A 72,089-nucleotide genomic window follows, 5' to 3' on the forward strand; every position below is an offset into this window, starting at 1 on the left:
AAAACAGTTCGGTCTGGCCTCTCACCTCTTGAAGACCGTTTTTCATAGCAGGATATTATTTTCAGCGAGAGTGAGGTTTGTTACCTCGGGGATGGGGAAATCACTTGGTGTTGAGTGAAACGGCGAGAGGGCCAAACTGCCTTAAAGTCACGCAAATGCAACTAAGTGAATTCTGGCGCAAGACGACATAATAATTAGTGACATAATTACAAGCGGTTATTGTCAACGGAAGGAAACGCAGCCCTGTTTAATGGTCTGCTCGGCTTGTAAAAAGCAACCTCAAAGGTGTTTTAATTTAGGCCTGCTGGATGCGCGTGGTGTCTTTACTGCTGACCGTATGCGTTCCTAGACCTATTTTTCATTTTCATTCACTGAATTTATCTTTTTTTTTTTGTTCGGGACGAGCCATTAGATTTAGCTGCACCATAAAAGGAGCTGTGACGCGCCAGCCTCTCTTTGCGCGCTCAGATGTGGTTTGAACCCTGTAATGTGTGTGTGTGAGTGAGTGAGTGTGAGTAGGGGGTAAAGTTTTGTGCAGAGGGCGGGGGCGAGGCTGTGCAGTCTTGTAGCGGAGATTCTGGGCAGACTTGGTGGTTTAATGGTGTCAGGAGGCAGTTCAGTGGGAGCGCAACAGAGCGCGTACAGGCATCCACAGACAGGCAGTCGGAGAACTTAAATCCGGCACAAACTTAACTCACCTGCACAGAGGAAGCTCTCTGTCTCTCATTTTTTTAAGGAATGGTGCGCAGCTCTCTGCCATCTAGGATGGAGCGTTTATGGGATTGTGCCTCCTCTGCTGGGATGTTTATGCTGGGGGCGCTCTGTGTGCTCTGGCCGGCGCCAAACGGAGTTTGGGGTTTTAACCTTTACGCGGAGCATCCTACGGTTTACAGGGGACCTGCTGGTAGTTATTTCGGCTATTCTGTGGATTTCTATCAAGCGACCAGCGACAGGAACACGTGAGTGGCAACATCAAGGCTGAAGCTGTCCCACCAGTGTCCTGCAGAAGTTGTGAAATAAAAGTCATTTGCCTCTTAAACTGTACCTGCACAAGCTTAATCTGTCGAAATTACTTTATTATAGTGCAACAGAAGAGTAGGAGGTGGATGATGCCTAATTATCTTTCTATCTAAATATTATGCTCTAGTGGGGCTGAGATAAGCAGTAAACTCATGCATGAATTGCAAGAAATTTGAAGCAGAAAAGAAAGTGACATGTCTGGGTCAGTTAGATTCTGAATTGCACCATGTCCTGCATGCCTCGCATGTACCTTGTTTTGTTTTTTTTTTTTCCTTTCCCCACCAGGATCAGTGTGCTGGTGGGGGCTCCAAAAGCGAACACCTCTCAGCCGGGCATCGTGGAGGCTGGAGCTGTCTATTACTGCCCCTGGCCAGGACTGCCTGATAGCTGCAGACAGATTCCTTTTGACAGTTCCAGTGAGTTACCTGAAACATTTTCTGAAACTTCATATTTGTAATAACTTATTTCTCATGGGCCAACATTAATTTGTGACAGACTTCCTGGGGCCCCCACTGAGTATAATTACACTCCTGAGATTCTTGGTGTTGTTACATGACAGGCAGCCTTAGTTGGACAAACTGTGAGACAGACCGTATGCTCACTGCTGTTACTTTTTTATGATTTCTCATGTGAGCATTTGAGTGAATAATCCAAATTAGATTTGCAAAGCAACGGTCCCAGATGTCACTTGATTGGAAAACGCTAAGGTTGTGAAACCTTTGTGTCTCGTATTTATGTCTACATGAGCTGGAACTTGTGCTGTTGCATGAGAAAAAGAGATGAGGCATATGGCTCTCATCAACTTCATCGGACAAAATAGGGCGCGTTGCAGGTTTGCTGGTCTATATCGTGTTGATTATGCTATTCAATATGTTATCATCAGTGTCCACTCAGCTAATGCTTCTAATGTCTCTGATGCTCACTTTCCTCTCCGAGTTATCAGCTTTTGCGCATGAGGTGAAGAGAAAGAGGAGGGGGGGTGAACTGTATGCACATGGGAATTTAGTCCTCGGTCGGAAGAAAGGGGGACTGGGTGAGGTCTGCTTTTTATTAGATCTTGAAAATACATCCCTGTCTCTTTTTCCCCTCCCCTTGTCCTTCTCTTGTTCTCCATCAGTCTGTTTTTCTCCCTCTTTCATGACTTCAATCATCTTTAGGTGGACCACAAAAAAAGCTTGAGAGGAAACTTTGCTCTCACTGCATGGATAGCTTTGATAGAGTTAATTATGTCTTGATAATGTGCTTTGAGGATAGACAGAATTCAAAGAAAGGTGCAAACATACATGAACAACAGGTTGTGGCAGAGTTGGCGGTGCCAAGAGCTTCAGCGTGTAAGAAGAAAGTTTCAGGAGGATGAAACTCCAAGTGATAGTGCTACTGTGAAGCTATCAAGAGAATATCTCATTGGTCCTCATGCGCATTTATGAATATGACAGCATATTTACATCTATAACAGCACCTGTATGAGTGAAACAGCTGGAGACTAATCAGCTGATGCAAACACTACTTCAGTGCTCTGGATGAGCTACAGTGAGGCTCCATAAGGAGGGGGGGGGGTCTCTTTCTTCTCCCTTAAGTTAATTACTGTTATTTGTCAGAGGGAATCTGTGGAATATTTTGGGGTTAATTTCAGGTTTGAGGGATGGAGGAATAAAAGAAGCGGCACAAACACGTGAGTCAGGTATCGCACGTGTTTACAGCCGAACCATTTTTTTTTTTAAAGTAAACTGTACAAAATATCAGCATGAGTGGTGAACATGGTTTATGTCATGCATCACCTTCACATGTGCCCTTGTGTCTACCTGTTTGTACTTCAGTGACATTATACAGATGCGTCAAGTCGTGTCAGTGGAGCTGAGAGGGGATGGGGGAGTTCATGATATGTTATCACAGATTAGTGATAGGTTGCGTCTTTTTAGTTTGCGTAAAGAAAAACTAAATCGCCACTGCTTTCGCTTCTGGTCTGTGCTTTTACTAATTGGTTGCCACTCAGTTTAGCAGAAAATTATGCATGCATGGGTTTTACAATTATTATTACAATGTAGGGTTCACAATAATTTCAAATACCACACATGGAATGGAAGTCCATAGAAGTTCACAGGGTGGGTGGCAGCCAGCTGGGCTAATCAAATGCACCTGATTAATTGATCATCATGTCTAATCTCCCTTTAGAAATTAGTAAGGTATCTTGAAATTTCAATTTCAAAATCATGAAGGGTGAATCCATCTATTAAAAACTGGAGTTTTGGCAGTTTGTTGGTCTGGAACATTCAGGTGTGTGTTGACACAATGTCAATGAGGAGAGACATCAGCAATGATCTTAGAGAAGTAATTGTTGCTGCCCATCAATCTGAGAAGAATTGTTAGGCCATTCTAACCCATTTTGCAGTGAGAAAATGATATACAAAGGGAGAATATTTAAAGCAGTCAATCTTCCCAGGAGTAGATGTCCCAGTAAGTTCACCACATGCTCAGACTGTGCAATGTTCAGAGAAGTTGCAAAAATGCCCAAGAGCTACGTGTCAGACTCTACAGGCCTCACGTAGAATGTTTAATCAAAAAGTTTGTGACAGTACAATTAGAGAAAGACTAAACAAGTATGGCTTGTTTGGAAGGGTTTCAGGAGAAATCTTCTTCTCTGTAGCACAGCTCTGGTTTGCAAAGTTACATCTGAACAAACCTCAAGACTTCAGAACCAATGTCCTGTGGACAGATGAGAGCAAAGTGGAGAAGTTTAGTCATAATGCACTTTCCACGTTTGGGGAAAACCAAACAAAGGATATCAACACAAACACCTCATACCAACTGTCAAGCATGGTGGTGGCGGGGGTGTGATTGGGTCATGCAACAGGACAATGACTAGAACAGAATGAATGAGAGAGAAAAGAAAAGATTCAATATTATGCAATCATCAAATCAAAGTCTAGACCTCAACCTGATTGAGATGCCATGGTGGGACCTTAAGAGAGCTGTGCATAAACAAATGCCCGCAAACCTCAATAAACTGAAGCAGCATTGTAAAGAAATGTGGGACAAAATTCTTCCACAGTGATGTGAGAATGAAAACGTCATACAAAAAACAATTACTTCAAGTTGTTGTTGATTAAGAGGGTTCCAGTAGTTATTGAATCATGGGGTGTACTTTTTTTTTTAATGAAATACATATCTAATGTGTTCATGTTCATTTGAGATGCCTATTTCTATTATCTGGTGCAGACCATAGGAGCGTTCTAACGTGTAAACCTTTTATTAATTAAAGAGGGTGTACTTTCTTAATCAACTGACTGTTCGTAGAAGTTGAAACAAACCTATAACAGATCATGAGAAGATGGGATGAATCAGCATGCCTTGAACTCTCTCAGAGAAGATGAAATGGAGTAGTAAAGCCAAAAAAAATAATAATGCTAATAAGAAAAACATGCTCTGTACACCTGTTTGTCTGCACATACTATATTCCTGTAAGTGAGTCCCTGTGCTGTGTGTGTGTGTGTGTGTGTGTGTGTGTGTACACATGTGTTAAATGAAGGTGTTTAATGAGGAGTATGCATGTTGTAAATAAAACCAGCTGGGCTTAAAAAATACTGAAGACATGTATAAAACAGAGTGAACTAATCCACGCACACAAACACGTTATCGTGATTCCGGGGGGAAATGCTTAAAATGTTCATGTAAGGCTGTACGTCTGTGTATCAGGAATCTCTTTAAGTGTTGCTACTTTTTATTGGAGAGACAAACTGAATAAGAAAGCCTCCGTATCCTGTCAAATGTCTGTCTCTGGGGGGCAAATGGTGTTTTTGATGTATGTTATTGGCCTGTTTAAGACTTTGCTGTTTGTTCTTGCTCGTTAAGGACAAATGCTCACAGACCACATTACTGTGGTCAATTCAGAGTTTACAGCCGCCACTATGAAATGTCTGTTCAGCTCCCTTTTTATTTTATGTCTTTTCCACTTCCCCGCTCTCTGCCTCTGTCACCAGATAACAGAATGATTAAGGTGAATGGCACCAGAGAGCCTCTGGAGTTTAAGTCACACCAGTGGTTTGGAGCGTCAGTCAGGACGCACAAAGGAAAAGTGGTGGTGGGTGGACAAGATGTTAAATTAAATTTTTACATTTGTTTCTTGCTGGTCTTCTTCAGTTTTTATTGTCTCTCTCTGTCTGTTACCTGTTTTGCAGGCATGCGCCCCTCTCTATCACTGGCGGACAGTGAAGAGAGATGGAGAGAAGGACCCCGTGGGGACCTGCTATGTGGCCGTCCAGAATTTCAGCGCCTATGCTGAGTATTCACCCTGCAGGACCAGTGAGTAACTCTGAGGCCTCGCCTGTTAATGCCGCCGTCTCCCTGAAGTTCCCTTCGGCCATTCCTGCCTTTGTTTTCTCTGTCTCTCTCCTGTCCGTATGAACACACTAACCACCCATTAAAGTACGTCTTTTTACAGTGTAGGAGATGCAAAAAGTGTGTTCACTCAAATTTTGAAGAGCATGTACTTACTGTCAGTGGAATCTTTACAAATGCAGAAAGCTTTTAAATAAACTGTTCAGGTTCCAAAAAGCACTGTCTGAGATTTCCACCTCTGATTACAATTCGTTACTGATGCTCCCAGCGGTGATGATGTGCAGTTTTTCTCATACTTCACATTGTTACAGTATTCTGTGTAAAATGTGTCACTCCTGTCTCTTTAAGCCCCCCCCCCCCCAAAAAAAGTCTTGTTTGCTCTAATTTGGACAACGATTGGTCAAGGGCAAAAGAAAAAGTACAAACATCTGCTCATTATTTGCTGAGTTGTTGGAGCTATATATGACCAGTTGGAGGCCCACTCTGGTGTGATTGATTGTTGTGGCATTAGCATATCTGCCAAAGTTCAAAATTAAAGAGTTTTATTCATTTATTTGTTTTCCTCGAATGGATGTGGGCATGTGCTTTAATTTAACTCTTATTTCTGTTTCATGACATGTTCATAAGACTCTCATGAGTGGTTCTTTTTTTATTGTCATTAAGTTATTTGTGCTGCTATGATTGTAGCATTTAATATGCTGTGTGTGGACACATTTTTTTTTTAGTAGTGTCGTCACAAGATCAAATCCACACTGCTGGACAGTTTCTCAAAGTGCCTTTCATGATAATAACATATTTGGTGTGCCTCAATCTCTTCCAACACTGGAAATGAATGCAACTAATGTGTTTAATTGACATAATCCACCCACATTTGCCCTTTACACACATTCAGTGCCGTTATCATTTTGATTCTTATACTTACTGCTCCACACCACGCAGCCTTTCTAAACGCTTCAGGAATAATTTGTGAGTGTGAAACCATCGATCACATCAGGGTAGAGCATCTCTCCAGCTGATTCAATCATGCACTTACCTTCTTTTTCAGGCATGCAAAACCTACCAATAAGCAGTTTGCAAACATATTTCAGTATGATGGAGATGAGTAAGGAGGGAAAATCTTGGACTACTAATGAGATTCTTCAGGCAGCTCAAGAGCGGAGTCTCCTGTGGGACAGAATAACCCCTTGGTGTGGCTTTTTGTTACTTTTGCACACTTTTTGAATGCAGAAAAGTGTGACTTCTCTCTGAGAAAAGTGTACTTTTCCTTTATTCCTTAGCCATCACAAATAAAGTCTCATCCCCCACCACAGTAGTGAAGTTAAGACAGAAATCTCACAGAGCGATATCTGAAAACAAACCTGTCTGCATTGCAAAATACAAGCGGGGAAGGTGGGAATTGTTGCCTGCTCGCACTTAGCCTGATGTTTTACAAGTCACCACGGTAACCTGAAAATAATCTGTCTCCCTACCAGTTGATCAGTCTCTCTCTTAGGTCCTCTTCTCTCTGTCATCACCTCTGTAAATGGGATTTATGGGATGCCCCACCCCCCTTCCGTGAATCCCCCTCCCTTTACATGTTTTTTTCCCTCTGTCTCCCACTTTCTTCTTGTGAGTTTTCTCCCCCTGTACAGTGGTACAAGGCAACAACACATTATGATAAAATAAATACTATCAAATTTAGCATTGTAAACAGCAACTAAAGCGCTGCGCTTGTTGTGCAGATCATTGTGCCCCCACATAAACACACATTCATACTTACCCTCCCTCGAGTAATTGACTCAGTGCTGTTAAAGATCTTGGTTTTGTTGTTTATTTCAGTGCTGACTAATCAAGTCTTGAATATTTACCATGTCAATTCAAGTGTCCTCAAGGGAGAATTATCCTGAATAGTTTTCGAGACAGGGCAAGTGTTTCTTTATTGTGTGCTAAAGTCAGAATTTTCTGCCTCCAGCAGCTTTTTTTTCTTCATCTTAACATCTTTTGGCAGCCACTCTAACTTCAGATTTAACTCACCTATTGTTTAGTTTTTATATGTACTTGAGTAGTCACGCATCATTAAGCTTCACTACGGGGTGCCACTGAAATTTATAACAGTTTATGATGAACACACGACTTTTGTTTGTTCATGTGCAGTCAGATAATTTAAACTAAACATGTTTCTCAATGGTTCTAGTTTTTTTTATGTAAGCCACCTCTTTATTTCTTGGATTTTATAGTTGTTTTTTTTAGTAGTTTAATGGTACCATCTGCATTCTGCAATACTTTTGAAACATTGCACTCCTATAACACCATCACTGTCAGAGTATTCTGTCAAAAAAATGAAGCTAAGTAAATTCAGCAGAATCTCTTGGCTTTTCTTCCTTCTCTTCTTACCTGTCAAAATTTGTTGCCTGCATTGTTGATGATGCAACTCCACTGCCAACAATTCTCCCAGTGTTCAGCTTTGTTATGTTACCTCGTAGTGATAAGTGAAGACTCAAAACGCTCATTATCATCTTAGGGACAGATTTTTAAAAAAGCAGCAGATTTAAAAAGTTACACATGAAGTCAGACTTTTAGTTTGTGCAAAAACCTGCAAGATGCTGGAAATAAAAAAGTAGTTTCACCCTTCACATGCGTTTTTTGTGTTGCTTTTAGGTGATCCAGACCCAGAGGGACAGGGATTCTGCCAGGCTGGGTTCAGTGTGGATTTCACCAAGGTAAAAAAAAAAAAAAAACTGCTGAAGCATTCAAATGTTATCACCAGGAAAGCCTCCTGGAGTTTCAAATGTAAGACTGCCCTCGGAGATTTATGGGACACTGGAAAGATGAGAGAGTCCTCATCCCTGGGGTAGCCTCCACTCCCGATGTGAACCATCACCTCTCAACACAATAGATGCGCGCACATTCTTTCACTGTATCGTCAATATGAACCTTGACCTCTGCCTCATGGTCCAACTCTAGCCTCCTGTACAGGAAACTGTCATTCTTTGCAAGATGTCAACATGCTTGACAACAGAAATCATATGTGCACGCTCACTCAGCTATTCACATTATACAGTATAGCCCTCTTCACATGTGCACATAATAACTGACAAGTTTCTGTCACATAAACTAACCATGTCGAACTGTGTTCATTCCAGGAGGGAAAGCTGGTTGTAGGAGGACCTGGAAGCTTTTATTGGCAAGGTAACTGAAACAGCACCGTGCAAACTTGTACTTGGTCTTTCTCTTGCAGTGACTTCATAGATTGGACAGGTGTTATAGTTATAGAAAGAAATAGTGATGAGTTTAACAGTTAGTACAGACCACAAACCCACACATGCACACTGACACACTTGCAAAGTCTTCCTTAAGAGAAGTTCCCATTTAATTCTGGCCCGCCTTTCCCTCCCTTACTCCTCTACTTAATGCTTCTCGGTGGCTATGGCTTGACAGGAAGTGGGTGTTTGGTCTCTGTAATGAGCTGATCGTGGGGTAATGGACTGTGGAGGAGCTGCCCCTCTGCCCAGTGATAGAGCACAAACGAGTGAGGAGAAATTTCGTAGAGAGGTGGACAATGAGATTGTGAAAGTGAGCAAGAAGTTCGATAGAAGATTGGTGTGGCGATGACAGCTTCGGGGAGAGAGAAAGATGAGAAGGGAGGGAGTGTGTTAGAGAGTGAGCGAGAGGAAGAGAGATGGATCTCCTGCTTGATAAAAGCAGTGCTGAGGTCAGCAAGACTGTTGGACATGCAGGGCCAGTCTAAGCAGAGGGATTAAGTTTCTTGATAGGTGTAGCTGGAGTGTGACAGAGTAAAGCTGCTGAATTGTAGCAATACTCCTCCAATGCCAGGTGTTTGAGAGTGTGTATGTGTGAGTGTTTGTTCTCCAGATTTAGAGAAGATGTGCAGCTGTTTGTGAGGGGCAAAGAGACATTTATTGATCACTTTCACAAACTCAACCTTTCTTCATAAGCCAGGGTGTGTGAATCTGCAGCACATCATATGTTGAGAAAAGAAAGCTGCAGCAAGAGGACATGAGTTTAAAAATTCAAGAAAAAGAGACAAAATATAGGAAATTGACACAGTTTGGAGGTGGGGATATTGTTTAGAGTTGCATGTTGTTAAATAATGAATGCTCCAGCATACAGGACGACATTATAGGCAACACAGACAGCTTAATGGACTGCTCCCTCCATGCCCTCAGTGTGGCAAGGCAGGCTGCCTCCAGTTAAAACACTTCCTCCAAATGTTTATAAAAGCACTCAGCCTGGATTTTATGGCCTCTAATATACGACAATTATCTTCGGCCTTCAGCCTGATTCATCATAAAGAAAGCTCTTTTGTATGCAATATTGTTATCGCCGGGTGTAAAGAACTCAAATTAGCAGCAGTGACTTATGTATCTGTGTTATCATTTCGTCTTAATGATCAGATAAAGGTTTAATAATGAGTTTACACAGTGATATGTTAGTCTGAGAGATAAATTCAGCACAGTGGGAAAGGAGTTGGAAGGAGGGTTAAGAGGGCACATTCTCCTCCCCAACAGTACGCTCACACATAACGGAGGATTTATGGAAAGTGGAGGGCAGTCATAGATAAAATCATTTGTTTTTTTGACCTCTTGTTCAACAGCAGAGGAGGGGTGTTGTTTGTCTGCACACACCTATAATTCACAATCTCCACTGCATGGAGGATGGGATTTTTGCGAGGGTTTTTATAGGAACACTGGGGTATTTTTCAGCTATTCCTTTGCCAGTGATGTGTTTTAGGTTTCCTGTGGGAACACTCCGATGTAACATTAGCTCTGTACATCGTTCACATGGAGCGGACATCTCCAATAGATATCTATCGCAGGGGGTGGCGGTGTTTAGTTCATGGGGTCCAAACTGAACCCAGTATCCACGAACACATGTGACACACATCCTCTCTGTGTTTGTTTTTCTTTGTTTGTGTGTGTGTGTGTGTGTGTGTGTGTGCGTGTGTGTGTGTGTGTGGATGCAGGTCAGGTGTTGACAGCAGGAATAGCTGAGATACTGAATGGTTACTCTTTAAAGGCTGTACTGAGACAGGTTCCAGGACAGAAACAGACTGGGGCTGCTGAGGACACACATGACGACAGCTACCTTGGTAACACACACACATAAACTCAGGCACAAACTATAACCTAAGTGGCAAACCACCTAATTATCATGATCTAATAATGTCAGGTACAAAAACGTATCTGAGTTCATTTTAGCAATGTGCTGTTTCTCTTTAGGTTACTCTGTGGCGGTGGGAGAGTTTACAGGAGACTCTGAGCAAGGTGAGAAAGCCAATAGTTCATCACAACAAACCACATGCAGCACCAGAGGAATCCCTGACCAACAACATCAGCAACCTCTCTGCATCACTGTCTAAAACATTGGCTGTTTGCAGTCTCTATTGGTATATTTTAGGGCTGGACACTGTGAGGCGTTCAATTTGGTGGGCAACAGGAAGTGGACGTTAGCGTCTGAACCTTTAAGCAGTAATGAGAACTGTCTCTATACGTCTGGGTCACGACCCTAGGGGACAAGACTTCAGCAACCCCTGATAAAGGGATTTCCTGTCCTCCGTTTTGACTGATTGGAATGATTATTGGCAGATTCCACAAACCTCTTCAGGTCAAGAGCTGGTTCAGATTCATGTCTGGAGTTGAAATATTAGGTGCAAAGATGTACAGGCACACGGCATCCTTTTATTAAAGATGTGCAGGTGGGGTAGAGTGGCCTTTGAGTTGTTTTTTTCTCTTTTTACCTATTCATATATGTACAATTTAAGCCAGTGAGAATGCATAAATCAGGATTATGAGTAATTTACAAATCATTTCACTCCTCTTTCTAGAATTGCTAGCTGCTGAAGTTCATTCCATCACTTTTTCTGTACTACAGTTAAAACTAAAGCTCGATTATTAAGGGAAAATAGATGGAAAACTAAGGCCACTTTATTTTTTTTATAAGTTTATGGCTTCCTTTTAAAACAGCGTTTGTAACAAACACAAGACCCGCTTCTCAATGTCATATAACTAATTAGTATTTTGTGGGATCTCTATAGGGAAACTTTGCATTTGCATACCCCGTACCAACCCTACAAAGGCCCTGAATGCCCTCAGGCACAACACATGTCGGAGAGAGTCTTAAAGTGAGACTGAAGAGGCTACACATGCCTGATGATGTGCTGTGTTGTGGTACAAAGCTTGTTGTGGTCTTGTTCCTTAAACCCTCTTCAGACTGGAGAAGTGGTCGTAATGTGGAGCTCTGAGTAGAGCTGGAGCTGAGAATTAGGCTGGTGGTTGAGCCTGTTGGATAGGGCCACAAGGCAGGAAGTGGGGACTCTGTCTCCACTCGCTGGGTGGGAAACCCTGATCGTCCCCATAAGTTCACAGCGTTGCACTCATCAATCAATGTGCAAGCAGCTACACTTGGCTGTGGGATTGGGTGGGGGGGTTGGTTAGGTTGTTTCAGACAAGCTAATGCTGAGCACTTTCCATGTTTGTGCACCTTTTTCACACTAATTAGAATCTTTGTTTGTTGTCATGTTTTCCAGAGCTGATAGCTGGAGTGCCAAGAGGAGCACAGAACTTTGGATATGTGAGTATGGACATTTAGTTCATTCGGCAGAATTAAACAGGAGACAAATCAAAGAACATATCTGTCATAAATCAGCAGAAGGACAAAACTGGTGTAGATTACTCTTTATTTGTGCACAAAAAATAGATGATATTCTATGACCTCCACAGTCACTAAATTTCTAACAAACGCAGCACCTGTGGAGGATTTTTGAACATACAAAGCATTAAATATGGGGACATCTTTGGAAAGAAATATCTTCATCTGTTGAGCAGAGTTCCAAAGACTTGAATCCCACCGTTAGGATATTAGAGGTGACTCAGAGCCCTTATGAGTTATTTTCTATTTACTTCTTCTTTGATTTGTTCTCGTCATTGTATGAGCTAACAAATGGAAGAGGGATTGGAGAGGATTTTCAGAATTTAACATGCAAAAACCCACATGCCCAAAAATCATGTAGAATTAAAACATTTACCAATATTATCCTTCTGCATACCAAATTGGGATTCATAATTATTGTATTTGGATTTTACAAATACATTTATTTTGACTAGAACTTCCATAAGCAAGTTACAAAAATAGTAAGATATTGTGTTACAGATTTGAATGATAAATTTGTATTTTCTCCTGTCCAAAATCATTTATGTGCTTTCTTTTTAATCAATGGCAAAGCATTTGTTTGTCTTTGTGGCAATCAAACCGCTCTGTTAACATGCATTATGAATGTTAGCCCTGGGATTTTGAACCACTCCTCTTCTGTGATGATCCCCAGGTCTGAGGTAAGATGATTTTCCTGCCATCACTCTGGTCTTTTGGTCTCTTGGTCTCTTGATGGGATTCAGGTCTGGATTTGGCCGGCCAACTGAAAAATGCTGACATTCTTTTATTTTAACTGTTTCTTGACCAGTTTAGCTGTATGTTTCAGATCATTGTCTCGCTGGAAGGTCTAATACCTTGTGATAGCCTGAATACCTTGACCTTCTGAATCCTGGGTCCAGTTTTTCTGGAGACTGCCTACTGTTTTTTTAAAAATTCTAATGTCATTTACTTTGGTGAGGCTGACTGAAACCACTGGGTGACATTAGAAAAAAAAATCTCCAAAGCATTGCATTCACACCTTCATGCCTCGCTGTAGGCTTGGTGTTCTTGCTTCTGAAACCTTTGAATCTTAATTCTCCATAGAGATCAGACTTGAACAGTCAACCGATTTTAGTACCAAAATTATTCAAATTCATCAGAATAGCCTTGCTGATGGTTTCTGAACTCGAGGAAATACTTGAAAAGAGGAGTAACACGTTAGGCAGAAATACTTGGCTGTGGACAGCAACAGACATCCCAACAAGACAATATCAAAACAAAAACATAAAGCGGTTATGGAATTCCTAACAGAGAGCAGTTTAGATCTGAATCTTGTCAAGGACCTAAAAACATGAGTGATGGCAAAGAAGTCTTCAGGAGTCAAATACCTGGAAACTGTGACAGAAGAGGAATGGTCCCGGTTTACAAGAAGCATATTAGCATTTACTGTACATTACTTGTTTGATTGCTGTGATGGTAAATAGGCTTTTTCACTGATTACTGAGAAAGTGTGAGAACAATTTTGAACAGAATATTTTTTATATGACATAACCGGAGAGCTCTAATATGTCTGTCATGTTTAAGTCATATCCACCCAGAAGGAACCTGTTGATCAAGTGAAAATTTCCTGAATGAGGATTTTGTGTTTGGTATAATTGATTTAGGGCTTAATTGTAAATACATGTCTGTATGTAAACTTGTCATATGGTTTCTTATGGGAACTTGTCCCCAGGGCTGACTGTGTCAATCCTCCCTAATGACACACAGCTTCCGCTGCATGTGGAGGGCAGTGACCCTACCTGACCCCACTAACCCTCTTCTACACACACACAACCCCTAACCTGCAGTGTAACCACAAGACATTGTGACAGCCTGTGTCCTCTGTCTGGACATTATAGCTGGTGCCATAATGCTCCTTCCTGAACAGACATTTCACTTTGAGCACCACAGAGGAGGCGGTTGTAGCTCACAGTGGGTGGAGTGAGCAGGTAAGCCATGTCAGAGGCATGGTAGTAAAGTGGCTGTCAGGCCAGATCGTGTTTCCTCTGTGACCAATCTGACAGCTGAGAGCAAAGGAAAGTTCATTGTCAAGCTATTGATTCAATATTTGTGTTTACACACCCTCATCTGTTTGTAAGTTTATCCCTCTTTAGTATGTCTTTGAGTGATCAGTGATTGGGTTAACATGTATCCTCGTGCACATGTTTGTTCATGTGTGCATGTGTGTGTATGCCTAGCCCCTGGCTGTCTCCATGTGGTTGTTATTTTAGTTCTTATGAAGGAATTCTCAGCCTCCCCCCTCCGTCTCTCCCTGCAGCCGGGGTTAGGATGGGGGGAAGGAGAAAAAGATGAGGGGGAAATGGTAAAGGCACAAAGAGGATGGTGGTGGGGGAGGGCAGGGGGAAGAAATGAGTTTCAGTTAAATAAAAGCTTTTTTATGCGGTTTCTTTCCAACATTCTTTGTGTGCCTGTTTGTGATAAAGATTGGCCATTTTTGCTCATGGTGTGTTCCAAGGACAAAGTCTGATGCTTTATTAAATGTGTCACATTACAGCTGATTGTCCATCGTATTCCTTTTTAGGTGGCAATGATCAACTCTACTAATCTGACCTTCATCCAGAACTTCACAGGGGAACAGGTAGGAGCATCAACAAATCCAAGACCCCTTGGCTGTACTCCTCTGTTCTTAGGGGTAAGGTGCCTGTTTTTTCATTTGTAGATCAAGGAGTATTGGTAATCTAGCCCTTTAACAGGAGCATCAGGGGTAATTTGAGGGGCTAAATCACATGTACACCTTGATCCCCAAAAGAAAATGTGCACCTACTGAACCTGCAAGAATCTGAAATACAGGGAAGGGTCAAGTAGCAGAAATAGGACTGAGCCTCATTTTGTTGTATTGAATGGCTAAATATAATTCACTTAACCATAGGTACCAGCATATATAGATTTTTTTTTCCATTTTTGAATCACTTCAGCTTGGATTAGCTGAATTAACTGGTTAAAACAGTTAAAGCATTTGGCTAAATGCCTTCTCTGTTCCTCAGATGGCCTCTTATTATGGTTACTCGGTGGCTGTCACTGACTTAAATGGAGATGGGTAAGTAGAAAACTATTCTGTCACTTCAGACACATTTCTGCCTGTGTGTCCTTCTACTGTTTATTGAAAATATGCGGCTTGCACCTCCCTAGAATGGATGATATACTGGTTGGAGCACCACTCTACATGGAGAGAGAGATGGAGAGCAAACCCAGAGAGGTGGGAAGGGTCTACCTGTACCTGCAGCTGGCTCCACTCTCTTTTTCCAGACCTGTTGCTCTCACAGGCACCTACACGTTTGGACGCTTCGGGACGGCTATTGCACCCCTGGGAGACCTCAACCAGGATGGATACAATGGTATGCTGAGAATGTCAAAGAGAAGAACGAGGAATAAGAAGTGCATTTGACACAATTCAAATTAACGAAATACACAAAAATCCCCCATGTACTGCTACATGTGCTCATATGAGGTTGCTGTTCTGTGGTCAACCCGGTAACACGTAACAGGTTTTTCTGTGATTATCTGCCTGTTAGACTGTTGTTTCTCTGACTGAGGAAATCCTATCAGACTCGCAAAGCTCTTCAGCCTATCAGGAAGTGTGGTGATGAAAGATTGTGTGTGTGAACTTGTTTCATCCTGTGGTGATCAGGTTAAAGCCATATGAGTATGTGCGTTTGGGCTATTTTTACCTCACCAGATGTGCCCTGAGATAAAATCATCTGGGAGTTTTGTCCTGCAGCCCAGGGTTCATTCCTCTTCGGTTGTGTTTGTTTTATTCTCACGTTGATTGGACAAAGACACACACATGCACACACACACATGCACACGTACCCACAGTAACCCTGGAGCCCAAATGCTCCACTGAACTAAGGCCTGTTGACTGCCCCTTTAAAGATGAATGAATGGATGCACATCTGGTCCTCGTATGACATCAATCCCAGTAATTTATCTTTAATTTATTCGTGGGCAGTGTGTGTTAATGTGCATACCATCCCTTTAAATCCCATTAACCAGTAGATCAATAACCATAGAATCAATACAGAGGCTTTCTCTGACTAGAAACATAAATCACATCTGCTGTCTGCCAGCGTGTGACAGTCTCTGAGGGTTGGTGTGAGTCAGCTTAAGCCATATGGACTTACTTGTTGAGATTTAATTTAATGAACAGATTTGATTTAATGTCAGCTTTGTGATCAGGGTTCTCAGGAGGCATTTTTTGCCGATATCAAACGGCTGTACTCGAGCATACCTGCCCGTTGTGAGTGTGTCAGTACATAATCACTGACAGATCCCTTTTCGTTCTGTGATGACACCGAACTTCTCTTCCCACAGCAGAGACCTAATCACCACATTCCCAAAAGTCTTCTGTAAGACACAGCCATACCCATTTTATGTCATCTTCGTGGTTTTGCTGAGTGTCGGCTGTCAAAGCCTTTTGTCATGTGGCTCCCATTGTTTATAATTTTCATCAGCCACCACTGAATTTCTGTCACCATTAGTCACAATATGTTGACCAGTTTCTGCTGAACTGAGAGACTCCTGTAGTTTTGGTCTCAGTGATCACAGTGGGTGTTCCACTGGTTGTCTGCATGGTGTGGGACGCTGTTGAGCAATGCTCATGAGTGACTTTCACATTATTTGAAGGCTTTTTTTTTTTTAAAGTTAGATTATTTTTTTACACAGCTCTTCAGTTATGTACACATACTCACGCATAGACATACATGCTCACAGGCACACATTAACACACATAGACTCATTTATACACTTGCATGCACATATGGTTGCATTTATCCTCTCTACCCCACAATCTGCTTCATGTGGAACCAGTTGTTTAGGCGAGGAGAGAGGGGGTCCGGAGACAAACAGGATGTCTAGAAGTATTTGGACAGTTACAGTACTGATGGGTATTCAAGTGTTGGACAGTACAATGCCTGGAGGGTAGGAGCTTAAGAAGTAAACCCTAAAATACGTTTGTTTGGTGTAACAAATCAGACTGTTCACGCCAGGACAGGTGCCCATATTGGGCCACCCTTTATGTCTTTGCTTTCATATTGTTGCTCTTTTTGTACCACAAATGCGGTCTGGAAACACTTTATTGTTATTTTTAGATGCTGACCAAAAAACTCAAATCAAATTGGTCGCTTCAGTTCAAGTGTATTAACATCCAAGTTGGAGAAAGAGTTTTGAGAATTGAGAATAGCTCTTTAATATGTACGCCGTCTTTTATATCGGCTTTAATTGCATGATTGCCTGAAAATCTTCTTCATGGACAGGGAAGGACTCTTATTTTATTATTTCTTTATCAGTTAAGCCGGTAAAAGGTGTGGATTTTATTACAAGACTGGTATTTGCATTTGGAAGCTGTTGCTTTTAACCCATAAAATATGATCAAAGGAGCTGTTGCTGCAAGTGGAACAGGTCATCCTTAGGCAGCAAATAGAATCAAATCAATGGCAGAAAGGGACCAGATCAACAGTTTAGTACATTTTGTTCGCATTCGGTGCTAACATACAACCTGAGTGACACTTGTGATCAGGTCATGCCCTCTCTTTATACAAACAAATACATAGCCTACATCTAATGTAAAGGCACAAAAAATATATTATAATATTATCTATAATATCTATAATAAAAAATATTTTGTGATCTTACAGAGCTCAGTGTTAGTTGTAAGTTTTAAAGTTTTAAGCCCTTTCTGTTGCCTCATTTCAAATTAGCTGGCAACTGTACCTAATCTTTCCTCCCTGTTGACGTGTGAACTTCCTTGATATAATGCTGCAAGGAAGTGCATAACTCTTCTGTCCTGCAGTAAAACAGAGCTTTTTTCAGTGCTAAACCTGCTGCTTGTGTGGGGTCACGTCAGGTTAGTAGATGACCCTTCACATTCCAGTCAGACTGTGAAACAAATGTGGACAAAAGTCCTGGACCACCACTGAATTTGGTTAAAGAATCCGATCTGAAAGCATCCTAAAGCCATCCTGAGTGCGTTCACATTTGTATTTAGCGCTTTCAGCTTTTGATTGGATCATCTAAGATGCATGTTTTCACCAAGTCAAAAAGAACACACTTGTGAGTTCAGCAACAAAAAAAGGCATGGACACCCACCGATTATAACAGTGTTTGATGATTGCAGGAACCTTTGCAAAGGAACATAACAAAGTCTTTAAGATGAATGTTTTTTATGATTATTTAAATTTTTACAGTTGTATTTGAGCCTCTGAAGAAGAGAGTATTTCTACATATGAAAAAGTTGTAATTCCTACAATTTAGATGTGAATACCTCTAATATGTGTCAGTATCCTCAAAGCTGAGTGGCTGAGCTTCAAAACCATATTCATTAGATTAAACTTAAATAGCTCCAATATCAAAAAGTGTCAGTATCCAAACGTTTCCAGACCTAATTGCATGTATCTGTGGTCGTGTTTTTTCATTCAATATGTGTTAGATTGGCTGACATTTAACCAAATCTTGCCCATGTAGAGCTCAACATGAGATAAAGCAACGACCTCAGCAGTCGATAGACATACAATTTAAAAATAAAGCTGAGGAAGGAATAAGAAAGAAATAGTTCTAATGCACATGACGGTGAGTAAGTGAATGGCCCTCCCCTCGTTTTAAAAAAGGTCAAGCTCTTTTCCTTCCTCTCACTTTCTTTTTTCTTCAGTTTGAATGTTTTCCTCTGCTTCTGTCTCACAGGGGCCCTTAACCCCACTGATGTCTAAACCATACATGTATGTGTCACCCCTTAGACGTGGCAGTGGGCTGTCCGTTCGGAGGTGAGGAACGTGGAGGTAGAGTATTGATCTTTAATGGTCAAAGAGACATATCCACACAAGGTCTGAAGCTGAGCCAAGAGCTGCGAGCCGCCTGGACCCCCAGTGACAGTTTGCCTGGATATGGATTCACTCTCAGAGGAGGCCAGGACCTGGACAACAATCAGTATCCTGGTAAATACTCAAAAAGCCAACCCTTCTTTACTAAGATCCCCATGATATCATCAAACAGAGTTGCATTCTTGTACTTCACCGTTTTCCTTCCAGCCCCTCTTTATTCTTGACCTCCACATTTCTTTGCTCCCAAATGCTCTCCTCCTCTACCATCTCCATGTTCTTCCCTATTGCTTTCCTCTCTTTCTCTGTTAAAGTCATCAGAAGGGGGTATGGGGATGTGTGCCATGAGCTCCTGCCGCATCCATTCTTTAGGGATTTACAGTACTCAAGGAGGAGGGAAAGTAAGAATAATAGTAATACATTATCCACATGTTCTGTTTGCCAGACATTCAAGTCTCTGCCTATACCCCCTGAAACCGAGAGCAGACAAAGCAACACTCAATCAAATTACCAGCAGCAGCTCCCTGCTTTTTATACTCCCAAAGCATTATGATTAAATGATAACACAAACTTGAAAGGAGTTCATTTTAAAGCTATTTATATATATGAATTTAAAGTTGAAAAAGAGGGGGTGTTAAACAAAGCAGGTCTGTAAAACCATTGTTTTTCTCCCTTATTTTCTCCCTAATTTGGATCCGTTCTGCTCTCAGCAACACTGCTCGGCCTGAAATGGAGAAATTGTTCAGTTTTACCTTTCCCTTTTCTTTACCCCCACTCTCTTTCCTGCTCATTCAGCAACTATAACAGATTCCTTCATTCTACAAACAGGATATCTAAGGAAATAACGAACATGAGTACACAGAAGTTCACATGTGTGGCTTGACATCAGCTTTGCTGCAGTGTGTGTTGAGCGTGTGCCAGGCTCCGGGTCACAGTGAGACCTGTGCAGGCCCACTGCAAATCAAAAGTAAAAACACTGTACAATAAATACACACAGGGATTACAGGTTCAAACTTACGCCCGTGGGGGCCCTTTGGGAGGAAGAAGCAGGGTAGAAACTCACGGGTGGCGGGGCTCTCAGCCAACACACACACACATCATAAACACGCACACACAACTGAGCAGTGCTCGTGTCGTCTGTCATTAGAGAGCTGGCTGACGGAAGTGAGACACACACACACGGTGTGACGTTTGCAGGGTAGTAAAGTCACAGTGTTCAAAGGAGCCAGAGATGTTTGATCAGCGTTACAAGAGGACTGCACAGGCGCCTGGGAGCCCTGCTAGAGCTGCCATATGCTCCTATCAACATTAAATGTCATTAGTCTTCAGCAGAAGAGGAGGGAGGATAACGACTGTGCTCCACTTTTAGCTTTAATGGACTTCATATCAAAATTTTACATCATATATTTAGCTTTGAATTGGTGGGAAAGCATTATAAATGAAAGATAGAATGAACTAGTCATGAAAGGATAGGCTGTACAGTAATCACTTCCTTTTGCTTGATATAAAGCTTGATTACTTGATATAAAGCTTGATTACAAGCATATTTGGTTTTGAGTGGGACACAGCTGCTCTGACAGGAGATTTTGTGCAGTGAGGCTGGGGTCATCTGTGTTTCAGAAGGGTCACGCTGACTCAGGATGCATCTTAAGTTCACCTAACAGGTTAAAGGTCAGAAACTGACAGTGTTTTAGTTGTCTATCTCATATGTTTGTTGAAAGGCTAACAGACACAGAGACATGTCAGGGTGGGTGATTTGGATGCGTGTGGTGCTGAAGGGTCATTAGGTTTGCAAGTAGATTTAAAATGTATTACCAAAGCAGATTCTTTTAGCAACTTAACTGAACATTCCTTTGCTCTTTCTTCAAATGGCATTGTATTAGTTGTGATGTCATAATACTATAAGCTCTTTCATTAGACTATTACTTTATTCAAGGGCAGTATTTGCCATATGAGGATATCTCTGCAATCTGGATCACCCAAATACCCCTGCTCTTCAGCAGGAAAGCAGTACATGTGAAATTAGTTTGATAGCCAGTGGTTAAAGTGCTGCACATCCACACAAGAATTAAGAATTCCTCAATTTCTCTCTTAAACCCCCCTCTTTTTCCACTAAGCATCGCTGACCCTTGACCTTTCATCATCAAGGCCAGTCCCCCTGCAGCCAAACAGGCAGCCACGGTAGACAGCCAGTGACAGCTTGACAGTCTGTCTAAACTCTGGATGGAGGCTGTGTTTGCACAGCCACAGGACAGACACCATCAGCTAAAGCAGTTCAGTTACTTAAACCCTACCTGCTCCATACAAATACCATGAAGGTTTCCATCATTTGTAAGTGGATAAGCCTCAGTCAGAGGGTTTCTGTGCACCTCAAATCAACAGTGGTGAGCAAGCCTTGCTATGTCTAAGGAAATGGGATTTAAATGGAAAGGAAAGGGGGTCATTATTTGATTTAGCTCCTGATGCAGCCATGTGTGCACTTACACCCTCATACACACTGGTGTCCTATGCTTAAATCAGTCTTGTGTCATGCAGTTTTAAGTGAGCAAACATTGGTGTTAGATTAAGCAGCACATACATCGGTCAAACTGACATATTTGTGGCAGGGCTGGAGCTAAAGTTTCTACTTTAGGTTACACAACTTCAGCAGTGGGATGAACAGAGGAATTTTGGCTCAGATGTGGTCCTTCAGACTTTCTCTCTCTGCTGAAAACACACCTAGGTTCTGATTACTTTCACAGATTTTGGTTTAAAGGCTGAGAGCACGATCCCCTGTTTTTGTCATCCTTGCCTACTTCTTCTTTATTTTCACCTCTTTTCTCTGACTCCAGCAGAGAAAAACCCACATCTTTTTGGATAGAGTACTCTGTAACACACACATAAAGTGACAGTGGAAAGGGGACATGGCTTAAATGATTTAATGTTGTGGTTTCAGGGGGACTCAGCGACTGCATCCGAAGGCAGGAACAGATGTGCTCCTCTTAGATTCAATTAGTCTCTTTCTTCCTAAACACACAGGAGATGAAAGACACGTAAATGACACACAAAGTCTAAAAGAGTGCGCTTCCGCTCACTTACATCCTTTTGTAGAAGGTTGCCATAGGGTTTCAAGCTGATTTGATGGTCACTGAGTCACTAATTCAGAGAAAATTTCATTGGCTTTTATTTCATAGGCAAACAATTATACACTGAATTAATTAATAATGAACACAATGGTTAGATAAAACCCAAGTTGACTCTCCCTGAAAAGCATGAGGTTATTGTGTTTTTATCAGGATCACACAATTTAACTTCCTGCTGCATCTGGCAGTGGTGGCTTGTATCCATTAAGTGCCTCTTTTCAGTTTCACATTGTTCTAATCAGCACTTGTGTGTGTGTGTGTGTGTGTGTGGCTTTCATTGGTATGTGTCCCCCTGACCGCAGCCATTGAATTCCGTCTCTATTTTAAACTTTCGGAGCCAATTAAAAGTGTGTGTTCATCGCAAACCCCATGAAAACAAATAAAAAAATCACATATAGATGAGATCTGGTGCTGCTTACAATTAGGAGCCGTCCCTGCGCCGACTGTTGGGAAATGTTGTTGTTTAGCAAACTGTGATTGGAGCGATGTGAGCGTTCTAATGGCCCAGGAATGTCCCTGTCTCACAAGCACAAAAAAGGCACACAAATTCATGGATATTGCATGTGTGGACAATAAATGTATTTTGAAGACTTTATATATGAAAGGAAAAGCATGATGATGTCAAAATGTCAGCTCTTCATCACTGTGGGAGTGTGTGTGTGTTTGTGTGCGTTACATGTGAAAAATCTGTGTTTGATGAAGATTGCTGGAGACCTTGAAATCAGTCCCATCTGTGGCATTCTTTGAAGCTCACTATTTCCCGTCTCTCCTTGCTCTCTCTGCAGATCTGATCGTGGGGGCGTTTGGCGCAGGCGAGGTGTCAGTGTACAGGTACAAGTCTCAAAATAGACTCTAGTTTGTCACATTTCTGCTTCTCCTAAAAGTCTGTCAGGCTTCAAAACTGCAAGTTTTCATCTCCAAAGTTTTCTTCTGAGTTTGTTTTTGTGTGTTTTGCGTGTGCGCAGGTCCCAAGCTGTAGTGTCTGTGGAAGCATCAATGATTTTGACTCCCAGAATCCTGAATCCTGAGGATCGACAGTGTCTCTTGCCTCAGATGAATGTCATGGTTACCTGGTAAAAAGACAATCTCTCATTCCGTTTTCCCCCTATCGTGTTTATCCCTTTGTGTTTGTAGACGAGGCACCAAAGGTTCCAATCTGAAATAGGCATGTTTGAGCTGTGAAGACCTCAGACTTGTACGCTTTTAAAAAAGACAACCATTGATATTTATGGGAGTACTGAGGCTGGATAAAAATGTTTTCACCGCTCTTCCAACTGGCTTTGACAAGAGTTGGATCTTACGATTCTATTAGATTCACTGTGTGGATTGTTTCAATTAAATTTCTTTGTCATAGACAGATGGTTCTTTCAATAATATGCAAAGAATGTTTTTGAAAAACCTGCCCTTGAGCTAACACTTTCTGCAGATGACATCCTTTGATGGTATTGTGTAACGACTGATCTGGCGCGTCTGGTTACTCTTGGCTGGGTCCTTCTTGACACTTAGATTTTTATCTCACTGAGGTTTTGACAGGTTTAGAAACCAAAATGAACAAAAAAGATAAACTGAACTAATATTGGCAAGAACACAAGCAATGAATGCTGTCAAAACTTTAGATAGGTGCGAGGAGGGGTGCATACATTTACAGGAACAAGCCCCTTTTCATAGCGATGCAGACTCCACTGGTGTGATATAATTGCTTAGCTGCAATTTCAGTACGGACAGATTAATTGAAAGGATGAAACAAAGCTTACTGATAAACAAGGGATGGATTTTAAAACGTACAGACCAATGATTCATCACCAGATTTTAGATGCTGGTGATAGATGAATAAAGTTAGGAGGTGGCAGAGACTTCTAATTAGCGTCTGCGGACATCAAGAAGAGGTGGAGATGGGGAGGAGGCAGGTTGCAGGAAGTCAGTCTGCAGGAAGAATGACAGAACAGATGAGTTTTAAAGAACGGGAATTAGACTGAGTAGCTCGAAAAAGTAAAAGCCCACAAATACAGTGGACCAGACTGGTGATGACATCATTAAGAATGATGTGAGTTTGACAGCATGGTAAAACAGAGGTGGTGAAGCGTGGCAGATTGAAAAGCCCAAACGCCACAGACTGAGGGCAGAGGTGAGGTGAGGTGAGAGATCTGCCTTGTTGAACCTTCCCAAAAGGTTCATGTCAATTTCGAATAAGCAACAACAGCAACAGGGATGGAGGTTTTTAAGATGGCTGTGGCGCTGCTGTTTGTTTCGTCAACCCATTTAGAAAAGTTTACAGCACTTATGGTGATGTTTGAGAAGCGAGGACAAGTATTATTCTATTATCTTAGTTTTTAAATAAATGCATCTTGTTCTCAGTTGAACCACTATGCATGGATACCTTCCTAACTGCTTTTCGGGACCAATAACAGGTTCCTGCCCCAGGAGCCGTACTTTTGTCTATCCCGAGAAAAAAATATCTTGAAACAGGCCAAACAGTGTTGTTCCTTCAGCTGGAACATGCACAAAAGTGCAAGCCACCCTAAAACAGCACACGATTTAATGCCATAGAAAAAAAAAAACGTCAAAGGAAAACCAAATGCTGACTTTGGAACTCAACAAGCAAACAATTTCCAAAAGAATTTTTCCTGGAATTTTCTTTTTTTTTTTGTTCCCTCTTGATAGTGCAATGCATGCTTTATTGGACAGAAGCAAACACAACAGATACGGTAAAACCCAAACTAAAGAACATGAAGTGACATGTCAGAGTATCCAGTTAAGTCACTTTTCCAACATTAATGCTCACAGTCGTAATTTATTTCTTAGTTTGGAATTTGAAAGCAGACCTTGTGAGTGTGTGTGTGTGTATATCTGTGTGTGTGTGTGCAGGTGAATTAAAGCTAAAGGGATCAAAGTCTTAAACAAACATGAGACTAATGAGGCCTACTGCTGCTCTGAGCCCCAGATCTGTAACAGAAATCATTGTGCTTGCACTGCATCATAAAATGGTATGCAGTATAAAGTATACACTTTCACAAATCACACTCAAACTGACAGACGTGACAAGTATTTCACCCCTGTGCTCTAGACGTCTGCCGTTAAGCCAAAGCCTGTTTGTCTGTGTCTCCAGTGCAATAGTATAACAGCCCACTGAAAAAGCAGGCTCATATAACCTGGAAATTCAGATTTATGGGATTCTGCAATTAATGTGAAACTGCATAATTCTGTTTTGATTATATTATTGTTCGAGTGTGTGGAGGACTGGCTTTGAACAGCCCGGGGGTGAGTTTAGTTTAGAGGAACCATTCTGAAGTTTTCTGCTGCTTTCGCCGCAGTCTGTTGTTGGTCCTATCTTATTTGGGTTAGAGCTGCTGTGGGACTGTTTGGATGGGAGACATGGGCTCGGCAAGTGGCCATTGTGGTTTCTGCATAGTGGTGTGTGAGTATTGGCAGCGAGCGAAAAGGGAACTGGGTTTGGGTCGGATCAACATGGAGCACTAAACTGTGTGAATTTTGTCAAAATAAAACTGAGCTTATTTAAATAAACCGGCATAAAATTTTGGTCCGTGGTAAGGAATCAGAAAAGATTGAGGTCACACATACACACACACACACACACAGTCAGATAGAAGCAATGTAATTCAGAGATGTTGTAGGTACTTATGTTTCAGAGACGTGAAGGTTTGAGACATTTGGGTTGTTTTCCATGTTATATTACATTTAACATGTTATATCACGTATGAATTTTGTTCACTTGTGTTTAACTTACTCCAGCATCCAAACCCAGAAAAATGTAGTTTAATGTCGTACATTTTATTTCAGCTGGCTGTTAGTGGCATCATATAACATCGCTTTTATAACTCAATGCATAGCTGAATCATCTCATGGCGAGTTAGAAATGTTATAGAAATATTTTGTTCGCTCGCGTTTCTTGCAGTTTTTCTTTATTCAAACAAAATGACATAACCTGAATATGTCTGACAAAACAACATAATGCGCACAGAACTCTAAGACATTGCCTCGTCTGGAAACACAATTTTCGCCTCACTTCAAATATATTTTCATTCATCAAAGACAAAGACCCCCATGATCCCGTCTAGCCTCCCAACATCTATTCTGTTAGATTAGATTAGCCTTTTTGTCAAGTTTCTTGTTTTGAAGCCAGTAAAATGTGAAATAAACAGCAGTTGTTGCTTTGAACGATGTTAGGAAATTATATCCCTATTTGACCAATAACTTAACCATTACATTATTTTCTAGTCTTTGAACATTCCTGAAATTCCTTTAGAACATTTATAATGTAGGCCACAGTTTTTATTTGTATGAGTATGGCATCCCATACAGTGAAATCTCATGTTCTTCATGCAGGACAATGAAAACAAAACTCCAGATAATTAGAGATATCATTCGGAAACCACAAACAAATTTGCTTTATCAGCTTAAAAGGCGATGATATATTGTGTTTCCAGTTTGTTTTCTCCTGGAAAAATACCAGTATTTCAGGTTTAAATGGTCTTATTTGAAGGACAGTAAGTTACTATTTTGTTGCGGGAGTCTAACACTTTGTGATTTGAATATAATAGTAATATGTGAGACCCACATCTTGGGCTGAGGATGAAGAGGCAGTCAAAAAGGGAAATAGGCAGCTGCATAATTGCATGAATTATGGCCAGTTATGCTGAAAAAGAAATCGTTTGGCGGCATGTGTTGACCGGCCTCCTCAGAAGTCAGAAGTGCATGCACATGCCAAATGGCAGCACTCAAGGCCAAGTGAAATGCTTGTCCTGATTAAAAAAGAAGGGAAGTCACAATGCAAACAAGAACACTCTGAGACTGCATACCTCTGCCAAGGCTGGATGTAGAATAATCCTCAATCCAAATCCATTTCCGAATTTGCATCAAAAGTAAGTCACTTCAAAGTTGAGCCATGCCTCACTTTTGATTAAATTGTCATGCAAACCAGTTTGTAATTCTTTTAGTTATTCAACCACATAACCTGCTTGTCAGAGTTCAAAAATAGTCCTCTAATCGGATTTCATGAAGGTTTTTGTGTGGCTGTGGCGTGGGTTGTTAGGAGCAGACCCCTGTACAGTCTGTATGCTCGGAGGGCCGTCCATCAGTGTGTGGGATGGTGGAGCACGGATGCATTTTGGGGAAAATTACATACAGTGATGACTAACTTGGGGGTCATTTCTGAGCAGCCTGCACTTAAGTGTGACACACAGTGCTTATTAGAGTCACACCCTGCCAAATCTGTGAAACACAGATGCTTACATTCAACACATATTAAATCAACACGAAACCCCCACGAACTCTGTGCTGCACACATTTTCACAAAGCAAAACTACTGTGGCTCATCATTTTTGTGTCATCTGATGGGAATTCTAGTTATTAACGAGCACCGACAACATCTGCATTCTGACTGTTTGGGTTTGAATTAAACCAAACAAACAATAACACATTAGGTCATTTGCTTCATGCCTCATATTTCAGAGTCTCCGATGGAGAAGCAGGAGTATTACATCCGTGGGCTTCCCCAGATTAGTACATATTAACAGTACAGGCCTCCCTTTCCTGTTCTTGATTAAAGAGGTGATAACACGCAAAAAAAAACATGCTTACAAATAGGGTAATACACATAAATAGAGGAAATGCAGAAATGTTTCCCAGTCTCCCATGTCTGTGTGTCTAATGGTGGGGCCTCTGTGGTAATTTCCACCACCCCCTGGAGTACAGGAAGGAAGAAATGCCTTGTTTAGAGGCTGTTTATTTAGTTAATTAGTGATGCATTATAAATCTTTATTTTTTTTTATGATCTTGCAGCAGAAATGTCTTCAACAAATAAAAGCAAGCAATTATTTGAACTTATTCTAAGGTCACGTTTACTTTTAAACAAAGGCAGCAGAGAGGCACCTGTGTTTTGGTGTGTATTCACCACACATTTCGTGCTGATTATATTTACAAATGGGACCAACCTGCAAGAGTTTACAACATACTTCGAATTAACTTAAAACACATGGTGGGCATTTTCTAGATAATACTGCAAAAATGTGTTAATCTTGCAGAACATGCTAACAATTTTCACGTCTCGTTCCGATCTCATGTCTGTCTTCTTAATCATTTTTTTCATCTAGCCTGAAAGTGGAGGTGTGTGCAGCAGTGAGCGGTGTGGGGATTCCCAGCTCTGTAGGTAAGCAGCTGTGCACAGTGTGGTGGTTTTAGGTAGAGGGAGGCAATAGCAGAAAAAAACACAGAGGGTGGGAGTGGAGTAAGAGCCAGACAGACATGTCATACATCTTACTAGATTTTCCTGCTGAGGCCTATCATATTTACAGTGGAGGTGTACTTTGGTTCCATTGTCTAATTCTCTGCAGAGTAAAACACCTACACATGGCTCCTTACTACATAACTAATGGGCCAGACCATGTGGATTTAAGTGGTGTCTGGTTACCTGAATACTCTACCTGTCCCCTCACTCTGTCAAATCTCTTTCCTTCTTCCATCCTCTGTCACTATCCTCTGTACAGATCTGAGAGCTGAGCTGCACCTGGATTGGTTAAAAGGCACCAGAGGCGGAGTTAAGAGAGTTCTCTTCTTGGACTCCCAGCAGCCTCAGCACACGGGACTTCTGAGGCTTGGTCACAACCACCCACATGCATGCCTGAGCCACATGATTTATCTGAGAGTAAGCAAATCACACAGTGCACACATGCAAGCTCTAATTACTGAACCTTCGCAATGATGCTCTGACTCTTAAGGTAGAACCATCTGCGCTGACTGTTAGACTTAATGTTTTAACTTGTTTCTGATGTTTCCCAGGAGGAGGATGAGTTCAGAGACAAACTGACCCCCATCTCACTGGCCCTGAACTACAGCCTGGCTCCACCTACTAATGACCAAACCCTCCCACCTGTTCTCAACCAGTACAGCAGCACCTTCCTTCAGGAGCATGTGGGTACACATACAGTACTGTGGAAATATACACACAGTGTTGTTAATCATTGGGTGGACCAAGCACCAGTTTTAGTTTGGAACCACTTCCAAATAATCTGTCAACATCAGTTTTAGGTAAATGGTGTGATGGAAGTTTGTAGCAAGAAGGTGTTACAGCAGAGGGGACAGAACAGTCCAAATCAAGCTCCATTTCAGTGAGATGGCATTGATTCTAGTTAGAATTCTGTACAATGATTACTATGAGAAAAGTTGAATATTATTGTAATGACATTAGCCCAACCCAAGCAGCAGATTTATTTTTCTTTTACTAAGAAAACCTAAATACATTTTAAAAAATGCTTTACAAACATTGTCATCTAGCTCTGGGGCTACAACCAACGTTTCCTAATGTAAGGCCGCCCAGTTAACCTGTTAGTTCAACCTTGGGATATATGAAATTACTTTTCGAGCAGTATACTGCATGAAGGTAAAACTGAATAATCAGTAAGATGAAGAAATTGGCTGCTGCACACCAAAACCCACGCTCAGAATGTATTGTTTAAACGTGCAAGCCTGATGGAAAATGTGCACTCTTCTGATTGCTCCTCCACTTGCAGGATTTGTTCAAATAAACACTTGGAACTTTTACTTTTTCCAGAGCTGAGTTTTGATGTGCTGGAACCCTTTGTTCATTTTTGCTTCGGGTTCTGAATCATGTTCATACATTCATGGATCATACAAATTAAAAAGTCACCTCATTAAAAAGGCTGTTCATGCTGGTCATTGCATGTTTTAACAACAACAGATGAGTGTAACCATAGAGACGGGACTTTTTTCTTACAAATTCTATTTCTGCAGACTTTAACATAAAGCTGGCCACAGCATTTCTGAAAGAAGTCATTAGTATGAGTTTCATTGTGCAAGTATGTGCCTGTACATACACAGCAGCTGCGTCCTTAATTTTGCCCGATTAATTTTTTCTATTTTTGGCTTCATGATTGTTCCTGGCGTACCTTAAACATTTCCCTTGTCCATGTTTCCCTCTTCCTTCCAGGCTTACATCCTCCTCGACTGCGGTGACGACAATATCTGTGTCCCCGACCTCCAGCTCTCTGCCAGCATGTAAGCTTCAATCGGTCACGCCCTCTGACCTCGACCTACGATAACTAAACACTACAGGCATTTGAATGCAGACACACATGCACGCAGAGCTAAAACAAAGAAAGTTTGTCTGTTATTCCTCCAACAATGAACCAGGTTTACACTGAGATTGCCCACATTATAGTTCCATTTACCGCGTGTGTGTGTGTGAGAGAGTGCGCGTGTTTGTGCGTGTGTGTGAATTAGCCCACTCTGTTAGTGTTTCCAGCTGTGCGACATCTCCACGGCAGCGTTATACAAACATCCTCTCACCGTCCACTCACTGACTCACACACATGCACCTTGTTAGGGTTCGTGCTGGCATCGGGGGTGTTGCATTCTTTGAGGCTGACTGCACATGAAGCCCATTTTGTTAGAAATGGTAAAATTGACAAAAAAATGCAGGCTTTTTTTGCGTTACTGCAGCAAAGTACCTAATTTTTGTGACATTATGTACAACACATACACGCAGGGATCACACAAAGCTGGTGATTGGAGATGACAACCTGGTCATGTTGACCATCACTGCCTTGAACCAAGGAGAAGGAGCCTACGAGACTGAGCTGTACACACTGATACCACCAGAGGCTGACTACATTGGAGTTGAACGCAGGGTGGAGGTAAATACACATTTCACGCTTACCACAAAGAGATTATTTCTAAATCAATCACTCTGGCTTTGTATTAAGGGCTATATATAGGGGATAGATATATAAGAGTAAGACATCTGCCCCATCATGATCGCAGACATGCATCAAACAAACAAGTGTGCCATTTGACATTTTGGTTACAGTACAGCATCACATCCTGTTTTGTCTCTGCGGTGTGTGTGTTTGTTTGCTGTGATTAAGTCAAGGCTATCAGCAGGATATGCTTTACTGGCAACTGCCCAAAAGCCCCAATTATGATTTACAAGCTGCATTAGTGACCAAGGAAATGGATAGGGTCAGCTTGTGCGTGGAGGTGTTCGTTTGCATGTGTGCGTGTGTGTGTGGGTGCGTGTGTGTGTGTGTGTTTGTGTGGGCTAATGAGTGTGTAATGGCGCTGTTTGATTGATTATATTGTTACTGTCAGAGCATTTATCACTCTCCCCCTCATGTCTTCCCCCTTCCTCCATTGCTCGGTCCCAACTTTGATGACGTAACACTTCTCTTTCCTTCGATACTTAACACTCACTCTTCAAATATTTGTCACTTTCACTAACTTTTCCTCACTCGTTGTTCCTGTTCCTCTCCTTCTTCTCCCTTTAAATCCCCTCTGTTTTTCCCCTCTAACAGTCTCTTTCTCAGTTAAACTGCGAGTACAAGATGATCAATGAGTCCAGGATGGTGGTGTGTGACCTCGGGAACCCGATGGTGACTGGGACAGAGGTGAGTTCTGACACACCAAAGCTGGAACACACACACACACTTTTCAATAAAACATCCACACTGCGAAGGCACTGTTACCCGTCAGGTTTAATTCACACTGAATGATGGTTTCCAGTGATTAGTGATCATCACCTTGACCCTCATTCCACACACTCTGACTCCCATGGCTATGCTTTATACTCAGCCTGTGCACGCATGTGTAATTTTTAACTCTTGAATGGCAGACACATGCAGGAAGCCGAGGCCTTGTAAAGTAAAAAGCTGACCCTTCTGACATGAAATTCTACCACCCCTTTATGCATATACATATTACAAAGCATGTCACAAGCGTGACTGTAAGGTTTTCTGTTGAAGATGCTGAAGGCCATTTGCATTTGTGTTTTGGAGGTGACACACAGCGCACTGATAAATCAATTATGTGGTCATGTTTCACGGTTTGGAGGGAGAGGGAGCATAACGTGGCATGTGAAAGGGGCAAGCCGTGTGTACGTGTGTTTTGTGTGTGCTCCCCAGCTGTCCAGATGTTTCCCATATTCAGCTCTCCTCTTGCCCTGTTCAGGAATCCATGAGCTTATACAGAACATACGTCCTCATACCCCCATTCAAGCTCTGCTTCTATTGTGCTGCTTGATAGAACTCTGATCACTGGAGTTCATTCCCTGTGCCACATGACACAGCTGTGGCGCTTCACTGAGCAGACTGATCAGTGTAGGAGGTACATGCCTGAAGGAAAGTCGATTTTGCCCCATCTGTGTCTCTGACTTTGCTCTATATATTCATATATATCAGTCGCTGTTTCGACCGATGCCCGGGATGCCATCTTGCATTAACTTTTGGAGAACAACTTTGAGCAACAGGATGCTGTCTGCAGTTCACTTAACGGCCACATGTGCTATCAATAACAAAGTCACACAGTGCATTGCACTGTGCTAAACACTGACAGTACTGATTTTTTTTCTTTAAGTGGTGACCCCAGTGTAAAGCCCACAGAAACTACTACAATGGGCCGAGACATTTTCTTTAACCGCCACCTCAGGATAAACCACCTCTCCCACTGTTGTTCTGCATATTGTTTTGCTGAATTATGGCTAAACACACAGAGGCAAAGCTCTGTAGCTGCCAAGCCAGCAAAAGCCAAATGCAGAAGCACTGTATTCGCTATGGCAATATGATATTTAGAATACACAGATGATTAAAACAACACAAGTGCATGTTTTGGTCATTTCTTTGATGAACATGTACCATCTAGTGTTATCAAAAGTCAAGCTGACCATAGTGTCTGAGGCTTAAAGTCTTAAAAGCCTTAATGTGAGGTGTTCTAAAGACAAATGTTAAAAGACTAAATTGTGTTACATTTGACTTCTGATAGTGTGATGGATCTGATAGTGACGACTTCCCTCTGAACGACACATTTGGTGCCTGTGTCTTCAGATCTTCCTTGTCTGGTTCTTCCTTTTCCGTCTCTCTAATATGTCCCATAAAGAAGGCTTGACTTTGTAGTCCCGCCCCCCCCCCCCCCCCCCCCCCCCCCCCCCCCCCCCCCCAGGCCTGGCTCTTGAAGTTTTAGTGCGAGTCTGCATGCTGTCATTTCATTCCCTGGGCCATGAGTTTGACCTGTTTTTAAATGGTGGTTCACATACGCATGTAAATATTCCCGCACACTACCATGCATTCGCTGGTGAACTAAACCCACCACGTGTTTTGAGTTAGTCCGGGAGACGGGGGATTTGAATTGAGGGGAGACAAGGAACTTCACTTTGGTTTTTAAGTATGTGTCTGTAGTCTGGCTTTTCTCAGATCTAATAATCTTGCTGTTATCAACACACACACATAAACACACACACACACACACAATCCTGATATTGTGATTATGAAATAACAGCAGAGGATCTAGTTAACAGTGATTTTACAGTCCTTGTTACCTTTGATGTATAGATGCCTCTAACTCTTGGCTATCTTTGTTAAAGTGCCATCTTTCTTCTCTTGTGACATGTTTTATATACATTCTCTGTGTTTTTTGGTTTCCTTCACTCCCCTGGCCAGCTGTCTGTTGGTTTGAGGTTTTCAGTCCAAAGGTTGGAAGATGCTGGACCAAAAATCAGCTTTGAGCTACAGATCCACAGGTGACACTCACGCATATCCCCCAGCCTTCCTCTCCGCCTCACACCCACATATACACAAAGAGTCGTTTGTCTTTCCTCTGATTCATGTAAATAAGGTCTGCGTCCTGAACTTGTCACTGTCTGCGGTCTCATGAAACTAAACACAGAGATAGAAGAAGACAGATGGCCCAGAGGAACTCGAGACAGGAGACAATTTCTGCATAAAATGCTCAGATGACTTCATTGCAGTGATTTCAACACATCACATCACTAAACACAACTCTCCTCCATCAGGAGAATTCTTCTTGGAGTCATTTGAACATAGAAATATAGCATTTTCAAGGGTTTTGTTTTCACTCAAACTGCCTTATTTGAAATTATTGTAACAGTTGGATACAGAATGCAGGCAAGTCCACACACCCAGGTTATAACATGTAAAAAATGAAAATATCATAAGGTGTCAATTTTGAAACCAAAGCCTATAAAAAGACAGTGAAAACAAGTCAAATCATAAATGAAAAAAGATTAAAACCACACAATCGTGCCCATTCCTTAATTGTAACTTTGTAACTAATTTTGCTCATGCTTGCTCCACAGCTTATCTGTCTAATTACAGTATATCTCCCATGCTTTTATGCTCAGCCTTCTTTTAGTCATGCCACAGATTCAGGACCTTTGGCTGGGCCCCTAAGTACACCGATCTCCTTCATAGATAGCCCTTTATAGATTTAGACCAATGCACTGAGCTATCATCATGCTGAAAGGGAAAATGCGTCTTCAGCCTCAGCTTTGTTGCAGACACTTGAACCGTTTGTGCTAAATCTGACTGGCATTGTGAGCTGTTCATAAATTCCTCGGCTTTAACTAAAGTCCCTGGTCCATCCGAGGAAAAGCAGCGCCAAACCTTGATGCCACCAAAGTTCACTGTTGATATAGTTTTCTTGTTGATTTACTGTGATGATACCTTACTTATAATTTCTACCTTAGTCTCATCAGACCAGATTTTTCCACATAGTTTTGAGAGATACTGTCTTTGAGTTTAGCTAGGCTTGTTTGTTTTTTTCTTCAGGCATGGCATTACCACGCTCGCTACTATTTGACATGAAATGGAATATGATTTGTTGATTCTGAACACAGCCACGTCCTCATTTAGAAACCGCTGGACACACTAAAGCAAACACATGATTGTAAATTCTTGATTTTATAGTGTTTGATTTGTTTTCACCATCTTTGTACGGTTGCAATTTTGCAAATAATGTGGAACAAGCTTTGACGTTCAACTTGTTTTAATTGCATTGCATCACAAAGATCTACCTTTTTAAAAGCGGTGTACTGACTTATTAAAGGCAATATTATTATTTTTTTGTCTCATGGTTAAACTGACTCTGAATCTCTCCACAGCTCCAACAAAGATAACTCTGACAGCAACCTGGTCAGCTTGAATCTGTCCATTGTTGCCAGTGCTGAGCTCAATTTACGAGGGTGAGTCCAACATCTTTGCATGTCAGACTGGGATTTTTTTCCTTGTACGCTTTCCAAACATACAGCTGATCTTATTTCAGTTTAAACTTTTTGGTCTTTGCTGGACAGAACGTCTCCTTTTAAGATGTTTGAATTTGTGGGCTACGCTTGTATACAGATAGAGAACAACACAAAAACACATGTCTTGAAAATAGATTTGAACTAATCATGCACACATGGGGGATTTGTGAGGCTCTTCCATGTTCATGAATGCCCACGTGCCCTCTAATACACACACATGTACGCACTCTTCAAAGCTTGGAGCCTGTCACGCCGTTGTTTGGGTGTGGTCAGTTTTACACACAAACACAGGAGCGACAAGGACAAGTGGGAGGAGAGCATGTTCCAATGTTTATACTGCTGGACTGTCCTGCTTTAGCTATGCCCATGTAGCATGTTGGATTTTGCATGTCATATTTCAAATCGAGGCTGTCGTAACGCGGTAGTGGAAGCTTAGTCCCGATGAAACTGTCAAAATGAATTAAGATAATTACATAACTTGCAGCTTAGAAACATTAAGCCTTCAGTTGGGGAAATACTCATTTTTTCCCCCTGAGATCAGACTGCCTGGAAATGTTTGGTATTGTGTCATTAAATGTGTCAGAGTAAGCTTTGCAATGTTACTTTTCAACACTGGGGAAATCTTACTATTGATATTTTCTGTATGAAAGATTTCTATAGAAATCTAGATTTTTCACTGTTCAGTTCACCTATTCATAAAACTCCATCCAGTGTGGCTCTTCATCATAATCATCATCCTCCTCCTGCTGTCTGTGCTTCTTTCAGGGTGTCTCATCCCTCTCAGGTGGTGCTGCCGTTCCCAAATTGGGAACCTAAAGAGAAGCCTGTCAAAGAGGACGATGTTGGACCACAAGTGACGCACATTTATGAGGTACACTTCAGCTGATTGTGTCTTTGTCTGTCAGAATGATCATGCAAAAACTACCAAGCTAGAATTCATGAAACTGAGTGAAGAGGTGGAACATGGGCAAAGGAAGAACTCCTTAAGTACTGGTGCACTTGTTGTGCCCTTTCAGCTTGCATGGTTGAGTCAAGGAATCATGGTTTAAGCAGAAAAGAGCTGGAAAATGGGTGTTGAAAGTTGTAATTAGGCTACAACAAAGGTGAGAGCTCTTCAAGCTGAAGTTAATGGTAACCCACACACTGTTACAGGAAAACCAGTAGTTCTATAAAGAATTAAGATCTGGCTGATCAAAGGTATCCAGCTCAAGAATAATTACTGCTGTGAGGAGAGGAAAGACTGAGAAGGAGGAAAAAGCAAGGTAATGAGGGAGGAAGGGCCGATGGATTCAAATGTTGTTCTGAAGAGAGGACAGACTTTAGTATGTATTAATTATTGAGAAGTACAGACAAAGGGATAGAAGGAGGAAGAGTGGCAGACAGACTGGCGACAGTTTACAATAGGCATGTGATTTCTCTTTGTTTTAAATGGGGGGGGGCAGCTTCATTGAACAGGAGTGCGGCAGTGTCAGGCCTGTCCTGCAGCTGATAATGATTTTCATTTGCAGTACTTTTCTCAATGGGCAGCTGCTTCTAGTTAAGGAGGACAGAGTTTTTTGTTCGCTCAGAATTCCTGCCCCGCAGCACCAGGATCATGTCCTGTTTGGCTGACTTGCATCAGTGTTAATGACAATGCATGTGAGTATGTGTGAGGGGATATATGTGGGAGTGTATGTATGAGGGGAAAAGAGTGAAAAGAGGATTTATTACATTGATGGTCAATTAGCGCTTGTAATACATTCATCCTAGTTTTTATGTAGAATGATGAGCCTGATGATGATGTAAGTTCCACTTGTCTTGTGTTTCAGTCCCCAGTGACTGAGGGCCGCATTAGTTTTATCTTCATGAAAACACAGGTGGTCTGTGTCCTCATCCCTCAGTTATGATAACCTGATTATAGCCTTGGTCACACGAGACCTACTAATAGGAGAGAACAGAGTAAAATCCTGACAGCTCTCTGTTTTTGCTGCTCCTTCTCTCTTTCTCCAGCTCCACAACTCTGGTCCCAGCAGTATTGGGGAGGCCGAGCTTCAGGTCGGCTGGCCTTCTCGTTTCCGTGATGAGAACCTGCTGTATGCCATGGAGATTCAAACTGACGGCCCAATTAGCTGCCGGACAAACACCAGCCTTAACCCGCTTGGCCTGCAGGTAACATGAACATACACACGCTCATGCATGCACACACATATTCAAAAAACTATCTCAAGATCCGCACGCACACGCATGGATATATTGACTGAGATGGGAATGAAAATGTTTCCACTCCTGCCCGCAAAAACTCATCGTACCAAACTCCTGCATTTACAGCGTTTTCACATTTCTGTTTATAGCACTGCTTGTAGTTTAGTCATCCATCAGTTTCTCCATTATTTATAATCACCTTTTGAAACATGATTGTACCCACTGAACAAGCACGGTCCTTGCCAGTTGGCTCAAATCAGGAAGGAAGGATGATTACGAGTTTCCATGATCGATGATAGAATCTTCAGAGTAGTTTCAAAAGAAAACATGCAGTTTTTATCAAAAAGCTATTTTTATCATACATCATTTTAATCCACCTAGACTAATCATAAGTGATATTTGCTGGCAATTCCTGGTGTTTTGCCTCTATTGATACACAGTTATAACAGTTAACACACAGTTGACAATCAGTTGTAAAGTTTGTGTCTGTTTGTCTTGGTAGACATGTTTATTTGCAGTAGATTTTTCTTTTGTCTGAAATTGAAAAGTATTGCTTGCTTCCTTAATGTCTCAGAAAGAGTGTTTCCAGAGTCAGTCAATCAGTCAGTCTGTTGATGCTAAATTAACTGTGAAGTGGAAATGTATTTGGCTTGTTTCTCACTTGCTGCCAGAGCAGCTGGAAGAAATGTGCTGTCCAAAAATAGTTGAGTTGACGGGATTAAGCAATGCATTGCAATCACCTTGTTGGCTTTTTGAAATATTCTAATTAAAATATCAAATCAAACTGTTTCCACTGGCCAGCGTTCAAATCTAAGCTCCCCAACATGAAACAATAAAATCTCTCTCTGTTATCTGACACTCGAGGACACTCGTGTTATTCGCTCTTGCTGGTTATCTGTCTTTTCTTGTCGTCAGTGTGCTTATAAGACGAGGAAATTAAATCTTCTCAAATCCAACTTTCAACAAAACACTCTTTGATCGATCTCGAAATATCTTTTCAACAGCTGTATATATTGTGGCATTTTATCGCATTGTTAAAATCTTCATCTCAACGGATCCTTCTCAGTGTTGACAAGGCTGCATCATGGGTGTCACAGACCTTGATAGAACAGCTTACATGTAATCGTGAAGTGTTGTGATGGAAAATTGTCTTCAAAATGCATGTTGTTCAGACACTGGAGCAGTTATTTTGTTCGCTTCCCCCTCTCATATTTGCAAAACCTACTGTATATTCTTGCAGATCTTACTGAGTTGTTAACTTTAGGTGGGATTAGCTTAGATACAAGACTTTCTGCTCTTAGAATCTAATCAGACTTTAAGCCACCAAACTGCAAAATTAAGTGTTGATAACTTTCTGTTATTGTGCTCTCGTCTGCTTCAGATCTCAGCTCTCCAGGACACACCTGAATTGCTGGGTTTCTTGAAAAACACCAGCACTCCTCACCGCCACAAGCGATCTGTCACCACTACTGAGAGCTACAGCAGTAAGACCTTGGTGAGCCACACACTTGCGTCTCGAAAAAAGACGAGCTGAACCAAATGTTCATTAGAGATTCACAGGTGTTTGATGTCTTTCCTCTCACTCTCCTTATGCAGAACTGCACCAACATCTCCTGTCTGAGGATCATGTGTGTGGTCGCTCGTTTAGATCGAGGCCAAAGCGCAGTGGTTAAGATTCGATCCAGACTCTGGGCTCATACTTTTCTGCAGGTCAGTGTCTTTGACGATTCTTGACGATGTTGTTATTGACATTTATGTCGTCACCATTATTTGAACACTTTCGGCGGTGTGTCTGGTTTACAACCAAACTAAATGTAAAATGTCCCTCTTTAAATTTGATCTTAAAGCGGCGTAACGACCCCTACGTTCTCAACTCTACTGTGTCCTTCGTGGTCACATCCGTGCCGTACCGCGTCCAACCGCCAACTCTGCCTGAACACAGAATCTCGGTAAGAAGAAGAGAGCAATGAATATTCATTATTTCTCTAACAAAAAGAAAAAAAAAAGATTTATCAGTGCTGTATCTTTTCTCTGCAGATGGGAACCCTGGTGTTATGGGGGACTCCCGATGTGTCGTTTGCTGTTCCGCTCTGGGTCATCATTCTGGCCATACTACTGGGGCTGCTGGTGCTGGCCATACTGACATTAGCCATGTGGAAGGTACACATACATATATACATACATACATACATTTTCTGTATGTTACAATATCCTTAGCATTTTTGTAGTAGTTTTTTTTGCTTCCAATACTGTATTAATCAGTTATCATAATTCCCTCAGTGTGGTTTCTTCGATCGGGCACGGCCACCGACTGATGATGACGTCTCCGACCAGGAGAAGCTGACATCTGATCAAACAGGGGATGCCTAAAATAACACATGACAGCACCTGGTTGGAAGCTTGTGCTTTGGGAGGGATGTGCACCTTCTGAATAACTTAAATCAGATCTGAGATCTGTACTCGTTGGAGCAACCTTTACGGTTGGAGGTCTTCTGCCTTTTTGTGAACAAAACTGACTTAAAGCAAAGGCTGCTGCGCCACACTCAATGGGACCAGAGCAATCAGGTTCACAGCAGACAGAGTGGGACCAACACAAATAACGGGGCTAAATCACATACGCATATGTCCATTGTTCATCCTTTGCAATGAAGCACCAGAATTGAAGATAGGCTGGACTTTCTTGTTTCTTGTGTTTCTTGTTTTTGTGTCTTCGCTTGCGCAATACAATGAGACTTGAGATCTGTGCACAAGTGCTTTGAGTGTTTGAGAGTGTGTGTATGCTTGCAATTTTGTGTGCAGGCACTGTATGGGTTTTATTCGGTGCCACTTGTTTCAGCTTTCATCCACGGCGTGATTTAGTCTATTCCTGTGTCCTTCAAACCGGGCTTTTTACTGTACAGTTCACACACACACACACATGCAGTAAGATGCTTAAGCAAAGAGGCACAAAGTCATTGTGTATATTTATGGATGTATGTGCAATATTTGAGCGTTGTGTGAAACTGAAGCTTGTTGTTACACTGGCACTATTTTATTAGAGCTTCATGTCTCTGTTGTTCATGTATATACTGTAAGTGTTTTATTGGAATATTAGATCATTGATACTGCTGAAAAACAAAGCATATTAACACCGATTTAACCCACCAAATGGCATTTCAGAAAGAACCAAAGGGAAGAAACCATTAACAAATTGTTAATTTATTATAGTCTTAAAAAGAATGTGGGACTTTATCTTTAAAGAAATAGACCTTACCTTCACAGCTGAAGCCCTCCACTGTTTGTTTAAGGTTTGCCTGTGTGTTATTGCCTCTGATAGGAAGATTGAAAAGACTTCAAAAAGTACCTATGAGGATAAGCAGTGCACGTGAAAACCAAAACACCAAGTTGACCGTCTAAGATTGATTTAATTTAGCACTGCGCTCAATGTTCACCGGGTTATTTTAATGCATCATACACAGCCAGGGAGAATAAAGTGGTGAAAACATCAGCAATACATTAAAAATTGCAACAAAACTTCATAGTATAATGTTTGAGTTGTTTTTCATTTTGTCAAGTTTTGTCAGAATAAAGTGTTGTTTGATAAATGAAACTGTGCTTATGTGCTCACTCGACTTCCCATGTGCAGGTTAGCTGGATATACAGGTTTAACTTCAAAATGTCTTCCAACTTTAGTTGTCATCCACAATGATGATATTTAAATGGAGCATTTTAGTACTCTTACTCCTGATGATGCACCTTTTATCTTTTCAGTTAGTGTTCTGTAACAGCTTCTTAATAGCAGGGTTTAAATGCCACCTCGTGATATGGACTCTTTCTCTCCCTGGTGGTGGAAAGTAAAATTGAACCTAAATGTTTGCTTGTGGAAAGAACTTTATGTAAGGCAGGTCAGCACCATCCTGTGGCCTCAACTTGAACAACACTTGGTTGTGGACCAGGCAATTTAAGTATTCAAATATAGAATATAAAGACAGCTGAAAAGATTTAAAGGTGGCTGATGGATGTTTGAGTCTTTTTGAGACACTCTAAGACACAAGACATCTGTTGGTGTCGGTTCTCTGTTTCAAATAAGAGAGAAAAGGTATTCAATCAAGATTATCAAGAGACAAGAATTCAAAAACAAATTCACCAGAAGCCTTAAAAGTCCCTCATATTTAATGAAATATACAGACATGTATATTTGAAGAGTAACTGTTCTATAACACCTGTAGTTCAGGAGATTGAGGGACTCCAATCACAGGGTTGTTGATTCTGCCCCACATTCATGCTCTCATTCAAGTGTTATTTGGCAAGTTACTGAACCCTAATAGCTTTAGAATCAGCGTGAGTGTGTGTAACAGAAAGAAAGTAGAATAAAGGTGTTATGAGTGAAGGAGCAACTTTACAATTGGATTAGAAAAGCAATGTATAAATGCACTCCTTTTACCAAATATGCAATGGCAAAAATGTATGTCCTCATATGAACTGTGAGTAAACCTTTGTACTTAGGACTGATATTAGATACATTTTGATGTTTTCATAAATGCATAGATGACAACATTTGCTGTGTGTTCCATTTGTCAAATTTGAATTATTCTTAACTTATTTACAATTCGTCATAAAGCAGATCTAATGATTTGAAACAAGAAGATGTGAGAACCAGTGAGCACGTTGTCAGTATAAACCGAGGCATAATGGGCAGCCATATAAAACATGAATAAAATGGTTGGCTGTGGTTCTGCTACTGGGTCCTTTAAGCAGCGTCTGCTCTGTGTTTTTATGAAAGTTTATTCATAAAATATAAGCTGTAGTAAATCACAAGTTGCAGGATGGAGGTCTGAAGAAAAGAGACACGCTGCAGTTTTCTTTAGACTCTTTATTTCTTTGAATATATTTGATTGATGTAAAAGCAAACATTTGAAGTAAAGATTTAACAGTTTCTGACTAGCAAACCTTGACACCATCAAAATAAAGGAACATTATTGGTATTTACTACATACCATACGCATAGGACATACTGATTTTTTTATCCAGAGATTTATTCAAACAGACTCAAATTACAAAAGAGTTTTCTATAGTCTTTGACTCCCATATATTCCTGGATTTTTGAGCTGGTGCAAAAGAAAAACATCTTCGATGAAGCAATGACTTGTATTTCTGTCAAATAAAGGATGACGTATTTTCTTAAATTAAATATCGCTTTAAAGGTCTGTACATGGGGAACAATGTCTCTCCTCTTCATTGGCATCAAAGTCAAACCAACGTTATAATGGAAGACTTTGTCTATTTACAAATTGCTGAGATGTTGTACAGACAGTGTACAATTATTCTCAGACATGCTGTACATTACTTCTGTGTATTAGTCACACTAACACCCCCATACATTTACACCCTCATGTCAAAGTGCAATTCCAAACATCACCACAAAGCGGCACCTGCGTCCCATAATCAACAATGTACAGAAGGCTGTGAAAATTATGCATTTTGAGGAGCCAAGACTGAACATCTTTGTGAACGGAAAAAGGAAAATGAATCATACTTAACCTTCCCAAGACTGATGGAGGCATTTAACTTAAAGCCTCCACACACCAGTGCCACCTGTGCTCCACCTTCTCAGGTGTTCTCAGTGTTTATTCCTAATTGGAGCTCTTCTCAAGACGGTGACAACACATAGGAGTGTGAAAATGTTTGTTTTTACCATTCCAACTGAGTCTGTTCAATTCATAGCACACACAGCTGAGAAGAGCTTTAGCTGGCCTGGATAACCATGTGGGTCTGCAAGGCTTTTAAGAATCAGGCGAGAAATACATTTCTCTTTCTTAATAAAAATCCCCTAAGAAGACTAAAACCAACAAAAATTAATTGGCAAGTGTTGTGCGTGGAGCTTTATGGACCTTATTTTGTTGTACCCCTCCGGCGCCATAGTTACCCAATAGAGGACCAAATGTATCAATTCACAGCTGAAAATAGATACCTTATTTGTAATGTTTTGTAAAATATACTGTGTATGATAGTTTGAGGTAATTATTTTGTTTTTGTAAAAAAATAATAATAATTTAACCAGATTTTAAAGATTTGTGTCTTCAATGAGAGTGAATGAGCTTAGGGCTGGAACTGTCGAGGTAGAATAGGGATTCATTAACAAAAGGATAAATATAGAATAACAAAAGATAGATGTTGCCCCACTGCTGTGAAAACGTGCCTAAAAGGGAAATACCAATGAAGATGGCATGGTGCAGCCACCAAAACATTTGTGGCATCAACATAAAACATGTTTCACCTTCTTGTATAAAGTATAACAATAATTTATTTTCCACAAGTTATTACAATGTAAGTGACAAAACTCCCTCCCTCTAACCAGTGTGATATTAGTGCTTTGGAAAAAGATTGTATAATTATGTAGATATTGGGCCTTGTGCAGAAGCATACTTGATGATAAGACTGGCATGACTGGGAGTCTATAGCCCTTTTCACACTGGACCGAAAAAGCCACTAATTCCGTCTTTCGTCCTCTGTGGGAGAGGTTAGTAGCAACGTGTATTTCTAGGTCAGAAGACACTGCTGTGGTCACAGGTATTTCTCAACTCCAACTCCAGTTGACAGTGATGGAAACAGGACACCGACCTGGGTAGAAATGCTATGTTCTGTGCCATGCAATGAGTCATGGAAGCATCGATGGTTTGTTGTTGCTCTTGCAAACTTCTGTGACTCTTTGTCATCTCAGCTATAATATCCATCTATCTCCACTGAAGTAGCTGCTGTTGCTCATTTGCCACTGACTCCTACTTTTTTCCAGCAAGGTGGTGATGTGAGATGTGATGCAGCTGTAATAGAACAGGAAGGCAAATTCGTCATCTGGAAAATAAAATGAAGATTGTAGCCTCTTTTTTGGGATGGTTTTGCCTCACTGAAAAATCATGACCATAAGTGCTAATTGTTGCTAAATGGTCGGTTGGTTTTGATTCGTGACAGTCATTTAGTCATCATTTTTTCAACAGAGTTCACTTATTTTAATCACTTTTAGGTTCAATGAAAGTATGACATGTGCTGATGTTTTTATATAGTTTCAGTCTTAAGCTAAATGTATGAAATGCAACATGAAAGCAGTTTTTTTTGTCTTTTGACCTAGATAAACACTAATAGTCTTTCTTCTTTCATCTCAATAGTATCAGTTAAAGTCAATTTTGCCTGCATCTACTTAGCCATGCTTGCTAGCTGGTGCTAACATTAGTTGATAACTTAGCTCAACTCCATCTTGTCTAAATATGGTTACTTCTGGCCAAAAAGTAAAAGTCCCCCTGTCTAAATACCAAAATCAAGGTTTCTTATGGCCACATTAGTAGTTCACAAATCACAAAGCTGCATTGACTCCTTCATAAAGTCTGTGACACCAGCCATTTTTTAATATGATCTCCACATTTAATCGATTTGTCTGTACCATGGTGACATTTCAAATCTGTATTTGAAAAATAATTTGTTTTATGAAAATACAAGCACAGGCCAGGTTAGGAGTGAGAAAATGGCTATTGAGACAAATAGTAGCTCTACTTTGTAACAGTTGAGGATATAAGACCACACAGTTTTGGAGGAGAACAGTCAAAGGGCAGTGTTTAGCCTGAGCAGTCACAAACAAACAGAACAGTCATATTACTGGGTTTACAATAAACACCTTTCCGGAGTTTAATGGCTATAAGGATAAAACTGCAGTCCATTTTCACACATACTGCTTTTTAACAAGTCAAATTAATGCTGAGGAGGCCAAATTCTGTAGCTGTTCCCAAAGAGTGAGAGCACATTCATGAACATTAGATCAATACCAGAGCTGAGACAAACAACGGCAGAACTTCTTGGTATCGGTGAGTTAATGGAATGATTGCAGAAGGAGGCGCTGTGGCACATATAGTACATAGGCTACATAAAAGATAGAATACACACTGTACACTTTCTAAGATACAATTTACTGTACATGATCAACACTAGCTGCATCAACACTAGTTAACTCAGCATCTCCGTCTTTCTTTGAATAGTAGCTCTATAAATCATCAAAAAATAAAGTCTACCCAATGTCCATTTACATTCCATAATGTGTTCTCTTAATGATAAACCTGTAGGACGTGATGCTTTGAGAAACAGTCTGTAATTCTCATTATATCTAACAGTTGAGGGAGAGGGACACCATTGCCTCTATACTCCATCTGGATGCTCCATCAAAGTGCTGCTTTTCATAACACACACATACACGTGGCTGTGGACATGCACATAGTTTCTCAAGCCTAGACACGCACAGACACACAAACACCACACAACATACACAGTCTGTGTACACTCACACACACAAACACACATTGTTCCTGAGTATGAACTATAGAAGCTTTCTTCTCTCTAAGAAAGAAATCACATTTACACAAATCTAATAGAAATAAAGAGTTTGCTGATTTGATCAAAACAGCAGTACTCTGAGATATCAGGTATGAACTTCTGAAAGGCTTATCATCACTGAGGTTTAAATGTAAAAAGCCTAGAAACCATGTGCTCCATTAAATGTGCCATATATGGTATATATCTAAAGTCAAAGTTTCCGTAAAGAAAGCAAGGTCACTACAAGAAGAGGGGTTGCTTACGCTGACAAACTCTCAGACAGTCATCAGCCCACTGCAATTCAATTTCAGAAAACTGATAAACTGACTTATTTTCCTGTAACAAAGTCTGTAGTAAAGTCCATGGGTGTGTTTGAACAGTCTTTTATGCTTGGCAAAGTGTCCAACTGAGAGAAATAACTCTTTATTATCCGAGTAATCGTCAAAATAAGTACAAATTCTCTATAGGAGCTGTACTGGGGAGCTTTACTCTTAGTGTCTCCTTTAGCATAGATGCATGGAACATTTAAAGTGATGTCATTTTCACACTGTCACACCACCTCTTATTCATGTGGATACATTTAAGGACAAGAGGGTAAGTGTTAGCAACCACTGACAACTTTATTTTTCTCTTCTGTTGCCTTTTTTTTTTTCCTTTTTTCATGGTTTCCAATTACCGACTTTCAAAAGATTGCTCACCTTTCCATAGCCTGCTGGGGACGACGTGGTTAGACAGCATGAGATCTTAGCATGCATCAAATACCCCTTTCGTAGTATGTCTTTGGAATAGTTGAGATTGTGCCACTGTAAATCCAGATCACAGAGCAGATTTAAATGTTGCTGGATTTTCGTTACAGCATGGCTGTTTTTTTACTAAGTTCTTGTGAATTTCCTCTATTATTACTGTTCAGGTTTAGAAAAGATTCAGGAAAAATGTTAGAACTAGACATCTTTGTCTTTTTTCTTTAAATTTTCCATCAGATCATGTACTTCTCTCATGATTTGTTACATTGGCAAACTTTTCCCTAGTGACTTAATCATCTTAATTGACAGTTTCAAGTTTTCTTCAATACAGCATATTGTTCCTTTTGTAAATTACGTACCCATTCAGAGTAAAATGGCAGCCCTGTCTCACCAGAAAACATGTTATAGGTACGTCTGTCCACTTGACCAATACTTAGTAGTATCTCAGTTCATGTTGCAAACCGTGAACAGTGTATACGTTTCAGGGACATTTTTATTTCATTCACGTGATTTGATGGGAATTGTGATCATCATTTATCATAATTTATGTAGCTGTAGCTTTTAAATTCCTTACTCTAATCACTCGCAGGTAAGAGTGCATTCGAAAAGTAAGGACTTGTGAGTGAGGAGGAAGTAGAAAAGTGCAATAGTAAGTCTTAGAGCAGTGATCTCTTGCACAACGGTGCCACAGACATTTGTGGATTAGCCAAGTCAACACTAGGCAGGTGTGGAAACTGGACATCATCACTCAGTAAGATGTATGGAGACATAGAACACTAACCATCCATACCTTAGAGAATAGGATAATGAAAATTTAGTAATTATACACGTTTTGATCCTTTACTGTGACACTGCAACATTTTGCACTGTGGACAAACGTAGAAGTTTACGTTCTGTGATGAGATCGGGTTATCCATGTTATTGACAGATTGTCATGCACATGCAAAGTGTCCCACCTACTCAGATGGGTTACATTTCGTAGACTGTGTTAATCTTTAATATTTTGAACTTTCAATCTTTTTAGGTGTCCAAAAATTTTTGCCATGTTAGCCAGCTGTTTTTCCTATTGCAGCAGCAGGGCTAAATTCAAATGGATTTGCCAAAACTTATTCAGTGGTATTCGAAAAAGAAATATCTTGATTTTTCACTATTTGTATCGATCTAAAAGTCTGCACACAGGAACCAAAACTAAAGACAAATATATAATGACACATAAAGTCACTGAAAGAAAGTATGAGGCTAAAGATTACTGTATCAAGGTAAAGACAACTGAGGAGAAATTCACCTACATACAACTGCTGTCACCCACATATTGCAAAAACACTGCATCAGATTCAGTATCAGATTCCCAGCGTACTTGTCATGTGTGTCGCAGACAGCACATGCTTGACTTCATGAGTCAGTATCAAGTGGTTTACATTCACGCCTTCTCAGCCTTGATTTGCATACCATCGACTGGGTTCACAGCTACTCGCATCAGAAACATCTTATATCCTGTGCCTCGTTTGACAGCCAAAAAGAAATACAAACACAGACCAACACCCACGCTTTAACACACATCGACACCAGGGAACAAGGCCACCTGCAGCAGCTCACTCACTCATAATGGCATGAAATAAAAGATAAAGATATATCAACTCAAAACATTAACAGATGCACGAGACAGCAGAGTTCACAGCCATGATTGTTGGCATCGAAACAGTAAATGTCTCTCTTTCGCTTGACCCTACGCTCATGTCACCACGAAGAAACGGTGAAACAAACTAAATGCTGCACACTGACATCGGGTCTGTGCTTAATCATGTTATAAGAGAAAAGGTTAACAGGTCTGCATCCAGTAGGTTTAAGCCCCATGTCAAAGGAGATCCAGCTTATGATATGTAACACTCTGTCTTTTAGATGTCTGACTGCCATTCATACTCAACATTCACACTGCATTCATTTTTGCTTTTAGCATTGATTGCACTGATCCTGTGTGTCATACCACTTATGAAGGTGCTCTGCTGTACTTCAGCACAAACGAGTGTGAAAGAAAAGAAACATGTAAATACTGCGTAAACTCAGTCTATATTACAGTAGTCAGGATAGCATGAAAAGAGGGAAGCTAAACTGAAAGAAATCCACAGATCTTTCAAAGTTCTCTTAACAGTTCACTCTTTTGTTCAAGCATCTTTCACTCCCAGCGCTAGAGTGGCCCTCTATGCTAATTTTGACCTCCTGGGGGATGAAGGAGGGTTTGGGCAGAGTCACGGGAGGCTCCTCCTCAGCTCTCTCAGTCTGGTCCCTCTCTGGAGCTGACCAGCGTCTCTTACGAACTGAAGGTTTCTCTGGATCAACACAATGTAGTTTAGAAAGGGCAGACATGTCTGTTTTCACTGATTCCTGTCTTACTTCTTCAGTCCCCAGGACTGGCGGCATTGGTCTAGCTTTGTAGATCCCCTCTGCCTGTCCTGGAACTGGTCCCAGTCCTGGTGGTAGCACTACCCCTCGTCCTGAACCAATAACCTGCTGCCCCTCCATCCTCTCTGCACTGGAAGCCTTCATGAGGAGACCACTGTTGTTGCCCATAGCGTTGGGACTTATACTGTTCCTCAGATTAGGATTCATATTATGAGAGGAGTCAGAGAGGTGACCGGTCTTCAGCTTGGTCCCCAAAGCCTGACTGTCTGTTAGTGAACCATTCCTTAAGCTACGGAGGGTCAGTGACACACACACATCGCCCACACACAGCTTGGCGCAGGACAACTCGAACAGCTGCGTGGTCCGGTCAGGGCAGCAGGACGACCAGCCCTGACCGAAGACAAAGAAGGGATATTCCACCAGCACCTCCACGCATACCTGGATAGGAGCACATGCACAGGAGACAGAGTTAGCTTTCTGCTAAAACACATCCAGAAAACTGACAACTTATAAAAGAGGAGCTTATATTCAAAGTCATTATGTGTAGAATTTGTATGAGATTACAACATACAGCATATTTTTCTGCTGTTTTTTGTCTGTAGAACAAAAGATTCAGAGCGCAGGTTTAAAAAATGTAATTTAAACATCTGAATATTATGTTTTTTTACAAGCGCATGTGGTTAGAAGTGAGCCATCATTACCGTTACAAATAGCCCCTTGGGCTGAATGCACTACATTCTGTAGTTTCCTGACTAAAACTATGTGCACAAAGGCAGAAATGTGCATTTGTATTCTATTCACAAGAGTTATGAAGCCATGCGTAGGTATGGCTCTCTTTAATGAACCCCAATCACTATGAAATTGTATATGTGCATTCAAGACCCTGATTTCTATTCCCTTCTGTAGCCAGTAATGGGTGTAGACACTCCCCGAATTAATATCATGCATATACAATTAGTTGTGAAAGCAACAGCAACAAAGAAGCACAATATTACCAATAGTGAAACTTGGATGCGTAATGGAGCAGTTTTATTTGGTGGACCTAATCCTGAAGTTCCAAACAGGGAGAGGAAAAAAATAATGATAAATGAACAAAAGCAATACGTTCTGCAGGTTCAGGCCAACAGACCCTGGCTGAGGTTGAAAAAAAAGAAGAAATGGTTGGATTTCAAATGTGAGACAAAAAGGTTTAACAGCTCGCACAGTCAGCATTTGGGCTGCAGTGCACTGAGTCCCTCACAGAGTTCAAGAACAGCCGCTGAAAGCCGAAAAAGGCACATGAGCCATCTATCATCGTGTGCCTGAAAATCAGGATGATCTCTAAATGTGCAGTTAATTCTTAAAATCACATTAGCAAGGTCCTCCAACAACGCCTGAGCAGCCATCGTTATGCATGACTGTTACACACAGCTCCAATTATTCATCTGTCCATCCATTTTCTATACCCGCGTAATCCAATTCAGGGTTGCGAGGGGGCTGGAGTCTTTCCCAGCAGCCATTGGACGAGAGGCGGGGTACCCCCCTGGATGGGTTGCCAGCCCCTCACAGGGCCACACGGAGACAAACAACCACACACACTCACTCCTGCGGTCAATTTAGAATCACCAATTAACGTAACATGCATGTTTTTATGTGGTGGAAGGAAGCCGGAGTATATGGGGAGAACCCATGCATGATGGGATTTGAACCATGAACTTTCCAATGATTCATAGCACAATAGATTCAATGAGTAAATCCTAAAACATTATAATGATAAGAAAAAAACAAAAGTAATCACTGTCATTTCTAGTTTTAAGTTCTATTGCATTTTTTTTTTTTTTTTGCATTTTTACTTCACCACACTTTAACTTTACACGATGCACATTATATTTTAGCTGATAAAATGGATAGGGACTGGATAGTGTAGTGGTATGATTGCCACCTTCTGTGTGGGAGACCTGGGTTCAAATCTCTTGCATGAAAAGGTACTAACTCCAGTAGGGGTCCTTAGGTAAGACCCCCGTAGCCTACCTGTAAGTCGCTTTGGATAAAAGTGTCTGCTAGATGTATGAAATATTGTGAATATGACATTCTAGGTCAGAGGTTTTCCAAGTTTGAGTCGACTCTAAATTGTTTCTGGGAAGATTTAGTAAACGGAGGTCAGGAAATGCTTAATTAGTTATAAAAAGAATATATCAACTATTGTGGTCTAGATAAGGAGCTTATATAAATCCTTTCTAAGGAAAAATGTCTGTTTTCCCAAAGTCAGAAAGTAATAAATACCTCACAACAGACCTTTATTTATTGTAGTCTCGGTATGTCAGTCAGCAGTATGTGGTTAGAAGGCTACTGTGTCAGACGTTGAAAAAAAAAAACCTTCTTTCAAGTTATTCTGAAAAGGTGTCTGCGAAATATCTCACTTAGGAAAGACAAGACTCTTGATTAAGTTACTTTTCAGACCCCCGCAGCGGCTTTTTTTTTAAAAAATAGCAACATTTTTAGCTACTTTTAGGACAAACATACCCAGAACTAACCGTCAATAGCAACATCGACCTTTACTCTGCTCCTTCAAAAGGAAGCAGCAGTTCCTGTGAGCTTCTTGCACATGCACAGCGTCATTCCTATTGTGTGTTTGGAGGCTATGGACTGTGTGGGAAAACCCTAAAGATGATTTGTTTCTTCTAACTTTCACTCAGAGAAATAATGGTCCCTGGAAATGAAGCCAAAATTACTCAGCATAAGTTGACTTCAGCTTATTAGGACGGTGATTTTGTCAATTAAATCTGGGTTTTATTGGATCAGAACTCGAGTGATAGTGACCATGGTTTTACATTAAGTCCTAATGGGCTGCTTTTCAGTCACAATTTGAAACTTGTTTCACCCTCTGACAATAGAAACATAACACTACGTGAATGTGAGCAGCTTTATTAGGATTTATCTGTAGTACTACACAGCATACGTTAGCAGAGAGATGCCTGGTTCAGGTTCACCACTTCTGCTGCTGGAGCAGACGAATACCAAGGCACTTCATACTGGATTACCTTCTTTTTTAATCAAAATAATATAATTATATTTGTGAGTTCTGTGTTGCATTCCACAAGCTCAGATATAACATGTACGTGAATATTGGCGGTTTTAACTGCAGTTATATACAAACTTTCCAATAACCTTATTGGCATCACCTTCAATAATCCAGAATCTCTGTAATACTGTATAATATGCTGTAAAATATGTACAATACTATGATACAATGATACTTTATCATCTTAGATCAGTCTATAGCTTGACTGGATTCATCAGTCTATAGAAAATAACTTCAAACTTTGATGATGTTATTTTAATATCTTCAGTATGTAGTCTATGATAAAGACAGGGATTTGAAAATAATCATATGAAGCAGAGATCTATCCTTTTGGATAGAACATAGATTTTTGCTGAGGATTTTTTTTTTGACACTGTCTGCCAGAGAAGAGGGGTTTTATATATATATATATTATCACTGGGGGGCGCCAAAGACTTGAATTGTCAAATTGTACTCACAATGACTAAAAATAAAAAATAAAAATCACAAGGAAGATTCGTCAGAAATTAACTCACCTGGGCTTTGAGTTCTCCCACAGAAAACTGTATGACTACAGCATTAGGACTTTGCCCACTGTCAATGCGCTCCACAGTGCTGGAGTCAATTTTCAGCTCACTGCTTATCTCAGCACTCTGAATGAAGTCCTCTGTCTTGAGGTCCTCCACACGCTTTAGCTCCCCATCAGCCAGCTGTATAATCGAGCCTCGCATGAAGAATGGAGGAAGTGCCACAGGGGAAGAGGAAGAAGGAACTGAGGGCGAGGCTTGAATGGAAGCGGGGGCTGGAGTAGGCACAGGAGTGGGAGCAGGGGATGGCGTCGCCACCACGGCGGGGACGGGGTTTGAGGGCAGTACTGGCAATGCTGGAGCCTGTGCCACTGCAGGAGGTGGTTGGTTTCCATCTGGCCCAAGTGCCTCACACTTGGACAGGGCTGTGGCCAGATAGGCGTGTGGCATAGCGGTGGATATTTGAGGAGTTGTAGTGGTAGTCAGGGCATTGACAGTACGACTAACCTCCATTTCTGTGCCGTTGTTGGCACTGCTGACTGGGATGAGCAGGGACTGGCCACTTGGGATGACCAGGTGCTGGGGCAGTGCTGCATGGTAGCTGACAGCGTGCTGGTTTGCACTGGTGATATAACCAATGATAGGTGGCTGTGTGGAGGAGTAAAGACTGGCTGGCAGTTCCTCAGGGGGCAGGGTGGTCTGGATGACAGTCTGAGCAGCAACAGACTTCACCATCTCTGAGGAAGAAAGTGAGGTGAACGAGGAGGCTCTGGACATTGGTTTCCCCAAGCAGATGCTTCCTTTCTCAGTTTGGATTAAGGAGATCTTATTTGAGCCAGGTTCATGCTCAGCCCCGTGGTTGGGCTGAGCCACAAGCACATAGGAGGTCTGGAGCCCTGTGGGGTTTTGGCCATAATCAGCAGGTAGGAGGATATGTCTGGCCTCATAGCTCTGGAGCTGCTGATGGTTTGCTGGCTGGCTTGAGGCTTTTGCCTGTTTGGCAACCTCCAATTCCCCGTTAAGCACACCCTTAGCAAGCCCCTCTGGTTTCTTTCCAGCTGAACCATCTGCATACTGAACCACAAGCTGAGATGGAGCAAGTGTGAGTGTCTGTGGAAGGACAGCAGTATGAGGGTGGAGCTGAAGGTGAGCTGTGGGTGATGTCATGGCATTTCCGCTGACAGTCAGAGGTGTTCTACTATCCAGATGGATGTACTGACTGCCGAGTTGAGGAGAGCTGGGAAGCGACACAGGAGCCAGCTCTGTGGGGGAGAGGCCTATCTGAAACTGCTGCTCCCCTTTGGTGTTGGGGGAGACAAGGGCAGTGGTGTAACCATCCAGCTGAGGACGCTGTCCTACTATGGCAGAACTGTTAGGAGCAGAACTACTATTAGTTGAGATGATATGAGAGGATATGTATCCGGCATAGGGCCCAGAGCTGATGAATTGCACATTGGGTCCTAGCTGAGCTAGCTGGATAGTCCCTGCTTGATGGGGAAGGGCAGTTTGGTAAACTGTAGGCAGAGAGGCAAAGGGAACTGCAGATAGGGGAGTGGCAGGGGAAGGGATTGGTGTGGAAGGAGAAGAGGATGAAGTGGAGGGGACATCATATCTAGGGCTCTCTGCCTCTCTGGACTTGCAGCGTTCACTTGCAACACTAGCTAGCCACGCTAAGTTTTCAGTATGGGGACTATCAGTAGCCACCGCAGGTGGTGTTGCTGTAGCTACTACTACAGGCCTCTGCTCTAGAGCCAGGATTTCACGCTTCTTAGGAGGCAGGCATCCATTACTTCGCTCTTGATTGGCTTTCATTGTACAATTGTGGTCTTAATGTTTCCTCAAATACTTCTGCGTTCCTCCAAGGCAACTTTCTCATGCAATAACCTCCACTCACTGGTTCTGCGCAGGGAACAGTTCTGTGCTGTTCGGTGGCTGACTCTTTTTCTGTTTTCACTGATGGACAGATGCAGCTCTTAAAGAGAAGATGAAGTTACTCCAGCTCACAAAATGAGCTCCATAAACTTCATGAGGAATCATCTCTGACCAATCTGCCTCTTCCACAATGCTGACAGGAATCTGAAGGCAGAAAACAGCTCAAATTAGTCATGTAATGTGACATTAAAACTTTAGAGTTATGTGAATAAACTTGAGTTCATTTGAAATGCAATAATTACACTGCAGAAGTACCCCAGTGAGAACAGCCTGTGTTTATGACCTATCCTCTCAAAATGTTCTGGCAGATGTTCAAATGCAAAACAGCCAAATATTTCCATTTTTAAAGCGACTAATTATGTTTTTTATGGTGTCATTCTTTTTTTGCCGCTAGGTGGCTAAACAAAGATTAATTTATGTTTAGTCCAGGCACTTAAGCACATGTGAACATGTCTGTGTACATCTTCCTTCAAGAATAACGTCTTGAGATTCCTCTCAAATATCTATATGGAGTAACTGTTGTAAGGCAACATGCTTTTCCAGAACTATTCATGTCGGATTCATAGAAACGCCAGTACAATATTGTACATCATTATTTACATAATACGGAGAACGCTCTTTCAGGTGCTTGCACCAGGAGTTTTTTTCAAACTGCAGTGCTTGTTAGTGTGGGGCTCATGTGTGCAATGTAGTGTTTTGGGTTTTTTTGTCACCGAAGTGCTTCAAGATATCTTAATAATGTCATTCAGCTTCAGCCTATTTGAATTGTGTTTGAATGTTCAAGGTACTACGGCGTGGGCAACAAACAATGAATGAGTGTTTGGTTTGGTTTGGCAGGAAGAAGAAGGAAGGGTTAAATGAGGGGTGGAATAAGCTCTTAAAACAACTAAAGAAATTAGGAATTTAGGGGAAATTGGAATTAACTAAAACTTGATAGGATAAAGATAAGTTTGTTTAAATTAACCACAGCAGCATATACAGTATCAGTTTAAAATGGAATTACCAAAACATTCAGAACATATAAATACTGTGCATACTAACACTATGACATACACACACACACACACACATTCACAAGAGAAAAAAAGGTTCAGTGTTTTAATCAATTGTAACAGAATTATCATGAATTTTTGCTTTTTGCGAGCTGGTTTCTCTCTCACTGGCTGTTTTTTTCCCTTATCTGTTGGTCAATGCACAGGACTCTGAGTTGTTCATTTGCCAGAGGTATGACTGAAATGAACTGTATGACACACAAGAAAACTCTCCTCCATTAATTCTTCTTCTCAAGCATTCAATTTGGTGTGGCTGCACAGTAGTATTTGACAATGCTAAAGTGTATTTACACCAGGGGTTTAATACAGCAGGCAACCACAGACACATTACATAAAGACGGAGGAGGGGTATACAAGGCGACCTTGGTCATTTTCTATTTCGATCTCCTCTAACACTGGTTTTGACAAGGTCACTGCTTTCAAAAGCAGTGAGAACCTCTGCTTGATTTACAGCACGGTAGATCCACTAGATGTAACAAAGGAGGACAGCAGCAGAGACAGAGAGAAACAGCGACAGAGAGAAGATAATGTAGGGGGGGGAGAGGGGGGAAAGGCAATGCAGAACTATTTAGAAAGGGAGAGGGGAGCAAGAGAAAGCGAAAATATGATTAGGAATGGGGAGGAAGGACAGAACATAGGCAAAAGGGAGAAGATAGAGTGCTGCTTCTCCTGACCCACATTGAGCAGCGCCTGCAGCATCAGAGCGCCATTGCCCCCGCCTCACTGAGAGATCCCCGATCAGCAACACAGCCGCCGCTACAGTCTGAGCTACACTGTGCAGCATCGCTCTGTGGCAACAACCCCACCTCAGCAACACCGTGTCAACACTGTAATGACATCACATCTAAAGCACAAGGACCTCCCATCATTTAAAGCAGCACTGGAGGACAAAGCCAGCGTGTACTGATTTTGCTGTGGGAAAAACACACCATTGGTTTGTGCAGGCTACACATAAAACAGGATGGTGTCTCTCCTCTCCTGGATACGAACACACAGCTCAGCATCCAAAAGCCTCTCTAGATTTCCCAGTGTCAGCCTATAGTTAGAGCGGTGGCACCAACAAATGTAAGGCTTATGTGATACCAGAGAGAACAAAGGTGAGGTTTCAAGACATGGCTGTCACGCTGAGCCCCACAACAGGAGAACCCGTGCTGGTCCCCAGACTCAGGACTGGCACCTCTAAGAGCTGTATGGAGGGATGATAACATAGCGAAGAGGGACAGACTGTGCTCTGTTCAGCTCATCACGCTGATGCGTTTCAGCTCAGACAGAGTGATGGAGTGAGCCTTATGTGAGATCCCTTCTCCACAGCCGTACACACAAAAAGCTGCACAGGCTTGAGCAGTGGTACGTCTCCGCCGTCACTGAGTAGATGAGATGATTTGACTTAGCCTCCCCTCTGCTGTCTCCAGGTGAGGGGCCCCCCCAGCAAGGTTACATATCCTTATGGTGCAGTTGCCAGCTCCTCCAATCCCCCATCACCTCTTCCTCTGCCAAAACCCTGAGTCTTCTCTCGTGCTTTCAGACCCACTATTTACTCCTTGTATTGATCCATGGCTTCATAGCAGTAACATTTCTCTGCAGCAGGATTATGCAGCAAGACGTTATTCAGTGACAGTATACAGACATTGCTCTTTGCAAAATATTTACACAAAAGAAGCTCATTTCATGGCCCTGGGGTGATAAACTTGTTGTCAAGCCAGCTTCACATCATTGTTCACCTGCTAGACCAGTCATAGATACTCAGTGAATACCCTGCACAGCAAATGGCTATATATAGAAAACAAAAACATCATTATCAATCTGAGCTCCGGCATGAAACAGAGGGGGAGGTACTGTTGAGGACAATATGTACATGTGTGATTCACTACATATAAATAGGACCTCACTCCAACTGCCTTACAAACAAATCTGCTTTCACCACCAGAGAGCACATCGATACAATACACTGTTTTTTTTTTTTCTAATATTCATAAGAGCCATTTTTCCGTCCCCCTTTCTGTGCAACAGGGGTGTCTGTGCCTTTAAGAGGCGGACCAACCGTGTGGCAGCAGACAGTAAGAACAGGCAGTGGGGTTCAGGCTGTTTGTCTTCACAATGACTCCAGAGTTCTGCATCACTGCTTGACACACTCTGATCACACCACATAACAAGCAGAGACGTGCATACACGCGTCCCCTCTCACGAGCACAAACAAACTGGGTCAGTGCTGTTGAACACTGCAACTGGGACTCTGCACAGATCAGGGGACAGATGATGTGACTTCAGTCTCGAGGGGCTTAACAGTGAGAGCGCATGAGTGTAGTAGCAGGACAGAATTACTACTATGCCACAAATCAGGAAGAAAAGAGACACCCCCTCCCCCATACACCCTCCCCTCCTATGGTTAAAGTACTAAGAATAGCTCACCAGTCTCTCCACGACCACTGCTTGCAGAGCATGTCCAAGAATTCTTCCTTCCTGTCAGTATGTGTGTCTGTGTGTTGGAGACGTGTTTCCTGGGACTCCTCTTCCTGAATCTCTCCTTTGTGCCACTCTCCTCTTGTGGAGCTTATGCTGTGGCTGTTCCAGCTCTGCCTCCCTTCTCTGTGAATTCTGCTTTGGAGGCTGTGTTGTCCCTGCAACTGGCCGACGGTAAAGGAAGTTCCCCACTGCTGGAGATCACACCAAGATCTGCGCACAAGGCTGCTCCAATGTGTGTTATGCAAGGCCACCAGTCCGCCAGCTCCCTCTCTGCCTGGTTGCTTCTCTGTCTCCTGCTCTCTGTGTGTGTTTCTGCCTCCCTTCCTTTCCCTCTCCACCTCCCACCCTCCCTCCCCCTGTTTCTTTCTCTCTCTCAGTACTCCACTGACACAGCTCCTCCCCCAGCCAGCCTCATCAGCCGCATCAGGTATTCATTCAAAAAAACACACTCTACTTGGCTCAGCGCCCAGACTACGCTCACACAGAAAGGGAGGGGGGGAGGGAGGGTGCAACAGACGGAGGGTGAGGAGGGAGAGTGAGAGCTGGAGATTCAGAAAAGGTTTGCACAGACAGACGTACTGCATGAATGTGAACCACTGTGAGAGATTCGTACTGACGTGAACTTGCATAAACACTGTATGCAAGTGTACGAATCAGTAGAAGATTAAATTGCTCAGTGTAATTACACGGCTCCATTCTTCATCCATTTTCACATGCATTTTCCCTAAGAGAAAACTCTAATCTGCACTGTGACTTGCCATACGCTTACATTCTCAGCAGCAGAGTGATCCAATGTAAACCGTCGCAGGTCTCTCAAGGCTTCCACAATCTCTTCCTCAAAGATATTTCCCTCAGTGCAGACAGGCAGCACTGATAAACACCTCCCACCCAAGCCACTTGCCACTGTGGCCCTCATCACCCAAAAGGTCTCCTCCATGCTTATCCTGTAAAGCTCACAGCAGAGAGGCTGCAGACAGGCATCTCAACACCATGCTTGCCAGCTATTTGCACCTCTGCAGGTCAGACTTGCAGGCATCCCGTCTTCCTAACAAAACATAGAGAACACGAGAAGTCACATTAAGCTACTGCAAGCCAAGCACGTATCTGGGAAGAGGAGGTGCAAGGAATATTGCAAGGTGTTATTTTTTTCATTAAACTGCACGTTGTACTATTTGTGATAGTTCAAAAACATGTATTATTCAGGGAAGAACTGCTATATTCTTTACCCTACTGGGTCTTTATTGTTCTTAAACTGATCTGTGTACAGTTTTTTATACATAGGAAAGCTTTTTGGCTTCACCAAGATTAAACAAGATTATTGTCATCTTTAATTTGTTTTTAATGGGATGACATTGAAAACATATGTATTTTGGAATGAATGTCTAAATATATTTTCTATCTCCTGGATCGTAATGGCATAATAGATGGGTGTTGGCTACATGGGCACAGTTAGAACAAAACTGCACTTAGTGTTTGTGAGTTTATTGTGGAAAACATGAATCATCACAATTTTAGCTGAAAATGATTTATCACATGAAAGATCATGTTTTTCATCATTACTTTTTCTACAGTTTTCTCAGTTTACTGTGCGGCTTATATTGGTATTTTAGTAGTCATATACATTTTAGTGTGTATAACGTGATTTTCTGTCCAGCCACCAACTGTTTTGAACTGTTAGGAGGTGAAAGACAAAGCCACAAATGACAACAGTTATAGGACACACAAAAGCAGAAGCACATATTGAGGCAGTTTCAACCCATGAAAAAATGTGTTGTGCTTTCCTTGCCAAGCAGCTGCAGCCTCATCTTCCTAATGTGACTCATATTTCTACAAAAAGCTACCCAGCTGATGTAAACCTCAGGAACTACAGTATACCCAGCAGCAGGGGAATGGAAGGCAACTTCACATAACCCTAATAACATACAGTAAGGGCACCTACAAGAGACTGGAGTTTCCTTCCTTTGAAATTACTCTCTTTAAACTGAAAGTGGAAATTAATGCCAGCGATGTGAGCTGAAAGAAGTCGGAATAAATACAGTTTGAGATGCACAGAGGAAAGTGTTCAAAGTACAGAGAAGATCAAGAGTGATGCTGTGGGAAGACAGAGAACCCTGTCTTGCCTGTGGCTCGATGGCTTCCCCCTGGATTTGTGCACAGGAAAACTATTCAATACAAAAAAAGACACAGATACTATTGAATGCTAGTACAGCATTAAAACTATTATACTGATTATTGCGGTCCAGCTTGACAGAGAGGTTTTACTGATTACATGTGTTCTTTTATTTTGAGCACAGGGATACAAGACTACATATTTTGCTGCAAAGTGTCACATTCCACACTATGGTGGAAACACAATAACAAGGAGTGCAAAACCAGAACAATTCACATGTCATCTTGTAAATATTAGACTGAAAACAGCTCCCTCAGTAGTGCAGTAGTAGTAGTGATAGTAATGGTAACATGCCTTGCAACAGCAGCTTTCCACTGTCTCAACAAATAGACACTGGCTTATGCTTACATTCCTCTGCTCTAAAAACACACAGATGTCTCTATACACTTCCTCTCTCAGTTACACATGCAGTAGCTCCGAGAGAAAAATACATAAGACACCATGAAAACTGAACCAGCCACTGCAGGTTATAACATTGTGACCTTCACAGAAAATCTGAACACTAGTTCCACTCTAAGTTCTAGCATAATTCTTTCAGAGTCTATCTTTTCCACAGCCTAATACAAATCAGAAGAGATGAATCACATTACCTTGGAACGGGTGGGTGTAAAGCCAACAATTATCCAGGCATCATTACACGCATTCTGCACTGCATCCTCGCCATACACTTAGACTAAGTGGGCCTCTCTTGCAGCAGACATGTCCAGACATGTAATACTGATACATACTCACAGAACTGAAGCCTGTATGATGTAAGCATGAGAAAGAGAAGGTGGTTCCTAACTTTATGCTGTCGTAGGAATTGACTTTTTTAAAACTTTACCCGGGAAACCTGTCCAAAGATAATGCTAAAGTACAAGTTGAAAACATGTTGTGATAATCATATAGTTTAGGGAAACGTATTTTAAATATTCCCAGGCATGCTTGAGTCAGCAACTTTACTTGCTATTTCATAGCAATGTAACAAGGAGTTTCTACCTCAACATTTTTTTTCTATCTATGACAAAGAATTAAATATTAAATAGCTAGCTTAAGTTTGAATAGCAATTATTTTAGTAATAATTGTTAGTAAGCTAAAATAATTGCACTTTAGCAAATTCTTGCCACATTTCACCTAAAATGATTGTAGGCCTAAGTATTTAGTAAAGAGGAGACAATAAAGTACTGCATTTATTGCATTACAAGTGTTCTAAAACCCTCTTCTCCTTTATGAACAAATGCATCTGTAGTTTTTGTCAGTCCGTCTGCACAAACTACATTTTTAACCATTTTTAAAAAAAAATACATAGCGTTATTAGACTAAGAAACTATGAGGAAATGACTCACATTTTATAAAGTTGGTAAGTTGTCAGAAAATAATCAGCAACCACAATGACAGTGGAATGTGTTTGTAATTTTTCAAGCTAAAAATTGAAACATTGCACTGCATCATCCTCAGGATCCAAGTTGGCAGGATTGCATTGTTCAGTGTCTGAAGAGGAACTGTTTTTATCTGGTTTGGTCTAAACTATGTTTACCTGTAAGATTGATTAATAGTCTCCAAAAAAAATCTCTCTTGTGGTTTTATGTTAGAAACATGAAATTTTCTCTCAAATTGTAATTCATTGCCATATCTATTAGAATATTGCACTGGGTTTGGAGCAATCTTTTTTCATTTTTCTTTTCTTTTTATTATGAGGCTCATTCCCTGGGAACCCACTTTGGTTTCACTGGTCCAGTCCATACTAAAGTCCTGTGAGGAACAACAGGAAACCTTGAGGACATATAAAAAAAAAAGCACATTATGGCGCAAAGTTCACTATGAAAGAGCAGCCACTGAGAAACAGCATACCTTTGTAATAAAGAGAGTGGAAAGGAGTGTGGGTGGTGGGAACATGGCATGTGGTATTGGAGCGGGAGGTAAATAACCCGGCTCAGTCCTGAGACCAAACCTGTCTCTGCCATGGCGCGCTCCAGTTTGGAAGGAACAACATGCATACTCCACGCTATGTGGGGAGAATGTGAAAGCGCTTGCTGCCATGGCAACAAGGCAGCTCCACAGTTTCTAGTCCCCATTAAGAAAGATGGGTGGCAACGTGGCTGTAGCTCAATGGTGGTGTAGCATGACACGCTGAAAGAGCCTATTGAAAGGCAGTGAATTCAGCAGTTAATGAAAAGACCAAAAGGACAGCAAATCCAGCGAGCAGGTAATTTTGACCTCACCTTTCTTTCTGAGAATGGGCAGTTGTTCGAGGAGTGTGAACATTAAATCTACTGTGGTTTCACTATTTTGATTAGCTGATTAGTGCACACGTGTAGTTTTAATTACAGAAGCACAATTGTGAATCCAGTGACCAAAAACAGGGTCAGAAAAAACGAGTCACGTGTGGCACAGGCTGAAACTTTGAGACAACCTAATTCATTAACAGTCATTACAATATCAAACATCTTCATTGATTTCTTACTTTCGTACTTACAGTGTGTGCAAATGCTTGTAAAACACAACTGATGATCTTTTTCTTTTAACTCTATGACGATTGTGTTTGCCATTTTACATAAAAAGTCAAAGTTAAGAGATGTTTGGGCACTCAAGGTCTGAATGCTTTTCTTTCAAAACATCTAATAGGAAATATGACTCATAGTTGAGACAATGGATTCTTGTTATGGAGGAGTAGCTCAACAACCATTTAAGCCGCCCATTAGATCAGAATGATTAATAATATTTTTACTATTTTCTACAGACATCCCACAAAAGAATGTGTTTCTATTAGCCAGGAACAACATGTTGTCTGTGCTCATAGCAAAACATTTTGTAATCATGTTGCTAAGGACAACAAATTCATCTGGCATAATAGACGGCAAAGAAAAATGACTTAAAAGTCATGCTTCTAAGTCAAATAGTTGTAGTTTTACTGTAGGTCATCACTATACTGGATTTTTAACTCTGTTTCATGTAGGCACTGTGCATGTGGTGGGAGCCAAATTCAGCAGAACAAAACAGATTTCATCCTGAGTCCAAGTGCCAAGTCTCTTTTCATTCAGCTGAAAATAGAAAGCCAGTGCTTACGCACATCTCCAGAACATAGTTTCGGCAACTAAAGGATTGGGTGGGAGTAATTTGCGGAGGAGGAATATAGCCACTGAAGGAACTCAGGAGGGTTTGTTCCAGCACATGAACCAAATGAATCGGACACACACCAGATTGTGTTGAAAAAAAAAAAAGAAACTAGAGCCAGGAAGCAAAGTTATTGTTGACTTTTAATCAGGGTTTTAATATTTGTTCACAAGAGATTTGTGGGGGGAGTTATAAGATAAGACAGGAGAAACAAATAAGCAAGAACCACTCTGAATATATTAAATGCTGTTATTTGTTTGCATATGTGTCATGACAGATTACTGTTTATATGTCGTTTATATGTTGTTTCTTCTGTTACATGTGCTGCATTTGGATTGGGAAGCAAAAAAATTTACCATCACTGACTGAAATGGCCTCAGTGACCTCAAAGCCGACCCACCCCTCCTGTCTGCCTTAACTTCAGTTCCAGATTCAACCAACAGGTGGCAGTTTTCTCTCTCCATCCACACTCAAGCTGTAGTTTGGAGTTGCATAGATACAGAGCAGTATATCAATACTGAATAAAAGTCAGAACATGTTAAAGTTATAACAGGACATTAAAAAAATCATCTGGTCCTTACCAGCTCTTTAAATTAGGTAAATGCAACCTCAGTAGACAACAGCTTGTGACTTATCACATTGTGTCATTATTCATCGGACAAAAACTAAGCCAAAACACTGAATCATTCTGTGAAAAATTAAGTACACTCTTACTGCATCTAGAAAATTAAGAGGGTTAGAAGCAGCCAGGAACTGCTAATCAAATGCACTCAATTAAGTAATTATCAGCTAGGTTGAGCACCCCTGCAAGAGGAGAGGTTTTGTCAGTTTGTTGATTTGGAGCATTCAAGTGGGTGTTAACACAGTGCCAAGGAGGAAAGATATCAGCAGTTTACTAAGAGAAGCGGCTGTTGCTGCCCATCAATGTGAGAACAGTTGCAAGGCCATTTCCAAACAATTTGGACTTCATCATTCGACAGTGAGGAAAATAATCTACAAGTGAAAAACATTCGAGACAGCTGCCAATCTTCCCAAAAGTGGACATCCCAGCAAGTTCATCCCAAGGTCAGATTGTTCAATGCTCAGAGAAACTACTAAAAAGAAAAAGAAAACAAGAGCTACATCTCAGATTCTACGGGCCTCAGTTAGTATGTTGAATTTTAAAGCTTATGACTGTACAATTAGAAAAACACTAAACAAGTATAGCTTGTTTTGGAAGGTTTGCAGTTGCAGGAATAGGAGAGCTTAGGTTTGTAAAGTTGCTTATGAACAAACCACAAGACTCCAGGAACAATGTCTGTTTAACAGACGAGACCAAAGTGGAGACGTTTGGTCAAAATGCAGAGCAGCACGTTTGGAGAAAACCAAACACAGCATATCAGCACTAACATCTGTCAAGCACAATGGTGGAGGGGGGATGATTTGGGCTTGTCAGGCAGCCACAGGACCTGGACACCTCGCAGTCACTGAGTCGAACATGTGCTTCTCTGTATATCAGCGTATTCTAGAGTCAAATGGAAGGCCATCTGTCTTAAAGCCAAAGCTTGGCTTGAGATGGGCCATGCAACAGGACAATGATCCCAAGTACTGCAGCAAATCTACAACAGAATGAGAGAAAAAGAAAAAAGCAGATTAAGGTGTTGGAATGGTTCAGTCAAAGTCCAGACATAAACTTGATTGAAATGCTTTGGTGGGACCTTTAAAGAGCTGCATATAAATGAATGGCCATAAATCTCAATGAACGGAAGCAACATTGTAAAGGAGAGTGGGCCAAAATTCCTTCTAAACAAAGTGAGACCAGATAACATCACAAACGAATACTTCAAGTCATGCAGTTGAAGGTGGGTCAAATCATGGCGTGTACTTTGTTTCTCACACACCGTTTCTGTATGTGTCTTGTTTTTTTTGTTAATTGAGTAATGACAAATATGACATGTGACATGATGTATTATATACATATTACATACATATATATGTATATATATATATATTTATATGTGATATATACGTGACATGGACCATGACTCCATATGTGGGATACTGCAATGATTAAACTACATATAAGTCACAAGTGGGCTTTAGACACTTTTCATTTTCATCAAACACTCAAGTTTAAATCTAATATTGTGCTCCCTAAAACCAGTCAAATTTGAGAAAAAGAGAAAAGGCTGAATTTCTCTGCAGTTACCAATGCAGCATCAATGGTTGTCTTGACGACTCCAGCTCGTCACTGCCTCAAGGGGGAATCTACTGTATTCAAAAACAGCCCAAAAACCTGTTCTTATGTCATAGAAAATAGCTGGATGGCATGAATGCTGTACTGCTGCACTTCAACACACACACACACACAGCCTCTATCTCTCATCCTATACTGTTTTTTTTTAGTATCATATTATTTTTTCTCTGTTCCAGAAGGACTTTATTCATCATTTATAGCCATTGTGAGCAGTGACTGATTTGAATAGTCTAATGATGAAAATTGCCATGGTGAGAAATGTCTGTTTTAATGATAAGTAAATGGCAGCTCCATGCAGAATTAGATATAACGATGGGAAATATAAATCTCAATTGATAAAAATTTTAAAGATTCTTCTGGTTGCCATATTAATTAAGACTGTAACGATAGTGTGAGTCTCCAAAGGTCCTGAAAAGTATAAAAATGGTTAAAAAAAAAGTATAAATGTGTGTATGTTTATGCTATGTATCAATGTGAAACCTCTTGTTAGAATAGGCGTGCATCTCCCTCCCGAGTCAACAGGTCTCCTCTTCATCAACAACCCCTTCCACTCAGACAGAACCCAGCCAGCCTGTAATTACTGGCTCCACTTGAGAGGAATACCAACAGGCACAGACATACTGGGAGAGGAACAAGAGCAACAACAACGTCAAGCCGCATTTCAGCCCACATCACCTTTTTCGCCACTTCAAAACACCTGGAGCCTGCTGGTGTGTGTGAAGAGCAAGCCGCCAGCTGCTAATTCTAAAAAGCAAACGAGAAAATAATGACCCTAATGACGCGAATGTTATCATTAGATGAGAATATTTCAGTCCATTTTTAGGCCAGACTGTTTAGCTCATCCCTCTGGCCTGTGCATGGCACTGTTCAGACACAAGACACATGGCTGTCAGAGAAAGCTGTGAGCCCTCCATGCTGCCTGTGGATGACTCTCTTGTTAAAGGAGCCAGAAAGGGTGGCAGGAGCTCATGCTGGACACCACATCAACTCTATACCGTATGGCGTGCCATGTGGCAGCAAGGAAGTGGGTTTTTTTGTTTTTTTTTCCAAGCATGGCATTGGACACCAAATGACAGACAATGGGGAAAATATGAGAATGTTACAGACATAACTCTAAGCACACAGATCCAGCTCACCTGCTTTCCCTCCATTACGCCGCAGTTCTCTTCCTTAGTAAACTCAGGATGAAATATATTACCGAGGAAATGAAGAAATAAAGCAAAAAAAGAACATTTTCTCATCATTTGTACTCTCAGGAATCACCTCTGGCACTGCACTTATTAATGCGGTGCTCCCATGTACAAAGCAAATGTCATTGAATGTCACGAGTGTTTCTAGTTTATCAAGAAACCTCAATGCATAAGAAATGATTAGTTGTTTCACGTCACACAGCTTTGTCATAAATTATATTAATAACGGTTCGCTTTGGTCTGAGCTCTCGCTCTTTCTCATTTTTCAAGCCGGAGTAAAAGCACAAATAAAATGTAAATAAGTCCCGACTGTAAACTGAGCAACACTTTGTTGTGCCGGTGGTTTGCCATCTTTTTCTAGTTCTCAGGAAAGCACTTCATGTCTCTGGGTTATATTAATCCAGTGCCTATAGCATGATGCATGTGTGGGGGGTCATTCTGTAATCTGGCAGTACCATCTGTGGCTGTCAGCCGAAGCTGCCACTTAGTGGGCCTAACACAGTCACCATGTCAACACTTGCCAACAATTGGAAGCTTCCACAGTGCCCTCCAAAATAGGATAGATGTCACATGCCAGAAAACTCCAAGTATGGGAGAAATGTCTCAGAAACTGGCCGTTCTTGGGTTTAATGAAGATCGATTTGTGTCACGGACAGATGGAGCGATTGGGTTGCTCTGATGATGAATGAGGATTACACACACATGAATGTTATCGCGCATCAACCCAAGAGGAAGGAATGTCTGTATGAGAGTCAAGTGTCAAACTCTTACAAATGAGCTGGGAACCCGGCACCCTTCCTTAAGGAAATGAATGAACTCAAGCTTCTGTGGTTCGTTAGCAAAAAAAAAAAATTAAAATCACCCAATAAACGGTCACAATCTGTTTCAGTGAACACAATTTATATACATCATCTCCCCAAGGTGAGGAAAAGAAATATTAACAGTTAGGACAAAACCTTAAGGAGGTCAGGGTCTGTGTGGTATTCCAGGGACGCTTTAATGTTTCTTTGCATAGATTCTACTCAAATTTAGAAACCTTTTACTGATAAATTTGCATCTTTGGTATTTCAACCATTGAATTATGACTATGAGAGGCACAACTTATGATTAGTAAAGCAGCTCACGGATGTCTGCATTTAGCACTTCTCTACCTGTGTTTTTCTCTTTCCTTGACTCTTTACAAGAAAAAACACTTACCATAAACTGATAAATGCTTCCATCAAAAGGCCAAAATGAATGGCACATTTATGGATCAAAATACTGTCAGGACAATCGAACAACACGGATATCCCGAAAATCATGGAACTGGTGGCGGTTTCATTTAATTTTCCTAAATGCCAAACACGTGTCCATAACAAAAAAATGAATACGTCCAATTTTCAGTCACACACATCTCTGTCTCAGTAAAGAGCAGTTGTGGCATTCGTTTCATGTCCATTTCCATTCTCTGCATTTGAACGCACTATTAAACCAGAGCCTTTCAGCTGCCGAGCGAGCTGCGCATTGTCCATAGCTCCCACTGTGACGAAGATCATCATTTCAACAGTGAACCGTCTGAGCGTACAAGTCCTGGTACAAATACTCCCCTTCCAAAACTGCTGGGACACTGTGTAATAAGTGAATAAAAAGAGAAAGCAACGATCAGCAGATCATTTAAAGCCTACATTCCATTGGAACTAATACTTGGGATAGATACACAGAAATTTAGATCTAAAGTAAAAAAAAAGTGCCGTTTCATGTTCAATGTGATGGCAGAAAAACACTTTAAAGGAGTTTAAACAAAGACAACGAAATACTAGAAATACTGTGTAATGCTTAAAAAGCACCTGATGAAAGATCTCAGTCATTCAGATAAAACGGCAACAGGTCAGTAGCATGACTGGGTGTGCAAATATACACCCATTACAAAGGGAAATCACAGAGGCTGAATGTTTCGGAAGATGTGGAGGGGTTCAGTACTCTGACATACTGTAAAGGAATTTGGGGATTTTGTCATGTTTGGTACATAGAATTAATTTAAGATTCTGAGAAATCGAATGCAAGGCACAGGTTTAACAACTGGGCGGCTGTAGTCCTCAGATCCTCAGGTAACGATGCACCATGGACAGACTTTTGAAAAAAACCTCCCCAGGAAACACGGTTCCAGTTTAAAGTTGCAATGCAAGGATTCCAAAGAAACTTTAACAGCTACTTTATTATGGACCGAGTGGAAAACTGGAAGGAAAAAAAAAAAAGTGAACCATAGTGGATTAGTGGACATCTGCTGAGGTATCATAAGTGCCACCAGGTTAATGAACACGTTTTAGAGCAGCGTATGCTGCTCTCAGAGAAAACCTTGCATAATTTCAAGTGGACATTTGGCGCATTACGAAATTCAGATGAAATACAAGAACAATAAGACCTTGACAGGTCAGTTTAGTGGGTGGGACACTCGTCTCCCTTAAGGAACAAGTGGAATTTGAGGGTTAGGGTTCAATTTGGATAAACAGTGCTTGTCACTTACTTACTGATCTTGTTTACCTGTATATCTTCCATTTTGGTTGACAAACTGTGTAGGTTTTTTTTCTTTTTCTTTATTTAACAAAAGAGCAGGTAAGATCTTCTGCTTTAAAACTACAACTGATCACATCAGTTCTCAAACTCTCACAGTGTTGTTAAAAGAAGAGGTGACGCAATACAGTAGCAAAACTGGCACTTACCCAACTTCCTTTTTTTTTTAAACGTCGATGGCATCAAATTCAACACGAGCATGCATTTAATAAAAATAAATAAATCATATTTATACTTAAATATAGCGTTTAAATTTTTTGCCAATCATTGCATTCTGTTGTACTTACGTTAGACACAGCGTCCCAACATTTATGGAAACAAAGTTTGCAATACAGGGAGATACTGAAGGTAGGATCTCATACATGTAAAATCAGCTTCTTAAATACTGAGTGATACCTTACATCCATCCTTAATAGGTCAATACTTAAAAACAAGGCAAAGTTTTGTGAATAAAAGGGGCATTCTCCATCATTCTTCCCATGTTCAAAACAGACATTTGGCACAGGAACGGATACTGAAAGCAGCATGTATATATATTCATGTCAGAATACAGTGTGTGTCAGAAACAAAACCCTGAAATAATTCATACTGATGTGTTTCAACCTCTCCTGTGTTACTGGACAAAGCAGTGTCTGAGCTCTGTTCGAGTCACTGTAGAAAACTCTTCTGTCCACTTCAGCGTCATCTGGCCCTGGACCGCTTGACAACGATCGTCCCAGCAACCATATCGTACACAGTCCTGTTGTGCTGGAAGAAGAGAAGTGTGATGAAGGCCGGGAAAAAGAAGGCGATCGAGAAGTTCTTGTTCAAGGCTCGGACTGTTGATCTGGAAGGAAGGACAGACACGGCAGTTCCGATTACACGGTGAAAGGCTGTGTTGCAAACACTTCAGAAAGATAATCTCCTGCCACTCACGCTGACAGAGAGACGTTAGTTGCTGGCACCACGAGTATCCTGTTGGGCTGAACCAGAACTGATGAGTCACATGTAACAACTCTGAGTCCAATGAGAAACTTCCCTGGAGTGGCTCCTCCTGCTCCCCAAATGCACACAATCTGAGTGGGAAGGTGTTGCAGACTTTATTTAACATCGTGAAAACTTGACACATTAGACTCAGAGGATTTCGCATTCTAGACTCTTGACAACTACCACAACAAACTTTTACGCCAGCCCTCACCTCATAAAAACACACTAATATCCGGTACACAAGGGCAACCAGCATCATTTTCTGTAGCTCCTCCATCGACGTATCTTCATCGATTTCTTCCACTATAAAATGCATGGCGAACTTGGAAACGTCTCTGAAAAGAAAAAGATAAAGATTGAAAGGAAGTTGCTTTTTTTAAAGGGATAAAAACACACTTTCACCTCACCATCAGCCAAGTAAACTAAATAAACTCACTTGATACCACTGAGATGCATAATACTGACAATAATGGTCGCTTTGATGAAAAACAAGATGAAAAAATCCACCATCTCAGCCATCAGTCGTTGGAGAGGTGAGGGAATGCTGTACTCCCGACCTGGCGAAAAAGAGCACAAAGACAGAGTTCAAGTCCAGCCTTAAATGGACAAAAGCGTTCCTGCTTCTCATGGGAAGCTTTGCACAAAGTCTTTGAAACATGGCTGCGGAGACATGACATGCCCCAGTTAGCGACAAGAGCGTCTCCTGTAATGTGTGACGAGGCCTGTTTGCAGCAGGAGTAACAGTAAGAGACCCAGTCCCTGTGATTATCCCACTTTCTTTAACACTTCATTTTGGGGAGAGTTAAGAAAAAGCTACTCCAAAGTACTTTAATCTGATGACACATTCTCATAGCTGTTGGCATGAAAAAAAAAGGTCATCCTACAATGTTAAGCTAATACAGAGAGGATTGTACATCTTTAGATCCGTGATAGCGAAAGCTTCAGTGAGTAGGTTTATCTTTTAGGGCACAAAGACCTCTTCAGACTATAATTTGTATGCACCTTTTGTAGTGAATGACCAGTGTTGTCCTGCTCCATGACCATTCGGGACTAAAGTGTCACTAAGCAAAGCACGGAGCCCCTAACACTGTCCCAGGTGTTGCACCTGAAAGCTGCCCACTTCTCTGGATATGTTCATGGCCTCAGTTTTTTTTTTTGTTTGTTTTTAATAAGTCGTTGCCGCTAATCTGTGTTGGGTTGAATTGAAAGGTATGAGTAAAAAGCATGCAAGCAAAGGAAGGATTCTTCTCGCAGAGAATTCAAATCTTCTCGGGGTAACAAAGTCCAATGAGTCTGTTTCTATTGATTAAAAAAAAGGTTTGGCCCATACTATAAAACAGGCGAAGACTGGAATACAAATTTATGTTTTATGTACAGATTTATATGGAAGGAAAGCGTCTGCATGCTTTTTAGATGTACACTAATACTTTGACAACCAGGACACTGTCAAGCAGTCAACACAAACCATCGGCTTTACCTGGTCTCTGGGCATTTCCATTCCTTTGAGGCGGCTGAGCGGCCACTGCAGCTCCGGCGACGGCTTCTCCTCCACGGCTGCTCGGGGAGGTGACCGCAGCTGAGTAAGGCGACAGTGGGAGACCAAACGGACTGTTATACCCGTTCTGGAAGTTGAAATCAACAGTCGTCCCGCCGGGTGGCTGTAAATAATAAGGACAGGACATGGCTGACGCTGCCAGCCAGCTTTGCCAGTTCACATATCCAGTGTAGTACTGCCACATCCATGACTGCAGCTTCTCGCAGTATTCCGCTGTGGAACGGTTTTCAGCGGGGTGTTTCTTGCCTTCCGTACTGCTCTTGTTGTCTCTTCTATGGGTAACACTGTCGAGCAGTGGCTTAACTTGTTTATCAAAACGTTTATTCTTTCCCTTATCGACTTCCATTACTGTATTTTCTTTGTCAGCCATGTTTCAAGGCGCTGTGCTACGTGCGGACGTAACTAGGGGTCAATTCATGTGGGGGGAAACAAAACAGCAGCAGAAGTCAGCTCTGTTTGCATAGAATTGTTCACTATAAATGTATTTTTAAACAATTTTGTATTAATATTAACAATAATTCAAACAAACATACTCTCACAAAACTACTGCCTCTTTCACAGCAGAATGTGACCCCCCCTCTTATTGCGACACAGTGGTATCGTCCAAATATTGCCTGCTG

General features: G+C 41.4%; 3 protein-coding genes across 3 annotated transcripts; 1 reads left to right on the forward strand and 2 right to left on the reverse strand.

Annotated features, from left to right (window-relative positions):
• The first annotated feature begins 538 nt into the window (after nt 1-538).
• On the forward strand, nt 539-40,806 carry itga8 (integrin, alpha 8). The gene is made up of 30 exons (XM_072394359.1): nt 539-959; nt 1,306-1,436; nt 4,998-5,098; nt 5,196-5,319; nt 7,993-8,054; nt 8,478-8,523; nt 10,319-10,444; nt 10,575-10,619; nt 11,882-11,925; nt 14,564-14,620; nt 15,027-15,079; nt 15,172-15,377; nt 18,771-18,968; nt 22,759-22,804; nt 22,939-23,046; nt 28,084-28,139; nt 28,477-28,634; nt 28,769-28,900; nt 29,937-30,004; nt 30,495-30,642; nt 31,300-31,392; nt 33,436-33,515; nt 34,896-34,976; nt 35,802-35,907; nt 37,026-37,184; nt 38,599-38,712; nt 38,814-38,927; nt 39,065-39,166; nt 39,255-39,377; nt 39,498-40,806. Exons 1-30 carry the CDS (start codon nt 739-741, stop codon nt 39,585-39,587), a joined length of 3,192 nt encoding a protein of 1,063 aa, XP_072250460.1. The 5' UTR covers nt 539-738; the 3' UTR covers nt 39,588-40,806.
• A 1,248-nt stretch (nt 40,807-42,054) lies between these two features.
• Nucleotides 42,055-58,038, reverse strand: LOC140316507 (ataxin-1-like). The gene is made up of 3 exons (XM_072394360.1): nt 57,655-58,038; nt 52,271-54,337; nt 42,055-49,132 (listed from the first exon to the last, which is right to left on the reverse strand). The coding sequence occupies exons 2-3, from the start codon at nt 54,071-54,073 to the stop codon at nt 48,437-48,439; spliced, it is 2,499 nt and encodes an 832-aa protein (XP_072250461.1). The 5' UTR covers nt 54,074-54,337; nt 57,655-58,038; the 3' UTR covers nt 42,055-48,436.
• Nucleotides 58,039-68,573: 10,535 nt separating this feature from the next.
• On the reverse strand, nt 68,574-71,847 carry LOC140316508 (protein FAM8A1-like). Its single transcript, XM_072394361.1, has 5 exons — nt 71,392-71,847; nt 70,351-70,471; nt 70,126-70,249; nt 69,864-70,003; nt 68,574-69,774 (listed from the first exon to the last, which is right to left on the reverse strand). The coding sequence occupies exons 1-5, from the start codon at nt 71,837-71,839 to the stop codon at nt 69,630-69,632; spliced, it is 978 nt and encodes a 325-aa protein (XP_072250462.1). The 5' UTR covers nt 71,840-71,847; the 3' UTR covers nt 68,574-69,629.
• Between the last annotated feature and the right edge of the window lie 242 nt (nt 71,848-72,089).

This window comes from Leuresthes tenuis, unplaced genomic scaffold, assembly GCF_036924035.1.
Source record: "Leuresthes tenuis unplaced genomic scaffold, fLeuTen1.0.hap1 SCAF_10, whole genome shotgun sequence".
Taxonomy (NCBI): Eukaryota; Metazoa; Chordata; class Actinopteri; order Atheriniformes; family Atherinopsidae; genus Leuresthes; species Leuresthes tenuis.

Excerpts from the sequence above, each read along its gene's own strand:
- itga8 (XM_072394359.1), top strand. The coding sequence starts at position 739 with ATGGTGCGCAGCTCTCTGCCATCTAGGATGGAGCGTTTATGGGATTGT. Across the intron at positions 15,378-18,770 it reads CAACCAGGATGGATACAATG|ACGTGGCAGTGGGCTGTCCG; the intron begins GTATGCTGAGAA and ends GTCACCCCTTAG. Across the intron at positions 33,516-34,895 it reads TTTGAGCTACAGATCCACAG|CTCCAACAAAGATAACTCTG; the intron begins GTGACACTCACG and ends ATCTCTCCACAG.
- LOC140316508 (XM_072394361.1), bottom strand. The coding sequence starts at position 71,839 with ATGGCTGACAAAGAAAATACAGTAATGGAAGTCGATAAGGGAAAGAAT. Across the intron at positions 70,472-71,391 it reads TGGAAATGCCCAGAGACCAG|GTCGGGAGTACAGCATTCCC; the intron begins GTAAAGCCGATG and ends CTTTTTCGCCAG. Across the intron at positions 70,004-70,125 it reads TATTAGTGTGTTTTTATGAG|ATTGTGTGCATTTGGGGAGC; the intron begins GTGAGGGCTGGC and ends CTTCCCACTCAG.
- LOC140316507 (XM_072394360.1), bottom strand. The coding sequence starts at position 54,073 with ATGAAAGCCAATCAAGAGCGAAGTAATGGATGCCTGCCTCCTAAGAAG. Across the intron at positions 49,133-52,270 it reads TGGGAGAACTCAAAGCCCAG|GTATGCGTGGAGGTGCTGGT; the intron begins GTGAGTTAATTT and ends GCTCCTATCCAG.